We start from the raw sequence: 72,089 nt of genomic DNA, 5'->3' as shown, positions 1-72,089 counted from the left end.
TTCTTTGAAATAGTATCCTCGTGTTTCATTTTCCATTAAGATGAAGATGGACCAGTCCAGTGAGGTTCACCAGAGAAGATGACCAGAGCCCTAGCTCCGGTGGTGTGTTGGCACGCCTCTTGGCCATCTGATCATGTTTTGATGTTTTAATCTAAGCCACTCCTTTAAATTACCACGTGTGTGTTGCATTGACTTGAGTCCATCATGGATTGTACGCGCGTGGCCATCAGATCTGCCACCTCAATTAATGAGGGAGATCTGATGGTCCTTGTTTTTTCTAATTTCTTTTTAATTTTTGATTTTTCATTTAATTGCTTTATTTTGTTTAATTCATAGAAATTTCATTTTTAATCCAAAAAATATGGGACTTTCACCAAAAATATTTAAATATTTTTCTCCCATATTCTGAATTAAAATTATTTTTTGGATTACTTTTGATATTTTTCATGAATTAAATGTTTTTGTGCATATTTTTAATTGTTTAAAAATACTTTTGACTTTTCAAAAATAGTGAAAAAAAATTCTAAGGTCCTTTGATCTTGTTTGACCTGGGATAAATCTCTTGGCCATTTATTTGGTGTTTTGAAGGGATTTTAGGTTTTGACCAAATAAAAATGTATTTTAATTCATTTTTAAATGGATTATTAATTGATTAAATGTTTAAAAATATTGTTGAGCCATTTTTATGGTCTTATGATGTTTGACTTTCTGTTTGGGCCTTGGTCAAGGTTGATTTGACTTTTGTTGGATCAAAACCATTGGATTTAGGGGATTGATGAAATGTACATTTCATCTCCCAAAATGAATGGACGGTTTTGATTTGATGAAAATCCTCCCTTGGTATATTTGTGTTTCTATCTCTCCCCCCTCATCATCTTTATCCCTATTCTTTCCCATTCCCTCATTTGACCAATGAAATCTCTAATGTCTAAAGGCTAATTGGTTCATCAATGATCTTCTGTCAGATGAACCAATACACGTATGACTGAGATAGGTCCCTCCCTTTTGATCTTTTCTTTTAGTGTGTGGTATGTTTTACGAGTTTGGTTCTTCATACCAAATCTCTAACATGCATTAACACCTAAAGTTTTATTGCCCGGCCTCAGATAGTTGTGACTTCTACATAAGTCCAATTACGATTGCTTAACATAGAGCTTAATTTGAACCTCAAGGCATAGCATTCTAGTAAGTGAGATTGTAAGTCTCCCATTCCTCATGGCATTGTGTGGATACTTAACCTTTTTTCCTTTCATGGGAGCTAGTGGCATACTTGTTGAATTAACCAAGTTGGAGCCCTTCTCATGGAAGATGTCTTGGTTTAAGGATTCATTGTGAATGAATGGTTGAGTGTTCTCCAAAGAATGACTTAATCAATTAAAAATCACCACTAACACTTGACTTACTTACAACTAACATTTGACTAACTCTTGTTAATATTTCTTTACTTTCAAGTCATTTACTTTATGCAATTTAAATTTCAGTCATTTATCATTCATTGCCATTTACATTTCATTTTACTTATTTATGTTTATATCATTTAAACTTTGCTCATTTGAGCCATATCTTGTGATTGTATATATTGTTTGTGTGTTTTGGTTTTGTTTGTGGTCTTAGGACCTTAAAATAGGTCATTTTAACAAAAACCCTAAAAAAAATCTGGTGGACTGTTGATCTTGATCTGAACTTTTTGGACTTAGGATTAGGCAACCTTCCATATGCAAAAAGGATTTGGCCAATGCCAACATTCTGAGATTGGGCTATTATGAACTAAGCCTTCATCTGATGCAAGCCTTGGGATTTTCTTGAATTCATCTGCTACTCTGTCTTGGCGCTTAATTGCTATTTTAATCTTGTGTCTGATGCTTTTCTCTTAGTTGATCAAGGAATATTTCATATGACACATTGGAAGACAATGAAGACTGCTAGCTATGGGAATTGCTTGCTTGGATGTGGTTATCTTTATTTGATGTCTTGATCTTCATGATGTCTGGATATTGCTCATTGTTTATTGATTATTACTTGATAAAAGTCCAAAAGAAATGGGGTTTCTATATGACATTCTTGTCTGTTGGATGACATCCCATTGGTCAGATCTTTTCAACTCTTAACTTTTAATTTGTGCTTAGGATAGCCTTTTCATCTCCTCTCACTTCTTAAATTTCAAAATCTCTCCCCTTTTTCAAAAACTTTCTTGGCTTGTGATTTCAAACTTAGACTTTGTTTTAATAATTAGAAACTTTGGCCTTATGCTATTGAATTTTCAAACTCTTTTCTTAAATAAATTTGTGAATAAATTTAATCATATTGACTTAAAATTTCAAAAAGACAAAAAGAACTAACAACTTCATTCAAATTCCTAGCCTTTTGTGCCTTTTCTTATTAAACTTTTGTTAAAAGCAATTCACCAACTTTGAAATTTTTACCACGAACTACGAGGTTTTGATCCCTCATTTTTATGTTGGTACGTAGGCACAAGTCTGAAGGTCTTGTCAAACACAAAAATATAATCAATGAATTATTTTCTCATTCTCACACTCTATTTTTATCAAACATCTTTTATACCAAACACACATACACACATAAAGAAGGGTTCCCTAGGAGTACCTAGGACACTTTGGGTGCTAACACCTTCCCTCTGTGTAACCAAACCCCTTACCTGTAATCTCTGGCGTTTTATTAGTTTTGATTTGAAAACTTCTTATCTTTGGGTTTTATTCGTATTTTCCCTTTTCCCTTGAAACAATAAAAGCGCGGTGGCGACTCTGGTTTTATTGATGTTTATCTTATCCATAGCTTGATAGTCATGAATTTATCGCTACAAGCATCCCTCACATCTGTTGTATTCAATAGGAACCGTTTTGATTTTTCTATGCTCGGATGGGTGTTACTATCTAAAGGTTACTCGCAAAAGAATAAAGGAAAATAATGGAATAGATAAAATACTCGATGAGTATTAGGGCTCTCATGCTTATGTATCCTTATAGTGCAATAAGGAATTCAGAGCTCCGTAGTTCATAGAACTAATGGTAGGAGATGAAAGAAGAGTGATAAAGGTATGGTTTGAACCAAAGGATAATGTTGTTTGAACCCATAAGGTAGGTATGTCTGACCAAAGAGAAAAACTGGCATCAAGCCAAAACAAATGGGTAAACTGGCATGAAGCCAAATATAAAGGGTAAACTCGCATCAAGCCAAAAATAAAGGTAAACTGGCATCAAGCAAAAAATAAGGGGTATTGGTTCAGAGGATGGACACTGGTTATTTTCCGAAAAAGGTATATATATGGAGCTCAAAGAAATAGTGTATTTGGCCCAAAGAGAAAGTATATCACATGGGTGAATGACTGATAGAAGATACCGAATGAAGATAGTGAATAGTGAATAATGGGATGTGAATGGAAGGATAGGGAGAAATAATTAAAGTGGAAAATCAGGTACAAAAAGTCCAAGATATGACGTTTAATTAATGTTGTTGATTTCATTTCAATGGCCACCAAAATTATGAAGGTTTCTTATACTAGGAAGCCTTTCTCTAAAACATACACTAATGGAAGGACAAGTCACCCTAATTTCAAATAGAGCGACAACCAGGGCAAGGTTCGAACCATGGACAAAAGCATAAATCATTGTACCATAGTCAATCTCAATAGAGACCTCACAAACACCCTCTATAAAATAATCACATAAAACTCAAACCATACCATAAAAGTGTGACAATTAATATTATTCATCTCCAACATTGATAGACACTCAAACTGATATGACTGCAACCTGCCAAAGGTATTTGCACTATTAGCAATTTTACATTGAGATCCAATTCATTTCAAAACACAAGGTTATTTGGGCATCTTTGCATTATCAATGTCCTTTGCATAAAGGAGCGAATGCATGTTAAAGTGATTGAAATTTGGTTTAAACCCAAAACCCCATTGAATTAAGATTTCTTAGATGAGTTAGTGGGAGGATAACCCCACCCTAGAGGAAAACAACAAGAAGAGCCCCAAATAATGGAGCAGAATCAAGAAACTTGTACATAGGTTTATCTATGTTATACTCTGAGCATTATGAATTGAATGCAAGATGCATTGGTGGAAACTTTTTTAAATCCACTAATCATGGACCTGGATATCCGGGCCGCTGCAATTGCATACATGATGATCAACCCATCTACACGCACCTTTAATAATATTTAGGACGAGGTATGCCATTGATTTTTTCTTTAAAGGGAAAAGAACCATACCAAATGGAAGCAGATCACAATTAAGATCTACGTTTGATAATGATGAGCGAGATAGTCTTGATTTGTTCTCATCTTACCATACTTTAGGCCATAAGTGATCTCAGCGTTCACTATGGATATTTGTTATTATTTTTTCTCTCTTGTTTATGTTTTATTTTATTTTGCTTTATTTTAATTATTATTTCCTTCAACTATTTTTTATTTTAGTTATTTTGTAATAGTTGTTGAAAATGGTAGTTGATGAGTAGTATTCATAACACAAAATTTTTAATTTCTTCGTAAGTGAAATTGTTTAAGTTGTAATATTTAATAGTAATATATCTCTTTCTACATTGCTAATTATAAACAAGAGTGTGCTTGTGAAATAAATCATACGTAAAATGTGAATACTTAAGATCAACAAAATTAAAAATAAAAAAAGGATTAAGGGAGGGATAATAATTAAATATTGAAGTTTAGATCAAATTATGTCGTACTTCAATATACCTACAAGATTAATTTTGGGGACAAATATTCATTATTAACTTATTTTTTAAAATATAAGAGTATCCATGTAATTTGATATTTTTTAGAAATTACATTTTTTTCTCTATACTTAATTGTCAAATTATTCATACCGGAGACGGAATTTTTAAGTACCTAAAGTCTCTTAGGACTTACCCAGTTTTATTAGTATGATATATCTCTTACTAACAATGTTGAGCCTTATCTCTTTCTTTGTGTTAAAATTTGAATTGTATATCTTTGTACTAAAAAAACTTTTGACTACCTTTATTTTATTAAAATTGGGTAGTAATGAGAAAAAACCTAACTAGGGAAAAATTATAACTTTGAGATTGTTTATGGAATAAAAATGTTCTAGATTTGTGGGGGTGGTCTTAAAAAGAAAATTCCAAATAAATAGACTTATTAAAAAATTATGAAAAGTGGTATCCATTGAAAAAAAAAAGAGAAAAGGAAGAAGAACATCAAGATAAAACGAATGAGTACTCTTAAAAAATTACATAAGTCTCTAATAGCTTATGAACATCTTTTTATCTCTATTTTTTTCCTGCATCGTCTTTTTGAAGCTTTTAGTCCACCAGGATGCCCTGATTTTTGCCTAAGTCTCCTTTTCTAGTGTTCGGTTTAACAAACTCTTTTTTATATATTTGCATTTTATTATTATTTTTTCATTTTTTAGGAACAATTCCTATGGAATTTGTTCTTTTGGTTTGATTTTGACAAGGTTGTGATTGCCATGTTACTGCTTATTAAGGAACAACCGCAATAACTTTTGGATTTTTCATAATGTATTCGATACTTCGTAATGTGTGCGAAGAAGAGCATGTGGTTAAACCTCATATGGGATGTTTTCTCTTGAATTTTGAATGCATAGTCAAACTAACTAAACAAAACTACCATGCCTTTGGTTAAACGTAAGTATTTTTTTAATACAAAAAGAAACACCAACTTTTGGGCTCATAAGGTTGACTAGGGATTAATTCTTTAACTCTGTAGTATTTGGAATTTGAAACAATACCTTACATCATCAACAAGGTTTTATTCAAAAGTATACCGTATCAATTTTGGGTATTTTGTTTTCATATCTATCCCTCTGATCTTTGCTTAAACAAAAATTTTATAAATACAAGTGAATGGGAGAAGTATTGACTTTTTTTTCCTTTTGTGATAAAAATGGAAAAACGAGTGAAAGGATTAATTCAAAATATGCATGCTCATTTAATTACTATTATCATTAAAAACAAAAAGCTTAAAATCAAATAAATATTAGGAAACAAGAAAAATTATAAAATGAAATGAAGAAACGGCCTAATGATTGCCAGCATTGAGGATAAGCTTTCATGTCTGATCCACCGGCTTTAGAAGGTGTTTCCCGAAGTCTTTGCGTTTATCAGGGTAAGGGGTTGCTTACCAGGTTAGGGATCTTTCCGAAAGCAACAACCTGTTGTGAATCATCTCTTACACTTTTTCTTTGAAGACCTTACATTCCTCGATTGAGTGGTCCACTACTCTATCATGAAACTCACACTTGGCATCTAGGTTGTATCGAAGAGGAAAAAGAAATTTCCTGGGTCTAGTCTCTCTAGAGATCATCAGCAAGTTTTGGACCAACTTAGACCTTAATTGATGTTATGTCATTGAGATTGGGTCAAACTGGCGAGTTTATCGTTCTTGGTTATTTGAGGCATGTGTTGATTCTTATGTTGATGTTGATTGTTTGGATTCTGAGCATGTTGGTTCTGATGTTGATGATGATATGAAATCTTATCCTGTTGGTTCAGTGGTCTAAGCCTCGGTTTTTCGTACTAAGGATCGGGAAGTAGGGCCATATGGCATTGAATAACCGCTGCATACGGGTATTTATAATAAGGTACTGGAGATGGAGCTTACGGTGCTTGGTGAGTTTCCAAGATTGCATTAGTATCAACCTCCTTTTTCTTTTAGAAATTGCTAGGGTTTTCTTCTCACTAGCCTGCCTACTCAAGGCACCTTGGATTTTTCCACTTTTGAGGCTGATCTTAATGCGTTCCCTTACTATCATTAAGTCGAAGAAGCCAGATGATAGATTGCCTATCATTTTTTTCGAAGTATGGGCCATAGAGGGTTCCTATATACATGTCCATCATGTCTCTGTCAAGCAGCAGTGGTTGAACTTTGGAAGTTAACTCCCTCCATCTCTAGATATACTATTTGAATGACTCATAACTTTTCTGAGCCAGGCTCTGCAATTGCGTGTAGTTAAGTGCCATATCAGTATTATACTGGTATTGTTTCATAAATGCCTCATCTAAATCCTTCCACATATGCACACTACCCCTCTCTAACTGCATGTACTAGTCTAGTGATGCCCCACTTAGGCTATCCTGGAGGCAGTGAATCTCTAACTTCTTGTAACAAGCGTAGGCAACCATTTTCCGACAGAACATTCTCAAGTGATTCTTAGGTCAGTTTAGACCCTTATATTTTTCAAAGTCAAGTACTTTGAACTTTGGGGAATGATCATGTCGGGAACGAAGCACATGTCAAGGGCATCAAGTTCATTCACGGCATGCCCCTCAATAGCCCTTATCTTTCCTTCTAAGATATGATATTATGCATTGGGTTCCTTCTCCTATGGAATTTCGATGTCTACCACCGAGTGTACCTTGTGAGGATTTGCATGTGGTATGTAAATCAATGATACTCAATAACATCATAAGGTGAGATATGACATGCTTGGACAATGGGATAGGATGGTCTCCAACAGCTGGTCCATCTTACCTCTCATGGCATCCATTTATTATCTTAGTGTAACCTAAATTTGTTCTAATTGGTCCATGATCCTTTGAGAGCTGCGTAGAGTTTTATATGGGTGCCATGGAATGAGCTTGCTGGTTATGGATAAAAGGTGCAATGAGTTTTTTTTGTGGAAAAATGTGCATGGATGTTGATGAATGAGGATGCATTACTTTTTTTTGTTTTGTTTTTTTATATATGCCAAAATATTTTTTTTTGTGAAAAATGAAATGCCACATCACGTATGTATGGAAAAGAGAATGCACGGTGCAATTTCGAATGATCCACGTATGTTTTCTTATGGTAGGAAGATTTTGGGTGTTATTTAACCAGTAATCCCCTCACATGTAGGCTCTAGGGTGAAGCTACGTGAAAAATACCCAAGCACATTGCACGCTCAAAGATACAACAAAGTCGCCATAGAAATTTATTTATTTCCAAAGGAAAGGGAAAACATTGATAAAACCCCGGGGAAGAGAAAAGAGTAAGGAAGTTGGTTATGCAAAGGGAAGGTATTAGCATTGTAAGACCCCAATTTTGACCCTAAGATCCCTCATGTTATCTCATCATATGCATTGGCTTTGGGATCACACCTTGGCATCCTCCTCACCCCTCATTCACTGAGTTTGCATTGGGAGAGGTCAGCAAGCACATTTGATTGTATCATACTTTGTTTTAATTATTTACTAACCAAAATACCAAAAATATGTCCATGTATAGCTTTATTTCTTTTAGACCAAAAATATGTTCTAGATTTGTGGTGGTGGTCTTAAAAAGCAAATTCCAAATAAATAGACTTATTAAAACATTATGAAAAGTGGTATCCATTGGGAAAAAAAGAGAAAAGGAGGAAGAACATCAAGAGAAAACGAATGAGTACTGTTAAAAAATTACATAAGTCTCTAATAGCTTATGAACATCTTTTAATGTGTTTATTATGGTAAAATAAAAATTGCATCTGAAATATGAAATGAACGAAAGGATTTAGTGCCTAACTCCAAAAACTTAGTCTACATTTCTAAATTTATCCTACCTTAACCCAATCCATGTTACAACCCTTAAGACCTCAAAAGTGTGTACAATAATTTTGATTTGATAGAATATTTAGCAACTACTCAAGCTTATGGTAAAATGATTTTTGCATGTTGATTGTTACCTCTTATAACTTGAGTGAATTTTTAAGGAAGATAGAAAATTTGAGTATATATGATCAGGATCAATGTATTTTAATTTATCACTCTTTAAGTTTGACAATGGAAGTTGGACTTCAGCATGATCATGAAAGCATTTTGGTAAGTAGCATTGAACCTAAATATTATCATCTAAGATATTAATAGCTATAATTTTTTCATACAACATCAATTATCAAGGTTTTTTACTCTAGGACAAGGAAATGTCCGACTTTGGGGTTGTGATGACAATCAATGTTACATGTTTTTTTAGAATAATTAACAATTGTTGAGTTCCTTTTACTTTTAAATGTTTACGATGTTGTAATTTTTAATAAAGATTTTGAAGAATTGTGAAAAAAAAATGATTTGTTCCTAAATCATTATAACCAAAAAGTTCTATAATCTTTTCACTATAGAATTTACGAGGAAAAATAATGGAGAAGACTTGGACACAAGAATTGAAGAAAATAAGAAAAAGTGTAAATTGTTGAATTTCATAAGTTAAAAATTTGATGAACTCCTTGGAAAAAATGTGACGTGCAGAACTTAGTAGCGTGACACAATATCATTAGGAAGTTGTGTCACCTTTATCCCAAAAACACGACATGCACATAGGTTTATGTTGCGAGTTTTAGAGATCTCAAGATCTTTTATAAATACACAAATGTGTTCACTAGCAATGGTTCTGAATATCATTACACAAGAAGCATATTTTTAGAGCTTGGAGTGGGGTGAAGAGGAGCAATCATCAATGGATTCTCTTTTCAATTGTTAGGCTATTTTTCTTTCATTTATTCTCTTTTTCCATGAACCCCTTTAGGATGAGTGATTAGTTTCCTTATATTAAGACCCTTTAGATGAATATTTCCTAAATTTGCGTGAACCATGTGATTCACTTAGTTCTATTCATTGTAATGATAAATCTCTTTTATTGTTCAATAATTATTTGGGATTAATAATTTTATACATTTACGAATAAGTGAAGTGATATAGATCGTGTTTGATAAATAATTGTATATAATGTGATTGAATATAATAGTATAGGAAAACTATTTATATTGTTAGACATGTGGTATAATTTGTTAGTTGCGTGTCCACCCAAGATATTGGGGGATTGTAATCTCCACACAGGGTTGTGTAGCAAGACATTATGCACAAGTATTTTGTTAAAATAGTTGTGATGTCTAGGGCATCGTTATGGGTTCAGGTGTAAAATAAACATATAAAAGTTGGAAAAGGATTCGAATGGGGTCTGATCGTTTTTCTCATCATAGTTTTCTACACTTTTAGTTTATTTAATGCATTTTTACCATAGTTAGAAAACAACTCAATAACACTACATGTACCCTCACTCCCCCATTTACATTATGTATTTTATTCACCAAAAAACGAGTATAATCTCATTTGTCTTGATTAAATAGTAACAATCTATGTGAATACGATTAATTACACACACCACTTGTAGTTTTTTTACACAATTTACTACATATCAAAAATCATATTTTTAAGAGCAACCGTAATTGAGCCAAGTCCATTCTAATTTCAATAAGTAGGTTGATTTTTATAGACGTCATAGTGTGAGAGTTAAAAAAAATTATTAAACTTGTGCCAATAGTTGAAAGCATTGTAACCAAACTTAGCTCATTTGACATTGAGCATTACAAGTATGACCCATCTACCACGATTTACATGTCCACCATGATAATCACAGCCTATAAAAGAATTGAAATTTGGTTCAGTTGACTGCGAAAGAGATGGGTCCTAAGGTAATAGAGGTGTGGTGTCAACACTAGTGTGTTTGGTGTGAATATGTGTGAGATTGAGAGATGCAGTCTCCGTCAATGTGTATGTTGTGTATTTTAAGATGCAATTTGTGTGAATTAATTAAAATTTCAACCTCATCAAAACAACTAACAACAAACTTGCTTTCAATTGAAACAATTACATGCGGATAATATGAAGGTAATTCATCTAAAATCACATTAATAGGATGAATACTCATAGGAACGGGATCTCCAATTGATGCCAAAGCATCTAAACTTTTACGAATTTGAAGGTGATACACTTTTACCTTTGCACCTTAAAGTATATTCGTACAAAGTTAATAGAGGTGTGGTGTCAGCACTAGTGTGTTTGGTGTGAACATGTGTGAGATTGAGAGGTGCAGTCTCCATCAATGTGTTTGTTGTGTATTTTTAAGATGCAATTTGTATGCATTAAGTAAAATTTCAACCTCGTCAAAACCACTAACAACAAACTTTCTTTCAATTGAAACAATTACATGCGGATAATATGAAGGCAATTCATCTAAAATCACATCAATAGGATGATAACTCATAGGAACGGGATCTCCAATTGATGCCAAAGCATCCAAAGTTTTACGAATTCGAAGGTGATACACTTTTACCTTTGCACCTTAATGTATATTCATACAAAGTTCAGCACGAAGATGCCACGCTTTTGCACATATCTGTTTCTAAAAATAGGTGAACATTTTGTCCTATATCTCATGAGTACGGGAGAAACCAAAAATATGAGACAATATTTCTCTTGATAACATAGACTCTAATCACATTTAGTGTATCATTTCACGAGATCTCCGTAAGAGATACACATGATTTATCGATTCACATTGTTCAGAAAATTTACTAGAATTCTTGGACATACTATGAATTTGGTGAGATTCTATGCACCGATATAGGGCTCTACTTGTTAAAGGTGTAGACGAAAATTATCTTTGGTGAATTTCTCTAAGATTTTCGTAGAAATATAAAGTGAAGAACTAGATTCAATTGCAGGCTAAGAAGTCAGTTGTTGCAACGGAGAATGGCCATTTTGTGATGGACGTGGTGGTAACAAAGGTGGAGTGAGATCCTCCCTAGATAAAACGAGATTGTTAATACAATATTAAACTAGAGATAATGATAATAAAGACTTAGAATTTTAATTTTTTTAATTTTTTTTCATTTATTCCAAAATGGTTACAAAGGTGCACATATTGTGCGTGATAAAAGATGTTATAAAAAATTATAACTATAAACTACTGGCAGTTGTTAGTTAACAAATAACTAACTCTATGAACTAATCTCTTAAGTCTTGTAGAACCATAATAGGAGGAAAACTCCCCTTAAGAGATTTAACATTACTGTATTCAGAGTTGAATTCGAACCCAGGACTAAGCTAAAAGAGACATCTGCCATCTCATTCAAGTGCTCTTGGGTATAACACATTCCTGTTTATTAATGTAAATATTATCTTTTATACTCTAACTTATTAAAGAATAATAAAACATATATCATACTAATAATATTAATAACTTCATTAAGATCATTTACTTCAATTTATTTCTCTAACTAAAAAAAACTAATTAAAAGAAATTATATATTCTTATTAAAGGAAAAAATGATTGGATATTATAAATTTTAATTGAAAAAATGGAGGAAGACATGTATATAACACCTATTTTTCGAGATTTTAACCTGACATCCCATAAACAATATGCTTTTAATATATTATATTTGCCTACTAAAAATCCATTCCACTATTCGTTTATAACATTTCGAATATTTCAAAAAATTATGCGTATTATCAGATTTTTCGAGCTAGCTACCACATGTTTCCAAGTAAGCACACGATTTTACCGACAATTTAAGTTTTTTACTGGATTTTTCAAAGAAAAGAACATGCATTTTTACCAGCATTTTTGAAATGTTCGGTAAAAACACATGTTTCTCATGCATTTCTACCGGTTGTTTTGAAAAATTCGATAAAATTGCATACAGAAATGCTGAATTTTTCAAAAAAACGCTATAAGAAAATTTTCATATGGTTAACTGGATATTTCAAAAAATCTGGGAAAACCATGTTGATTTCAAGATTTAAAAAAAAATCTGGTAATTCATATTCCATCATTTTTTTTGCAGCGAGGACTAGAGGATCAGATGGAATGATTGCTTCTAAACATCGTGACAGAGTTGCAGTAAGAGCTCATACGATGTTCAATGACGTCGAGGATTCGCATATTCGGGCGGGGAGAGTAACCCCGAATGCAATATCCAAGATAGAGGAGCTAGAGTTGATGAATTAACCAGAGACTTGGCTTATGAGTCTGATGTTGCGGTTGTTGATGATGTCTTGAAAATAGAGGATGAGGTGGAGGGTCAGGATGACAAGCAAATGGTGGCCGAGACAGAGGTGACCCATCATATTAAGATAAAGGCCATGAATGATATGGAGTTGACTCTTACGATTGATACAAAGGTGACTTCTCCGGCGGATACAGAGGCTACTACTCTGGCGGATATATATGCGCCTCCTACGAGTGATATATAGGTTACTCCTCCAATTGATATAGAGGAGATTTCTCCTTCTTCGATAGATTCATCTGTACACATTGGTAGAGGGTTTCTTAGAGATCCCAATGACTCTTTCGTGGTCACCGGATATGCCGATCATGCGAAATTGAGATTATGGAAGGGAGAGGTGTGTGTGTGTGTATATATATATATATATATATATATATATATATATGTTGAACTTGTATTTATTTATTACTGTTACGTTGAAAATAATTTATGCTTTTTACTTTGTTTGTTATAGGACCTCCTGCCACTGAAGGTACCCACCTACTGGCACGAAGCTGAAGAAGTTCTTAGATGTCCCAATGTCTATGGAGGTCATGAAGATTATTAATGATTGTGGTCTTGTTTCATTGGTGGATTGTTAGTTGACGATGCTCGGCGATTCACTATTGTCAATATTTTTTGAGCGATGGCATAAGGAGATATCTTCCTTTCATCTTCTATTTGGTGAGATGACGATTACTTTGGATGATGTCTCCTCCCTGTTCCATCTCCCCCTTCCAGGTAGTTTCTTCCTTGCTCTTCTCATTATCCAAGAGCTTGCATGTATTACTACTATATATGACTTAGGGGTTACTGAGGCTCAGGTGAGATATGAGTTAAAGTTTAACAGGGGTTCTCACCTTCTCGTATCTTGGATTTAGATAAGTATGTGGAGTTGCTGCAGTAGTCTATGTATGAGCCAAACGCTAGGGTATACTTATTACAACTTGTAGAGTGTACTATTTTAGCGGATAAGTCTCATATATATATATATATATATATATATATATATATATATATATATATATATATATATATATATATATATAATATATATATATATATATATATATATATATATATATATATATAAATATATATAATATATATATATATATATATATATATATATATATATATATATAATATATTATATATATATATATATATATATATATATATATATATATATATATATATCAATGAGGTACATGTGGATGTTTAGTAACATTGACCATGTCATTTGGGCATGGGGTTGTGACACATTGATTATGTTATATTCAGTACTTGGAGATGCGAATGTATTTGAGATGGGCCAGCTTTTCGGTTATATGAGACTATTTTAGGTGTAAAATATATTATTTCTTATTAATTTAGTTTTTATTTATGACATTTGTTGATTTTCATATGTTATTATGCAGGGTTGGATATACAAGCATTTCATGTCCATTTGTAACAAGAGGGTTACTCCTTTCGTTGTTGGCTCCACACGGGCCAAGACATGGAAGGCTAGGTATGCACACCCTGGCAGTATTTTGGAGTATAAGAAGATGATTGATGTGCTGACTATAGACAATGTCATCTGGACACCCTACGCAGACCATGGAGTCCATCAGGAGTTTGATCACACTTCCATTTTTCTAGTTATCTGTAATGGGATGCCTGAGAGGTGTCTGCGTCAGTTTGGGTATGTCCATGACATCCCAAGACCAGTCTCTCTTGTGCCAGCTGAGTGCATTGATATATGATTTATGGGTAACATTGCTAACTCTGCTTGTGCCAATACAAATCATGCAGTGAAGGTTCAGTTCCCTGCATAGTGTGTGTATGGTTACTTAGAGTGGTACCTTATTGTATCATTTCCTCACATTATCCCACCAATTGAGCATGCAGATGATGTGAGACCTTCTGATGACATTTTACTTCCTTCACCGGGTGTGGCTGACCAGCATCGTCTGCAGATGATAACAATCATTATGGATAACCTTGTGGGTTTAGTAATCCTAGATGGCGAGGTTTATACTTTGACATCGCAGGCAACACACATAGCCCGTGGGGGACCTGTGTAGACATTATTATTATTTTTGTATTATTTAAATATTATTTATATTATTACTCATACATCTACATCGTACAACTTATTATATGACACTTTATCATTTTCATTATTGTGTGATTAACATAACTTAACACTTGACAATTAACATAACTTAACACATGAAATTAACATAACTTAACACAGTCAATTGCATAACTTAACAAAACAATAATAAATACTAAAACTTTAACACAACTAGATGATTTTGAACATTCCAACATCTTGATTATATCATAGAGAAATCTAGCAATTGTCGTGTCAAACTCGACTGGTCCCTTTGTTTGTCTACGGTGACATGTTCTCCATATAACCTTCAGATCTTCACCCGTCTTTAGCTCAATGTTGTTGTACTTCACATTTCCTTAAGTATCAACCTATGATGCATGAAAATCGATCTTACCCACCTTTTTATTCCCGATGTGGGGTAACTTATTGCCGAAAAAAGTATCTTAAAACAACGAGATAGGTGGTGTCCTCAAGTAGATAAAAATCAACAGGTTTCACACCGTTGAAGGACACAACTTTCATAAACGAATATTGAGACATTCTAAGATGTTTTTTTTAACAATACATGATCTCTATTTATACAAATTTAGATTTATTATGCACCACATGCAATTGTTCGTGCAATCAAAGGCGTACAAAACTATCGGCAAAATCTCAATTCAAAATTATACTACTGGATTTTTTGAAGTCCATCTAAAAGTTCGGTAAATGCATTAGTGTTTTAAGAAACCAGTGATTTTACACTACCGATTTTTTCAACTTTTTTGGAAAAAAATCGATAAACCATGGTGTTTTTAAAAAAACATGATGTATTTCCACCCATCAGTTTTAAAAAACAAACCCGGTAAAAATGCATACTGGACTTTTATAATACACTACCGAGTTTTTACATTTATATTGGATTTTTAACTTGTAATAACACACTTGTTATGCGCTTTTTTGTAGTAAAAGTTTGCCAAGAGTATTTTGGGTATTATGAAAAATTATGGGAGTGTCAGGTATGAGTAAGGGGATGACAATTAAAAATATCCTATTTTTCAAGTTTATCATGAGTCAACCATGATTGGGTCCTCCCAATATTAGGGTCTCCCCTAACATATGGTAAGAGGTTTAAAGAAAATTCTAAAATAAAAAAGTTTACTTTATATCCTACAAGTATCCCCTGACCCTTGAAAAGTATTTCAATTATACCCTTTTTGATTTATTATTAATTTGAAAAAAAAATTGAAAATTTTATACCCCACCACTAGTGTACCGGAGAATGTTACTTAAAAAATTTGAGTACGTAGTTTCTCTTTACTGAATAACTTCACTACTACAAACGTGAAGTTGATTTAACATCGGTTATAGAGGCGAAGTAACGAACAAGTCATAAAAACTCTCCACTATACCCCTGGATTTTAGACTAACCGAGAGGATAATTGAAATGTTCATTGGTTTGATTCACAACAATAGTTTTTTTATATTTTCAAAACTAGTGCCACATACCTCTCTATTTATGGCCAAAACCAAGAGGAAAGATTTTTTTTTTAAAATAATCATTATATTGTTTACATAGAATATTAAAGTAAAAATATATAACAAATTTTGAATTTGATTCATCTTATCGTTATCGATCAAGAACAAATACTTGATAACTTGGGGAGAACAAATGTTGGATCCTTCTTTCATTGAATCTTCGAGAAGATCAAATGTTGGATATTTCATGCATTTATTTCTGATATAAATAAAAAAAGGTAGATAAATAAAATAAATATTCAATTATATGATTATTTAAGAACACAAACATTGAACCCAAATAATTTTCTTCTCTTGCAATACATAATTTGTTGGGATTTGAAGCATGTCCGAAATATATGATATTTATTTAAAAATTAATAAAACATGGTGCACCTTCAATTATACCTCGATTTTTTGTTGAGTGAGATGAAAGTTTTGTCATGAAATGTATTATTTGTAGTAGTGCTTGCAATCATGTATTCTAATAGAATTATATATTCACCAGATAACTTACATAAAAGTTATTCGATATTATAATCTTTACCAAATAATTTGGTTATAAGTTTTCCGATAGTTACCATGCTATTCACTGGATAACTTGGTTATAAGTTTTCTGGTAGTTTTTTTTTATTGTTCATTAAATATCTTGGTTATAAGTTTTCCAATTGTTTCCTTTTTTTAACATTTTGCAAAGACATAATTGACTGCGGCTTGAAAATCGTTGCCAAAAATGGACAAACCACGTTTAAACAGAGTTGTCAAAAGTGGGAAGATCAATATCAAAAGTGAATTTGTTTGAATAAGAAATTATTTATCAAAAGTACCACAACCGCAACGATTTTCTTTACTTTAGGTTACAATTTTTCTCTGTTGTCTAAATTCAATTTTGTTATAACCACATGATAACTTACTTATAAATTATCCAAAATGCAATTTATTCAAAATAAAATCCAGATATAATATGGATCAAATAATTTTATAGAAAGAATTTTGATAAATTTAGTGAAATAGACAACATTTTATTAATTTTATGCCACGGTAATCCAAAATATAATTTTTTATAACTATTTTTATAATATAAGGATATTTTTCTGAAATTAAGTGAATAAACATGGAAAGATAATTGTTGAATTATGGGATAAAGTTTTCCTAAAATAAATCTTTTAAAATAAGTAAAATTAAATTTTGTTGAACTCATGCCATTAGGATATGAGATATCTTTTAAACTAATTTAACCATACAGGCATAATATAATAATTTAACATGTTATATATTTATAAGTAAATTAAATCTTTTAAAGATATTTTTTAGGCTCAACATTGTGAGGCTTAAAACCCTTGGATTGTTTGGTGTCCTTAGGCCAGCAATACCTAATACTAAAGAGCTTCAATAGTGGAGAGGCACATTTAGAAAGAAAAAAAATTAAAAATTAAACCAATAAATTGGTGAATCATTTAAAATTTAAACTGTCTGTCTCTTATTCTCATCAAATGGGCTAAGTTGGGGCCAAACGGAATTCAGTTCTTACAACACTCAAGAGAATTTTTTTTTATGCGCAAAATTATATCCTGACGTTCCATATTTTCATAGTATTAAAAATATATATATATTTTTTTATTAATAACATACTGAAAAGATCTGATAGATCGATACAAAAATATTTTTATTGATATTTACAAAAAAAAATTGATGGATGACAAAATTTATTGGTATTTTCAAATAATTCAAAAATAAAACAAAACAAAAACAAGATTAATCATCAAACTTTTAAAAAATACAAAAATCATCGTGTATTAATATTTTCGAAAAATGTAATATATTGGTAAATTTCCATATAAATTTCAAATATGTATAAATATTTTTTTTATCAAAAATTTCAAAAATATAAATAAAAACACATTTCGTATATCGGATTTTTTTAAATTGCTGATAAAAATATATGTTAAAAAATTAGATTTTATCAGACATTTCAAAAATATCAATGAAAATATTTTTTTTTTGAATAATCCTATATAAATTTAAAATCATCCATATTAACGTACAAATTAAAAAAAAATCTAGAGATTTCAAAACATACAATAAAATTCTAAAATTTTAAATAAAAAATTACACGATAAAATTTGCAAGCGTATTACGGTAAAAGAGCTACTATTAAAAACTCTCGATAAAGTAAATGGTGCCAGAAAAACTCTCGATAAATAAGGGTCTAACTTCATTAAAAATATAATTTTATACGTAGAAAAATGTGTAATTAGAAAAATGTGTAATTAGAAAAATGAAAATTTTCATTTTTCTGGCTTTTGTTTATATGATTTCATTTTTCCAAGTCAACGATCTGACAGTGAAAGTAAATATAGACTGATTGAGATTTGCCTATATAATTTTATACGTAGAAAAATGATTTTGTGTCACTTTCCTAAATATTTGGCAAGATGTATTTCAAATTTCATTATAGTTTGGATTACCATCACGTAGTTTTCATATCCTTAAATACTCCACACATTATATTTAATACTATCTCGATACTAGCTGTTACAAATCAAAAAGTTAAGATCTAGACTTTTTTTTAATTAAAAAAATATATCTAAAGGAATGATTTATTTATTTTTGAAAATGTTAAAATTGATCGGTAGTTTAATGGTTTAGATGTATTTTTTTAAAGGTAAATATGTGATATGTAGTAGTTTCGAATTTGCGCTCATGCATATGTTGTCTTTGTACAACTATCGATTGAACTTAGTTAATAGAAAGGAAAAAAAAAACTTCGTTACAATAAATTTGAGTTTGCTAAGTCTAACTTGATTCCAACAGTGTTCACTACACCCATGTAGTGATAATACATCATATGAAAACCTTAAATGTTCTTTCTATACTCCACATTTAAAAATTCGGACGTGCCCATTCTTTAATAAAATTACTTTAGGACTGATGCATGACATATTTGTCACAAAATTTGTCTAGATTTCAATCTTCATATCTTAGATCTAGATTTCAATCTCCGGATTATTCCTTTGACAGTGTTTTTCACCATTTTACGATAAATTAGAAGAAATTTGACATTTTTCAGTAAACATAAATTAAAGTCATTTATAAACCAATTCCACAATAAGTCATACACATTTTTCGTTCAATAATAAGATCAAAATAGAATAACTATTGTGAATATATAAATGTCAAAATATCAAATAAAAATATTACCATGTTGTCATATCCTCAAATTTACCCTACCTTCACATCACCATCTTGAACCCTAATCCATGAGCATACATCATATACATATCATTCATATGCATTTGTACTTAATGACTCTCAATAATCCATAACCCTAAGGCATGAGATTCATCTGTGAAGCTTCAAGATCCTTTGGCCATGTTGAGGTGTGCCCAAGCCACCTTAACCTTAATTTTTATCCTCAAGCATCCAACAAGCTTGGAGAATCATTCAAGACATCTCACTCACTCTCCAAAACCCTAGTTGGATAGTGAGTCCCCATTGAAGACACCTCAAGATTCATATGGTCTCCCAAGGACCTCAACTCTAGCTCTTAACCATCAGTGGCTTGTACAAGTCATGATTCACTTTGTGCCTTGACCACACCATTGAGGACCCATGATATCCAAACATTGTTCATGATGTGTGAATTGGTGCTTGATGAGCTTTCATCATTTCAAATCTATCTCTTAATTGATCATGGATCATTTATGGTACTTTGGATTGATGCATAAGTTTGTCATAAGTACTATGAAATATGGATTGATCTAATGGATCACTCTCCTAACCTTTGTGCTTGATCAATTCTCTTTTTTTTGGTGTGACATGACTTTAGGAGAATGATTTACATATCATTTCTCTAGCATGTATTAACACAAATATTATTATTGACCGGCCTCAGATAGTTGTGACTTCTACATAAGTTCAATTACGATTGTTTAACATAGCGCTAAATTTGTCCTAAAAATAAGTCATTTTCATAAGTGAGATTGTAAGTCTCATATTCCTCATGGTATTGTGTGAAAATATTGCTTCCTTTTCACTTATGTGCGTTAGTTGCATACTTGTTGATTTTATCCAAGTTGGAGCCCTTCTCATGGTGATGTAAAGGTCCATATTTTCATGTTTGTGGGTGAATAGTTGAGTGTTCTCCAAAAAATGACAAATTATCTTTCCCTTTTTTATTACTAACACTACTTATTAACATATTATTGTATTGATTTTACTTTAATGTCATTTATCTTATACTATTTATTCTTTTGTCATTTACTTTATGCTTTTATTTTTAGCATCTCATATCATATTGTTTGTGATTATGTTATTTTCTCTTTGTCCATTTAGACTTCTTTTTTCTTTTAAAGATATTAATAAACAAAAAAACCCTAAAAAATGGTTCTCTTGATTCATGGACTTATGGTTACTATCCTTAGCATTGTTGTGGAGTTATGGACTTAGAACTAGGACTTTGACCCTTGCTTTGGGAGTTTGTGATTTGAGACCTTGGGATTCATCTGGGACCTTTGACTTTGGACTTCTTTTGAAGACTTGACTTGGTTATCCTGGTTTCATCTGATACATGATTTATTTTTTGCTCATTTGGCTTGTTTGAGGCTTAATCCAAAGGAAGGAATTCTTGTTTGATTTATGTCATAAAGCTTGTTATCTTTTGGTTAGATCTTTCCTCCATAGGTTTTACTTTATACTCTAGGATAATCTCTTCTTCTCGTATCCTTCTTTAATTTTCAAGCTCCTCTCTCTTTTTCAAAACTTTATTGTTTTCTAACTTGAATATTTTTCTCAATAAACCTTGACTATTATCAAGTGATTTTCAAAACCTTTTTCTTAATAAATGCTAATACATCTTAAGCATATTCATACCAATTTCAAAAAGACTAAAAAATGTATAACTCATTTAAATCATTTTGTGTCATTGGTGCACTTTTTCTTTTAAACTTTTCTCAAAGCTTAGACATGAGTCATTTCCATAGTTGAGATGTAATTCTCATATCCCCTAGTATTGATGATAATTCTTTTCCACCCAAGAGAGCTAGTGGCATACTTGTTGATATTTATCCAAGTTGGAGTCCTTCTCTATGGTGATGCAAAGTTCTCAGACTTGTGGATGACTAGTTGAGTATTCTCCTTAAAATGACAAAATGTCTTTTCATAAAAAAAGAAAGAATCAAAACTAACATCTTTATTATTTTTACCATGAACTACGAGGTTTTGATCCTCCATTGCACTTTGTTGGTACGTAGGCATGAGACTCAGAAAGTCTTGGCAAACACAAAAATCATAAAAAAAAACATTTTTTCTCATCTCTTCAATCTTTTGCAAACAAAATCATTTTTAAGCCAAAATAAACAGATTTTCAAAGAGGTTCCTATAGAGTACTATAGATGTTTAGGGTGTTAATATCTTCCCTTTGCATAACTAACCCCCAGACCCCCTTATCTCTTTTTATTAGTTTTATTTTAAAACTTCTTTGGGTTTTGTTCGTACTTTTTCTCTTTCCTTTGGAAATAATAAAAGCGCGGTGACGACTCTTATTTTGTGAATTAAGTTAATCAATAACTTAATCTCAAAATTTTACCGTTATAGGTGTGTTGTGATTTTTGCAATGGGTATGATGTGGCAGTTTGTGAATTGTAGTTAGTGCTTTGTTCTTACATTGTATGGGTATCACAAAAAAATTAGTAGAGATATATTATACCGCTTTGCTTTTGGTTGGTCGTGTTTTCTTCATATGTTGGTTTTGTTTTTTTCATGCTCCAATAATGCAACTTTGATATGCTAGTGCAATGCATTTTTCCTTCTTTTACAATTTATCTTCTTTTTATTTCATTTTACGTGAACTAGTCCTCTCTTTATTTTGTCATTATAATTTTCATAGTAAACTACCGTAGAATTTGTCAAATTAAGATGATTTTGGCTTGGATTGTTATTTTATATGCCCATCCAAAATCTTTATTAAATCCTACAAAAAAATAAATAGATTAAAAGAAAAAGAACTTAATTGATTAGAAACTATACTAAAAATATGACAAACTTTCATCACAACCCCAAACTTGAATTTTTTCTTTTCTAAAAAACACATGAGTTTATATGCTCCGATGATAATGTCTAAGTTTGACGTTATTTACCATAATACTTTCAGGATCCTACTGATGTTGTTCTTCCATTCTCATACCTCAAGATGCATAAATAAAAATACGTTGATCTTGCTCATATCCATTTTTAAAAAATTCTCTCTTCCTTGCCAATTTACTCAAATGATAAAGGTATCACTCAATCAACATGTAAAGATCATATCCATTTTTCATGATAACTTTCGATGATATAATTTTCTATTAAGACCACCATCCTAAACTTGAAATGTTGATATTCAATGAGCAATCTCAAACTTTAAAAAAAAAATTGTGCTTACGATTTTTCTCATGACTACCTAAGCCCAAGGAGGTAAAAGTAATAACATATATTTGTAATATAAAGCATATTTTTCATGTTATAAACAAAGAAACTATATGGATCAAAGCAAATACCAAGATATAGATAGTCTTAAAGTTCTCCAGGTACAAAGAAAAATTGTAAATTCTAAAATATTTCACATTTACATGGATATTTCATAAGAAAAAAAAGTAAATAGTGAATATTTAATTTAAAACTTACTTTTTATTAGGTATCTAAAAATTGAAAAAAATTGAGAAAGACTTGAATGATTAGTAATTATCATTCTCTTGATATTTTAAATTTTTATTAATCTTAAGCATTCATATTTGATGTATGATTTCTTTCAAGTGAAACTCTTATTTATCATTGAAAGTATAAAGAATAGCATAAAAAATAAAAATAAAAAATCAAATCTCAAAATTCAAACAATTTCATTAACTTGTACATTATTATAACTTTTGGTGTTGTGATTAAGATGGAAAATTGAAATAAGAAATAAATAACGACAATTTTTAAAGAAATGTAAAAACTGGAATAAACAATAAGGAAATGAAAAAAAAATACCTGATTTCGATGCATTTTCTCTCATACAACGTTTATTCAATGTCATTTTTGTAACACCCCAAAATTTGTCCTCCTCATTCATGCATTCATTTTTAGGTCATTTAACATTTCATATTGCATTTCATCAGTCAATCAGAATCAGATCCAAGAAACTTTATTTAAAAAAAAACGAAAAACAAAAAACAAAAAAAAAGGAACTTTATTTAGAAAGAAATTCTCCTAGTTCTTAAGTGGTGATGATGATAATTTTTTGGATCTACTAACATAAATTTGGTCAAGGAATTCTCTAAGTTGATGCAGGGAGAATTTGAAATGAGCATGATGGGGGAGTTAAATTACTTCCTCGGACTTCAAATCAAGCAACTTGAAGAAGGAACTTTTGTGATCCAAACGAAGTACTACAATGAGTTACTCAAGCGCTTCGATATGGCAAACTCCAAAGTAATCGACACTCTAATTCCTACTGCAGTAAATATAGACCGGGATAAAAATGGTAAGGTCGTAGATATAAAAAGGTATAGAGGTGTGATAGGTTCCCTCCTCTATCTTACCGCATCTCGTTCAGATATTATGTTTAGTGTATGTATGTGTGCTAGGTATCAATCATGTCCCAAAGAATCACACTTAAAGGTCGTCAAGCACATACTTAGATACCTTTGTGATACTTCAAAGTATGGGCTTTGATTTTCTAAGGGAAGTGATTGCTCTTTGGTTGGATACTCTGATTACGACTTTGCTGGTTGCAAATCAGATAGGAAAAGTACTAGTGGTACTTGTCATTTTTATTCAAATTCCTTAGTTAGTTGGCATAGTGAAAAGCAAGTTTCAGTTGCTTTGTCAACAGCTGAGGCGGATACGTTGCAGCCGATGATTATTGTGCTTAAATCTTGTGGCTCAAACAACAATTACTCAACTTCAATGTTCAACTTGAACTATTCCCATTTTGTGTGACAATACAAGTGGCATTAAAATCTAACCAAAAGTACTTTACTACATCCACGCACTAAACATATTGAAATTCGACATCACTTCCTTAGGGATCATGTTGAGAAAGGTGATGTCGTCTTCGAGCACGTTGATAGCAAAAATTAACTTGCCGATATTTTCACAAAACCATTTGCGACAGAACCTTTCTTCCACATCCGTAGGGAACTTGGTGTTCTTGATATCTTAGATCGCTTTTAAATTTATATATGATGCTTGCTTTATATCTATGCTTGTCTATTCTTTTATTAATCACATTGATAAGTGCGAGCTATGTGAGGGCATTCATCGTTTATCTTCATTGGAGGTAATATCGTTCCCATCTATTCGAACTATCTTGATCATTTATATATGTATGTACTTGTTCTATATAATGCACTTTCTTGATGTTTATTTTATGTTTTGGTCTAAGCTTAATCCATTTCTATGCTTGAAATATGTGTAAACTTGCTTAGAAATCATATTTAACATGCATTAATCATTAGGACCATTGTTGCATTTCATGTTTTTGAATCATTAACCTCGGGTCCCAACAGGTCGACTCTTCGCCACTCAGAGCTTAATCATCTGCGTTTTAAACAAGGATGTGTCGAATCATTATCTATTTAAGTCGGCTCTTCGTTGCTGTTGCATTTCACGTGTTCGAATAATTAACTTTGAGTCCCAACAGGTCGACCCATGAGTCGACTCTTCGCTACCTAGAGTCCACCATCTGCTTTTTTTTAAACAAGGATGTGTCGACTCATTACTTGTATGAGTCGACTCTTCGTTGCGAATTCCATCGTTGCATTAACTTCAGGTCCCAACAGGTCGACTCATTAGTCGACTTTTTGCTACCCAGAGTCCACTCATCTGTGTTTTTAACAGGTCGAATCATTTCAAATGCATATCTCTTCACTTGCATACTCAATCTCCTAGTTCTTTTTTCTCTCTCTCTCTCTCTATCTATCTATCTGTCTATCTATATATCTATCTATCTATCTCTCTTCCTCACACAAACCCTAAAAACCCATTACCTCAAATCTCTTCAAGAACAACACTCAAATGGCTTCATCAAGAACTTCTGAAAAAGAAGTACAAGGGGACTCTCTTCTCATACTGGTACTGCACAACCTCGCTCAAATATGTTGGTAACTACTCTTTCTTTACTCTTTGATGGTCTTACTGAATCTTTTGAAAAGAAGTTCAAAAAGAGAATAATTGTTAAGCAGTATGTATACTCGCTAATAGTGGTCGAACGCATGCGCATTCCTGAGGTTGTTGAGCGGTTAAATGTTCAAAGAATTGACTTATCCTTAGACTGTACTACTAAGTACAATGAAGATTTGGTCAAACTATTTTATACTGGTGTTGTTAGAAAATTTGAGGGTTATGAGTTGAAATATAATATCGATAATAGGGTTCTTGAGGTTAATGATGATGTTTGGAAATCTCTGTTTGAAATTTCTCCACTGTCATCTCCTAATTATGTTAAGATAACCGATATTGTATTTGCTCCAAACTATGACTTCAGGTCTGCCTTAAACTCAATGTTGAAGAGACCTTTTCTTGACAGTGTTGTTGCGAGTAACTTGTTCCCTACTAATGTGACTAATGGACTCTTAAAGCCTGTCGAAGGGATCTTACATTGGGTTGTTACGTATATTATCCTCCCTAAGAAGGGAGGTTACTCCAGAGTTGACAAGGAGGAATTACACTTGGTTTATGTGTTGAAACATGAGCTTAAGGTTAACTGGTCACACTACATTGCAAGCAGGATCTTTGCTCTAAAGGAGTCAGGTCGAGGCACCGCTCTCTTCCATCTTTCATTTATTCAAAGTATCCTTAATCGGGCCGAAGTTTTTGTTTCAGGAATTCAATACACCTCTGTGACTACTAATCAAGAATTCTTTCAAAAATCACTAAGTTTAATGGGCTATACTTGGGATCCTATAGCACGAGTATACAAGGTCCGTACTAAAGCTTCAAGTTCTAGTATTCAACATTTGGAAGATGATAATGATGATGATGATGAAGACGATGAAAATGAAGAACAAGATGATGATGATAATACTCACCCCATGGAGGATGATCAACAAGTTGATGACCATGGTGATTGGCTAGGTGCTACACCTAGACAAAATCCACCCGATAACCAAGGCGGAGGAGAGTGGCAACACAGCGACTGGACCAATCAACGATCTTCCTATGTGCCTCCAGCTTCTTCTCAATCTGATAATTCTGAAGTAATGGAAATGTTGAGAAATATGCAAATTCATCAGCAAAAATTTTCCACACTTCAAGAGGAGAGATTTACAACTTTGTAGGATCAACTTCAGATTCAAAGTGACAACTTTGCCTCTTTTGCAACACTCCAAGAGGAACGATACTTAGTCTTAAGGGGTCAGATTCAAACCCAAAGTGACAATTTCAATTCATTTGCCTCCACAATTATGCAACGGGTTAATGCTATGGGTTCCAATCATCGCTCTCTCACCGGATCTTTCAATACTCTTAACCAGAACTTCATTGAATTCATTGACCTCTATGAACAAGACAAACCTCCACGCCAACCTTCTGTTTATAGAATAAGAAATGACCCGTCATGGGAGATAAGACCTTAGAAGAGTGGTTCATTTAGCTTTCGTCCATGTAGTGCATTTCATATTCTTCATGTTTGCATGTTATTGTATTTAGTTATATGTCTTGGAGCTTATGTTGAACAAATTTGGATATGTAATTTACTATTTTTTTTACTCTGTGCCTTTTCTATGATTATATTTCTTACATTAACTTCATTTTATGTGAATGGTTGTTGATGTTAATCAGTTACAAAGTGGTTGATTACGTGCTTATGAATATATTTTGTTTTCGGTTGACCTTGTCCTTGTCTCTTTTTGATGTTGTCAAAGGGGGAGAAGCAATGGAAACACGCAACTTGATTATGTTAGCAGATTTTTAAAGGAATGTAAAAAATTAGGGGGAGGATGTCTATAAAAGTACGCGATATATGAAAGGCTGTGCCACAGTTTGCCATCATAAAAAAGGGGGAGTATGTGAGGGCAAAAGTTCTTAGTCCTTATTTTAATGATGTCAAACCTTTTAGTAGCTCATACTGTGTACTTTGGACGGTATCATCATATCGTAGAGTGTGTTCATTCTCTAACATGCTCAAAGTATAAATTTAATGTGTCTATGCATATAAGAGCATATCATATATGTCAATAATGCACTTGATCATTGTTGGTACCTTAAGTCCATAAGAGAACAGTTTGGATTGACCAAAATACATCTCAAAAACTCATTTTTGACCATTTAATAACCTTGAGTCGACTCATGCCTTGGAGAGGTCAACTCATTCATGCATATCATATTCTGTGTAACTTATGGGTCTGATAAGGTCGAGTCATAGGTCGACTCATTCTTGGAAAAACAAGATGAGTCGACTCATCCACCTGTTGGGTCGACTCATAACCTATTTCATTTGAATCATGTTGCTGCGGGAATGAACCGGCCGAGTCATAGATCGACTCAATTCTAGAAAAACCTGTTTGAGTTGACTCATCTCATGTTTGAGTTAACTCTTCGCCTGTTTTATTTGAGTTGTTTTGTTGCGGGTCTGAACAGGTCGAGTGGTCGCTGTATTTACTCATTTTTCTGCTGTGCATTTTTGCAAAAATCTTCTGCTATGTTTTTGACTTGGTTTATGCATCATATATATAATCTAGAGTTTCTTTTTCAAGAACTAACAAGAAAAGTGAAAGATATACACTAAAGTTCCTCTTCATCTTCATTCTTCATTGCATGTTTCAAGAACTACACATAACAATTTGTGTTGATCATAATGCATTGATGTGGTGATAACGTCCAAATAGGATCGTGTAATCTTAGTTTGGGTAGAGGCTTTGAGTGAGTTTTTCTTGAATAAAACTGTAGGGTTTTATCCTCCAAGAATTGAGGGTTTTCGCACAAATCTTTGCTTCATAAATTCAACCGAGTGAAAGATTTGAAGAACGGTAGGTTCATTTGAACGAGTAACGGTAATCGGAGGATTGTGAAGAAAGGTTTGTGTTCAAGCGTGTCGCAATCGAAATCAGTCGAGTTAGAGTTTTGGAGAACATGGATTTCTTGTAATAAGGTAGCTACAATCGGAGGTTTGTTCGGAACGTTTGAAGCACTTGGTTCAACTCGGACCAAGGGGAGAGAAGTAAATAGGATCTGCAACAACACTTAGATTTGCTTGGTGGTGATCATTTCTTCTCTTGTATAAAATATGCAATTTGATAATAAATATCTCAATTCTAGTTTTAGAATTAGGGGTAGACGTACCTTAAGCGAGGACGAAGGGGGAACTGCCTAAACAAACTTGGTGTTGTTCTCTCTTTCTCTAACTCTTTAAATTATGCATAAATTGAATCTTGTGTAAAATTAATTGGAAACTTCATCTCGCTTAATTGTTGTGCATTAAAGTTGTTCGATAAATTGTTGCAATCACTTTGGTTGCAACTAAGGAAAATTCTGCATAATTAATTCTAGTGAAATTAAGACTTGGTGTAGTGCGCACACAAAGTGTTTGATAAAATTAACTTCACACAAGTTTATCAATATTTTGCTTGTTTTCTCATTGTGTTAACTCATCGTTGGTGGTAACTATATTAAGGATTTGTGTATTTGATCTATTGATTAAGATTTTTGTTGATTATCTTTATCTCGCATATCCGATCTTTCCAGTAAAAGATCGTTTAGACGATCGTGGTTTAGGGAGTTTTCGCAACCTTTAAAAATAATTTTAAAAACTCTAAATTTTAAATACTTATCTATTTAAAAAACACTAAATTTTAAATATTGATCTATTTAACCCCTTCTAGATTGACACTATCATCTAACACACTTGTTTATACACTTCATGAACCGATGATAGTAGCTCGATCTTTCTAAAACATGTATCCCCATTATTTCCATAAATAATGGGAAGGTTAGCCTAAAATGTCTTCTTCCATGGACCATTGTTTTTCACGAGAACATTCTCAAATTAAAATATTAAGACTTTTCATAAATAGTCCGAAGATCTCAAATACTAGTGATCTCAAATACTAGTATGTTGGATTAAATTGTCTTGCAGCTCGAACATCCCGTAAAAGAAATAGTAACTTGTGGAATAATTTGGCTATTTACCAGAACCATTTTAAAGAAGGCCGTGAACCAATTTTTAAAATCAAATTTAATTCCTATGAAAACTGCCCCAATTTTATATTGTTAACCAAACCAAAAGCCGGTTTATATCAATAAAACTAAATTAAAACTATGTTAATGAATAAGTATTACATAATCTTTAAATGAATACATAATATAAAATACTAAATTGTCAATTGAAAACATACTAAGTCATATATAAATTTAAAAATAAGATCATAGAATTTAAAATAGAATATTAAAGGTAATGTTACTTTGTGCTCAATAAAAAACTCATAAATAAAAAAAATTATTAAAAATAATAATAAAATTATTAATAATAAATTTATATTCAATTCATCCAATAATTTTTAAGATTTTTTCATTTTATTTATCTCTTAACTTCTTAACTCGTGTCTTAGCATTAGCCATATATTAGTATTAGTAATAAAATGAAAACTAGTAATGCCTAAATAATTATCTACAAACTAGAAACTAAAGACTCATTAATAAGATATAATTATAGAGAAAAAATCATTGCAATTTAATTAACTAAGATTCTTATAGATTTTTTAAATGATATCTATTTAATGTGGTAAACTTTTTATAGTTACAGTTTTTATGATAATTGTCTTCTTATTTTTTCTATTGACTTTGGATTGTCAAAGATTTTAAAATAATTTTTATAATATTATATATTTTATTAAAAAATAAAAAATTAGAAATTTAATTTTCACCTCTTAAAAATGGATAAATTGAGTGTCATGAGTTTGAACACAATTTCTCTATCGAATACTTTTACCTAACTAATTGAAATGATTTAAGGAAATTAAAATAGATTTTCTTAAAACTAAATGAAAATTTAATTTAAACTTATTTTAATGAAAAAATCATATTATTTATATTTAACTTCTTATTATGATTTCTTTAGATGATAAAATTTTTAAAAAAAGTTTAAAATAAAAAATTACTTTAAATAAGTTCTCATAAATATCATATTATAGAAAAAAATTTAACAAAAAATACATGTAATTTTATTATATTAAAATATCTAACTATAAATATTTAAGTCGGTAACTATTGTTTTTAAAATTTAAAGTAAATGAATTCAAATAAATGAGTAACAATTAACCTTTGCTTTTAAACTTACTATTTTTTTTTAACTCATTTCACTTCACGTTTTTAACCGTATATAAATAATTTAAATACTTTTATAAATCTGAAAGAATCTAATTAAAGTAGTAATAATAATAATAATAATAATAATAATATACTAAATTATATCGTAGTATTTTATGAATTTCATGAAATTCTAATAATAAAATAAAATTCAATTAATTTGTAATTTAGTTTTAATTAAAAAACGGTTTGAACTGGTTTAGAACCAAATTATAACCCTTTTCTGTTTTAAAACTGATTTTTATCAAACCTGTTTGGTTCTGAAACTTGTAGTTTGGGTAACCATCCACACCTATGTGAGAACCATAATCTATTGATAATAGAATCAAATGATGCATAGGGTGCAACTAAATTGACTAACACCATAATAGTTTAGCGCTTGGAGCCTAAACATGTCTACCTAGTTTAAGTGGGCTCATAGTTTGTTGTAAAATGGCCATATAACATTCACCCCTTTAAAATAGGAATGTGGTGAACATGTTTAATTAACATCTAGGCAGTTAGTGGTACTAGTAAAATTTTCCCTAAAATTAATTGTATGAATAAGAAGTTGGTTGATTAAGTTAAAACATGTATGAAGGCCTATAACATAGGGAGTGAATGATTTTGGGTTGTAACTCATCCTAAGGGGCTGTATGTACATTAGTGTTTGTTTGCTTATTCGTTTCAAGTGTCCTAAACGTACGTTTTTTTCAAGCTTGTTCAAAATTTTACCCAAACATACACTTAGTGTTGTTAGCCATGTGTTCATAAGATGCAATGTGGGTTAGTGGACCAATAACGAGAAAAATACATTTAATATAGGTTCCTTAGTCTTGTTAAAGCAAAATACCCGATTGTAAAGATTATTCAAGAGTAATTTGTTAAGACAATCTCTTGATAATTATATAAAGATATCGGATACATGGTATGGTATGGTGCGGATTCGAATTTGCGATATCCAATTTATTCATATTTGATAAGTTGGACTCCAGTTATTAGTGGGATGTCATGGGTGCGGGTCGATACAGTTATTAGTGGGATGTCAGGAGTGTGGGTCGATACAGGAACCTGTTGACCCAAACTGAATTAACACATAAATTATTCAAACACATTCATTTACAAGTATATCTAACTCTAAGATTTATTAAATATTTTTTATTTTCTTTTGTATCATTTTCAACTTATGTATTTTACGACAATAATATGTTTTTTTGAATTTTATACTATTATCAAGTGGTATGTCGTATTGATGAATTTTATTATATATTATATGATGTATTCTATCGAATTTGAGTATTCTAAATGAATATGATTATATTAAATTGTATTACATTTAAGTCAATAAAAAATATATTTTTTATTTGAAACACAATCCACGAATTCAACTCAATCCAACTCATAAATGAATGAGTCAGTTCAGATCAATTTTGATAATGAAATTGCGGGTTGAACGACGAACTCAACTCATTAAAATGTGAATAAATTGAATAACATATTAGACAAAATCCGGTTCAACTCAACCCCTATACACTCCTAAATATTATATTACTTAATAAAAAAATTATTCAAGAACAAAAAAATCAAATAAAAAACAAGTCTTGGCATATCTATTTCCTTTCATTTTTTGTGTGTGTGATTTCTTATAGTTTATAAACCTAATGAAAAGCACGAGAAAGAAGATTTGAATTATGTCAAAATATGTTTTAAAAACTTTATTTTCAAAAATAAGGTTTAAAACATTATTTTGAAAAATATTTATCACAATTCAAAATCTCCATTTATTAAATACAATTTAAAAAAAATTAAAAAATATTTTAATACAATTTAAATTCTTCCTTCAAAATATTATTCATTTCATTGCTTTTGATATGACTTTTAATTATTTTTATATTTAGATATTTTTTTTAATTTTATACATTTTATTTATTGAATTTGATTGATACGAATTTAATTTAAAAGTGTAGATTAAACGATGAATTCAAATCAATAAAGATTAAATAGATTTATTTATGATATGAATTACAACAAACTCGATCCAATTCAATTTGATATACACTCCAAAAATCAACTAAAAATAAAATGATACCAAAGAAACAAACATGACCCGTGTTCATCATATCGACAAGATTCTCACCAAAACATACATAAAAACATGAACAACACAAGACACAAATTTTACTTAGATTTTGGAAACCAAACAAAATACCAATTATGCCAAAACAACAATAACAAGAACAATAATTTTTGTTGTCTTGGTGGGTGGTGGTTGGCTTTTTCGCCAAACGCATCTTGACGCGTAGAATAATTGGTGGCATTTTCTTGTTCCATACAAATTCATTCCATCATGGAAAACTCCTAACCAGTTGGCTAGTCTTTCAAAGAATCTTTTTTAAGCATAGTTTCTTGGTGGGACATTACATGGTAGATATACTTACATAAATGTGCCTTTTTTTTTTTTATTATTTTAAATCTAACCTACCATGTGATTTTCTATTCTCCATGTTTACCAACAGGTGTATTACAGAATATATATTGTCAAGATTTTTTTTTTAAGTTGAATTTGGATTACATATTTAATTTGTGGTAGTTGGTTGAGATAAGCTGAATTGAACCTGATTTTAGAAGGTGTATATAGAATTAAAGAGATTCTATCATTTTCACTAGCTTATTATACCAAACAGACCCTCATAATAAATAATAATAATATATCACTGTGGGGAATTTTTACCAATATACCCCTATTTTTCAAGTAATTTCCCAAAATAACCCACATTTCAAAAAAATTCCCAATCTACCCCACATGCATAAGGGAGGCGCCAATTGGATTGGCGCCCCCTCTTAAAAATTACAAGGAGGCGCCAATTGGATTGGCTAGGGCACCTGCCCTAGCCAATCCAATTGGCGCCTCCTTGTAATTTTTAAGAGGGGGCGCCAATCCAATTGGCGCCTCCCTTAAAAAAGCCTCAAATGAAAAAACTTCCAACATGAAAGTTGTAGATCTTTTCAAAACAATGAATTTGGATATAAATTTTGCAACATTTGGATTTTTTTTGAGAAAGTTATGGCCAGTTGAAGTTGGACTTCTGAGTTTTTCAACTGTTATCTGACCCATAATGTTTTGTATTATTGCATGTGTTTCTTTTAGGAATATGAATTTTTGTCCAACATAACATTTGAAGTAGACATCTTAAATTTTGCAATGCACTTGGTCCCACCTCAAAATAATTAAAAATGAGTGAGTTAGGTCCCTGCGAACTTGACCCAAAATTAGGGTTTCTGTCAAAACAAGTGTATGTGAACTTTGCCAAAAGGGACCAACTTCAAGCCCTTTAGTATGAATGATAAAAGCCTCAAATGACAAAACCTTCAACATAAAAGTTGTATATCTTTTCAAGATAATGAATTTGGACTAAAGGTTTGCATCATTTGCAGCTTTTATGAGAAAGGTATGGGCACCTGAACTTGGACTCTTTGACATTATAACTGTTATCTGACCTATAATGTTTTGTATTATTGCATGTGTTTCTTTTAGGAATATGAATTTTTGTCCAACATAACATTTGAAGTAGACATCTTAAATTTTGCAATGCACTTGGTCCCACCTCAAAATAATTAAAAATGAGTGAGTTATGTCCCTGCGAACTTGACCCAAAATTAGGGTTTCTGTAAAAACAAGTGTATGTGAACTTTGCCAAAAGGGACCAACTTCAAGCCCTTTAGTATGAATGATAAAAGCCTCAAATGACAAAACCTTCAACATAAAAGTTGTATATCTTTTCAAGATAATGAATTTGGACTAAAGGTTTGCATCATTTGCAGCTTTTATGAGAAAGGTATAGGCACCTGAACTTGGACTCTTTGACATTATAACTGTTATCTGACCTATAATGTTTTATATTATTGCATGTGTTTCTTTTAGGAATATGAATTTTTGTCCAACATAACATTTGAAGTAGACATCTTAAATTTTGCAATGCACTTGGTCCCACCTCAAAATAATTAAAAATGAGTGAGTTATGTCCCTGCGAACTTGACCCAAAATTAGGGTTTCTGTAAAAACAAGTGTATGTGAACTTTGCCAAAAGGGACCAACTTCAAGCCCTTCAACATAACAATAACAAGTCCTTGAATTAGGGTTTTTGACTTATAAATTTTTGTTTTATGATATGTGTTTATTTAAGAATTATGAAAGAAACTTAATGTTTGGAGAATACACAAAGATAAATTTGACATAATACGAATTGATATTAATAAAATTTGGATTTTACACAATGAATCCTAATGGTGATGACCGGGATCACCTAACCGACCTCCGGTCCCACATCCCCTAGCTATCCTAACCCTTGGCCCTAACCCACGTTGACGATTCTGAACCGGTGTTTGTTCATCTGATGGTCCAGGAGCGTCATTACCGCCTACAGGAGAAGATCCGTTGAGGTATTGAGCCAACTCAGCATAGTCTTCAGTATTCAATGATGGTGTACCGGCGTAGCTGAGCTCATGACCCATGCCAGAGAAGTTGGGGTGTGGTTGACTCATGGATGGGCGACCAGGACGGTTGAAGGGGGACATGGGTGACAATGATGGGTCTAGGAAAGGTTGGAAAGGTTGTTGGGGTGTTTGGAAGAGATATGGTTGTGGGATGTTTTGGTATTGTGATGTTTGGGGTTCTTGGCTACGGTAGGTGATGGGGCGGTTAGTGTTTTGGGTAAGGCGACTTTGGTAGGGTGATGGTGTGGGTGCGAAGCGATGTTCGGTCGAAGGTTGATGGTCCATTTGTTGGTGGTGGTATGGGGGATGTTCTTGGTTTTGGGGTTGGGTGAATGGCATGTTTTGGTTGTATGTTTGTGTGTTTGTGGAACGGAAAGTTTGTCGGATAGGTGGTTGTGAGTAATTGGGCTGAGAATGTTGTTGGGGGTTAGATGTTGAGGCTTCTTGTGTGTAAGTTGTCTGGCGTGGGTCGTAGAGGTACATATCATCGGCGATGAATTGAAATCCAACTGATCTATACCAAGCCATATAAGTACGACTTGGTTTTACCTCATTTGGCATGACTGCGTCAGTTAAGACATGGTCATGACGGTGCTTCCACTTGCGACACTCTGATCTTGCGAATTGTTGCCAAGGGTTGAAGTTCCATTGGTCGTTCACTTTACGCATATGCCATTCTCCTAGGCTAGCTGGGGGATCTGGGATATTCTGGACCATACCAAACTGCAGCTTCACACGATCGGTGTTGTGCAGCTCCACTGTTGTGAACCGTATTATTGGTGTGCATGTTGTCCATACGGCTGCGTCTTCAGGGTTGATCTGATGCTCATGATCCATATTAAGGTATGGACGCCAAATGAACTGAAATGTTAAAGACAATAGGATTTAAATGAATGTAGAAAAAGTGAATATAATATGAAGAAATAATGTAATTATTTTGCTTACGTCTGCCGGTCGAAGGTGATCCAACAGGTTGCGATATTGAGTAATACAGTGTCTCGGACATCTGCTGTAATTCATACCGCGTGCCGACCATCTACACCAAAAAGTTAAAATAAATTAGTTATGGGTAATAAACTGTAAGGAAGGAAGTAAAGATATAGCAATTTAAACAACTTACTTTTTTGCATATGGAAAAGTGAAGGGGTTGCTATTGACCGGTGCTAGAGACGGTAGTCTTGACCATCCCCATGCTTGTAGCAAAACAGCACATCCAGAAAATGTAGAAGTATCTTTGTGGCAGTTTTTGCACAAAGAACTATAGAGATAGGCTAGACATGCGGATCCCCAACTATAACTACCTATTCTATCTATTTGTCTAAGTAAAGGTAAGTACATAATATGCATGCTAGAACCACTACCTTCGGGAAATAAAAAGGATCCTAGTAACAACATAATGTAACACCTAGTTTTAATGATTCGAGCTTCTTCGGTAGAATGCTCATCTAAATAAAAACTATTATAATATGACTTTAGGCGTGAAAGTAGTATACCTTGTCCCCTAGCATTATCATCTAACAAATCAACGTTTAAAAGCTCCATGCAAATTGAATTTGGAAAGTTGGTCTTACCATTAACAGCTTTGCCTTCAATTCGTAGTCCTAAAAGCATGTAGACGTCTTCTAACGTCACGGTACACTCACCGGTTGGAAACCAAAATGTGTGTGTCTCTGGCCTCCATCTTTCGCATAAGGCGAGAATGAATTTGTTATCTATAGACCAAGACATAATTTTGCTAAGGTGACCAAAACCGGCAAGTTCAACATAAGGTTGAATCAACGGGTCCATGTGGACAAATTCGTGGACTCGAGTGCGAAACCTTGAGACATCCTATAATAGAAATAATGTATGCTTTTTTAAGTCGGTATTTCAAAATAAAATGGGGTAGGTGGAGATGAAACATAAAAAAGAAGTATAAGAAAATACTTACGTATGTCGCGATGTTTGCAACTGTTCCTCTGTGTGCCTCGCCCATTGTGAGTAAAGACATATTGTTGGGGAGTTGGTGTAGATGAAAATGGAAGATTTTGTTGGAGATGAAATTGTAAAAGAAGTAATGGAGATGAAGTAGTGAGAAATGTAGATGAGGTAGTGAGAATGTTGGTGTGGAAGAATTGTTGAAGGAGTGGATCAATTTATAGGCAAATGGATGAGTGCATGAAAAAATGTGTTTGCATGGTGTCTCCACCTCATTTGGCGCCCATGTACATTATTTAGGAGGGGGCGCCATTCAAATTGGCGACACCCTAGGGCACATGCATGCAAGCCTAGTTCTGAATGCTTGGTTTCAAGGACTGACTAAGGGGGGCGCCATTCAAACTGGCGACCATGTGCAAGTCCTAAAGGTAGGCGCCAATCCAATTGGCGCCACCCTTTGCATGCTCAACACGTGGCATTGCTGTCTCCTGCATGCTGAACAATTCACTTATGGATGGCTTGCATGATTGACACATCATCTCTGACCATCTTAGGTGTCCGACACGTGTCTGTCTTGTCTCCTGTATGCTGATGACTAGCTTCTTGATAGCTTGCCTGGCTGACACATCAACTCACACTGTCTTGCAGGATTGACACCTCATCTCTGACCGTCTTAGGTGTCCGACACGTGTCTGTCTTGTCTCCTGTATGTTGATGACTACCTACTTGATAGCTTGCATGACAGACACATTAACTCTTGACTACCTATCATGCTTGACACATCAACTCACACTGTCTTGCATGACAGACACCTCATCTCTGAACTAGCTAGCATGCTTGACACATCAAGTCACACTGTCTTGCATGACAGACACATCATCTCTGAAATTACTTGCATGCTTGACACGGTATCTCAGACTAGCTTCAATGTGAGACATTAATACCATCTATTTAAGTGTCTTACTATCACATTCATCTGCACTTGCAAAATACTTTTCATCTTCAAAATACTTTTCATCTTCACTCACTTTCATCTGCACTTGCAAAATACTTTTCATCTCCAAAATGTCATCTTCATCATTATACAGTATCAACGTTCACTGCAACGGTGAAAGTTTTGAGTCTGAGCTTCATGGTTTTTGTTTTAGAAACACTGATACCATTAGAGTTTCGATGAAGAGAAATGCAACCTTTTTGCATTTCAAAAAAAGAATACAATCCTTTATACAGGGAGGTATTGTGTCAAGGATGACATATCAGAATCCTATATTTTTTGAGAATGGTCAATGCAAGTTTTTCCCCCTAAAGATACGAGACGATGAAGATGTGCAAAGCATGTTTCTTAGTCATGAACATTCAGGCATGGATTCTATCGAGTTGTACATTACTTTACAACCATGTATACCGTCTCAACAGTCTCAAGTAACATATCAGGATCCAGCTGGTGGAGATGATGCAGATGATGCACAATGCTCAGATGAACTCAACCCAGAAGCAGAAGTAGAGGTCGACGTTGTTGATGAAGAAGAAGAGGAGACTGAGATACAGGTTGATCACATCCTGAATAACGACGATGAAGATGAGGGTCAACCACCACCAATACCTCCTACTCATGTCTATATTCCTCCTCAACATATGACAAATATGGATCTTCACGATGATGAAATGTCCGACAGTGTCTTCTACAATCCGTATCCGAGACCAGTAGGAGAATTAAAGGTGGGAGACATGTTTCGTACCAAAGAGGAATGTGTCTTGGCAATCAAAAAATATCACATGAACAACTTTGTTGACTTTACGGTTAAACGCACTGATTCAAGAAGGTATGTTATTGAATGTTGTAACATGCTATGTAAGTTTCGTTTGGCTGCATCTTACAAGAAGAGAAATGACTCTTGGGAGATCGCTTCAATAGACCCACCACACAGTTGCGTCGCAACAACCGTTGCACAAGATCACCGTCAACTGAGCACAGCATTGATTTGTCGAGACATTCTGCCATTGGTAAACAAAGACCCATCAGTGAAGGTGAGTATAATTATATCACATATCCGAACAACATATAATTATACTCCATCTTACAAGAAAGCATGGATTGCGAGGACAAAGGCTGTTGAGCAGGTTTTCGGCAACTGGGAGGACTCATTCAAAGAATTACCACGATTTTTATGGGCACTAAAAACTTATGTCCCAGGAACCGTGGCAATTCTGGAGACAGTGCCAGCAATGATGCCAGACGGAACCTGTGCTACAGGTAATAGAATATTCCACCGTCTCTTTTGGGCATTTGACCCTTGCATCAAAGGTTTCGCATTCTGCAAACCTCTCCTGCAAATTGATGGCACTTGGTTATACGGAAAATACAAGGGTACGTTGCTCATGGCAGTTGCACAAGACGGTAACAACAATGTATTTCCCGTTGCCTTTGCTCTTGTTGAAGGTGAAACAGCTGCTGGATGGGGTTTCTTTCTTCGACATCTCAGAACGCATGTCGCACCACAAGCCAATCTATGTCTGATTTCTGATAGACATGCTGCCATCGAAAGTGCCTACAACAACCATGAAAACGGATGGCATGATCCTCCTTCTACACATGTCTACTGTATCAGACACATAGCACAAAACTTCATGCGTGCTATAAAAGATAAGAATCTTCGCAAGAAGGTGGTGAATGCTGGGTATGCGTTAACTCAACCGTCTTTTCAATATTATCGTGATGAGATTCGACTGTCTAATGAAGACGCGGGGAGATGGATAAATAACATCCCAGTAGAGCAGTGGACAAGAGCATTTGACGGTGGTTGTCGATGGGGCCACATGACAACAAACATTGTGGAATGCATGAACGGGGTTTTTAAAGGAATACGAAACCTGCCGATAACAACCTTGGTAAGATCAACCTATTATAGGTTGGCTTCTATGTTCGCAAGCAGAGGTGAAAGATGGAGTGCAGTGTTAATGTCCGGACAAGTATTCAGTGAATGTTGCATGAAGGTCATGAAAGAGGAGAGCATCAAAGCTACGACACACGCTGTAACAGTGTTTGACCGTCATAGACAAAATTTCAGCGTCCAGGAAACAATGGGCAACAGCGAGGGGAGACCAAATTTAGCCTACGCTGTTAGACTAAACACAAGTTGGTGCGATTGTGGAAAATTTCAGGCCTTCCGCATACCTTGCTCCCATGTCATTGCAGCATGCGCTTATACTCGTCAAGACGCTTACACCCATTTATCTGATGTGTACAAGGCCAGCACCATCATGAATGTATATAGTCAAAGCTTTTCAGTACTACCAATGGAGGATTATTGGCCTCCATATGAAGGAGATATTGTTTGGCACAATGAAGAGATGCGTAGAAAGAAGAAAGGAAGGCCAAACAGCACACGTATAAGAACAGAGATGGATTCCACAGATAAAATGATAAGATTATGTAGTATCTGTCGTCAACCAGGACACAACAAAAACAACTGTCCCAATCAAGGAGCATCATCTACATCTTAAGCTTATTGTAACATTATATCTAGATCTTAAGCTATTTGTAACATTGTATCTACATCTTATGCTTGTTGTAACATTGTATTTCTGTAACAATCAATCATTATATATCATTAAGTTCTTGTTACAACGAGTTTCATAACCAACATCAGTACAAAACATCTGAAAACATAAATAATTCTAACTGATTACAACAATCAAATTAATGTCGTCTCGACCGAACATCATTTCCCTAGCATCCTTATCAGTCCTCATTCGCACCCAACCAAAGATACTGTCAAGTCTCTCAATACTTCTGATTTTTTCCCCTTCTGGTATTTTCCCGTCTAACCATCGAACCAGCTCCCTCTTCAGTTGATCTAACGTGGTGATGTTCCAAAACAGCATCAGCAATTGCGGTTTGTCTCTCGCATAAATCACCTTACCGTATCGACGACGAACACCAAACATGATAGCCAAATGATTATATGAGTTGTGGAACAATAGGTCACACAACGCATCTATTTATAAGACAAAAAAGGCATTTTATGAGGGACTCGCCAATTGAGTTGGCGCCTCCTTTTAAAACATACACATAAGCGCCAATTGGATTGGCTAGGGCACCTACCCTAGCCTAGGGCACCTGCCCTAGCCTAGGGCAGCTGCCCTAGCCAATCCAATTGGCGCCTCCATTCAAGTTTTAACAACAGTCGCCATATGAACAACTTTCATGTTCATCAAAAATCCATTTGAAACTTGGAAGCTCATCATTCATTTCAAAACATTTCAAAACCCTAATTTTAGGTCAACCACGCAGGGACCTAACTCACTCATTTTTAATTATTTTGAGGTGGGACCAAGTGCATTAGAAAATTTAAGATGTCTACTTCAAATGTTATGTTGGACAAAATTTCATAACTCTAAAAGAAACACATGAAATAATGCAAGACATTATAGGTCAAATTACAGTTGAAACCCTAATTTTGGGTCAAGTTCGCAGGGACCTAACTCACTCATTTTTTATTATTTTGAGGTGGGACCAAGTGCATTGCAAAATTTAGGATGTCTACTTCAAATGTTATGTTGGACAAAAATTCATATTCCTAAAAGAAACACATGCAATAATACAAAACATTATGGGTCAGATAACAGTTGAAAAACTCAGAAGTCCAACTTCAACTGGCCATAACTTTCTCAAAAAAAATCCAAATGTTGCAAAATTTATATCCAAATTCATTGTCTTGAAAAGATCTACAACTTTCATGTTGGAAGTTTTTTCATTTGAGGCTTTTTTAAGGGAGGCGCCAATTGGATTGGCGCCCCCTCTTAAAAAATACACACAGGCGCCAATTGGATTGGCTAGGGCAGGTGCCCTAGCCAATCCAATTGGCGCCTCCTTGTAATTTTTAAGAGGGGGCGCCAATCCAATTGGCGCCTCCCTTATGCATGTGGGGTAGATTGGGAATTTTTTTGAAATGTGGGTTATTTTGGGAAATTAATTGAAAAACTGGGGTATATTGGTAAAAATTCCTCACTGTGGGCTCCTTCATTATTTTGTTTGCAAGATTCTTCTCTATGATTTTGTTTGGGGGAAAGTGACTTTTTTGTCATGCTTGAATCTTGATCCATTGTAAATAACTGGTTGTTTTTTCACTCTTTAGGGTTACGTGAAAGGACAAAATGATGTTAAATTCAAACCATTGACTAATTAGAATAGTGGATGAAATTATGTATGTGATGTGATATTTTATTAGAAATTTTTAATTTAATATTGACATGTTTTTTTACCATAGTATTATTTTTTTTGTTATTTTTTTTTTGTACTAGTACTATTTATCTAATAAGGTTGAATTTAAGGTGTTAACCATCTAAATTTGTCCGCTGACGAAGGTCTCTCAGCTTAACTCAAAATTTACTGAGTATTAAAAATTTTTCCTCTTAAAGTGTCTTATTCAAATAATTCCGTTAAGTATTAATAATTTCTATATAAAATGAGTCTTTAAGTGAGACTGCGAAATGTAATTTTGATTCGACTTTGACGAGTGAAATTACAACCACAGATTGATAGAATTTTCCCATATTCACATTTTTTTGATTTCACATATTACAATGAGAGACTGAGCATCAAAGTGAAGTAACAGAAATGCTTCATGTTACGTGTTTGAGAAAAAACCACGACATGATCGTATACATGGGACTAAATAACCCAGCAAAACATAACATTCACTTGTGACAAAAACAAATGAAAGAATTATTATAGATAAAAATAACCTGCTACTTATCATGGTGGAATAGAGGATTAATAAAATTATAATTTTCATAGTCTCAAATCAAAACTCTATATAAAATTCCAATAGCCTCTCTCTCTTCTCTATGTATTCATGTATTATTATTCTCAATGTAGTTGTAAAACTCCTCCCATGTATACTTTTATCTGCAAAATTTCATGGTGGAGAGTATAATCCTATACACCAACTTGTCCATGTCTCTGAATATGACTTTTCCAGCTATAACTCTCTGATTTTGCATCTTCATCGTCGTCTTCCATGCTATCACCTTCGGTTCGGGATGTCCCTCCCCGGGATCCTGTAGCTAAATGAAGGGGACTTTGTGGAGAACCGGAGGCCGAACTGCTACCTTTGGAAGATCCATTGTATGGTTCTTGAGACATCCATAAACCTCCAAGAACTACAACAGACTCGTTACCGTTTGCAGCTGGAACTCTCCGTGTATGAAGCCGGTATTTCTGCAATAATAATAACGAATCATATATCAAATCTCCAATCCTAACTTGATAACACGCGCAAATCTCAATCCTTAAGGCCTTATAACCAGACAACCGTCTAGTATACCTCGCTTATATCTACGATACTGATACTTCAATAGCCGCGACATAATGTGATTGATAATCATCAAACACCTAGTAACTAAGCTTAAAGCATGTGGTTAAGAGAGAAAAAAGAATACCAAGAACTCACTTGCAAATGGCTCTTCACTTCATCATTAGTTAAGCCATCAACTTGCATCAGTTCTCTGATTTGCTTTGGCGTTGCTGCAGCAGGAAAAGAGTCTATTAGACTAATGAACCAAACAAGATGTAATATTATTTCAGCTTACCAAATATATGAATGCAAAATTGTAAAGCCAAATCATTTGGTTTCAACTCTTTGATTCCTAGGGGAATGAGGTCTAGAAATCTCGAGTTTGATCGCGAGATAAGTAAAGCCTGATTAAAAATTGTTCCAGGAATAGGCCTATAGATTGACATGTTTATATATAACACTCCTATTTGTCTTCTTGCTGATCTAAATTTTAGCAATTCATAATTTTACCAATGAATCCTGCATATGGTAGCTTTGTTATGCATAGCCGGTTCCAACCCAGATAAAAGAAGAGGATTGTGTTAGGCAGTCAACTTGTCGAATCTCTACGACATGGATCATAACTTTACCAATGAACTAAACAGAACAACATTCAATTTCAAATTTCAGGCGTCAAATCCCTAACATTCAATTTCAAACTTCTTGCATATCCTTCCATTTACTAACCTATAATACCAAATTGGTCAAAATTGAGCACTATGAAACCTAACAACAAGAGAATACAAATAAACTAAATGTACATTTCCAATTTAAGAAAGTGACTATATCACAAAAACATAAAATTCACTACTCATAATGGTTTCAAATTCAAACCTTGAGAGCCTCCAAGCTTCTGCAATGCATTAACAAATCTCCGATGCAACTCCGGCGACCAGCACCTCCTCTGTTTCCTAGCAATCTGCTGCGGCTGAACTGGCGCGCTGCGCAAACTCGGCTGCACCGTAGGAGGAGAAGACGAAACAGAAACAGCCCTGCTGGAACTACTCCTCGATCCCCTCGAATCAAATCCTTCCCTCAAACCTTTCACTCCAGGCATCATAAAAGACAGTCTATTCACACCACTTTCATCTTTCTCATCTTTAGGTGCAGCCAATGTAACCGTCGTCACAGGAACAGAAGAATACGTAGAAAATGGCATAAAAGCACTTCCTCCATTCCTATTACTACTACAAGATTGAAAACGATCTTCAGCTACCGTCACAGATTTTTCTTCCTCTTCCCTTTTCTGCCATCACCAAATAAAAAAAAAAACTTAAATCATAAATAAATAAAAAATGTTGTATTTTAATTGCTTAATTGTTTTATGTATAGACTATAGTACCTTGGTTTCTAATTTATTTTGATTGTTCCGAACTTTATGATCAGATTCATAAGCATTATTATTATTATCATTGTTATTAGTAGTGGTGGTGGTTGTTGTGGTGGTCGTGTTCCATAGCTGAACAGAACTCATCCAATTCTTCTTATCTCTGCATTCATTATTCTTATCTCTATCAATATCATGATTTTCCTCACTATGATCAATCTCTTTCTTCAACGGAATAAACTCTTCCAAAACCGGCACACAATTCTCACGTCTGCATTTCTCCAATTCCTCCTTCAAAATTAAGATTGCTGCGGAACACACAAAAAAACAGAATAATTATTAAATCAAAATCAATAGGAAGAACAATTACGAAGATATTGAATGGATTAAAACGTAAGGAATTACCATCGTTTAAGAGGAGCATGGAGAGAGGTAGTTCGCGTTTGAATGCGTGGATCTTATTGAGTTCTTGTTCCAATCTGGAGAGAAAATCGTGGAGTTTAGAGAGTTTATGAGAGGAAGTTTGAATTGTGGAAAGATTGTAGAGAAAACTAGCGATGGTTTTGGGGACGAAAGTGGGTGTTAAATCTAAAGTCAGTTCTGAAGAAACAGAACCCATTGGATTGGATTAGATCTTGTTTGAGGATGAATATAGGCCGTTGGATTGGAGGAGTTATTAGAGAGGAAGATTGTGGGAGAGAAATAGTGAGTAGAAGATGTTATGGGATTTATAGAATAGAAAAGATTGGGAATGAGGAGAGTGAGTTGAGATAATTTTGATGATGGAATGGAATAATAAAAAGAATAAATAGCTAGTGTAATAAAGTGGGTTAAATGTGAATGGGAAGGGTAAAATGGAGAATGTGGAGATTCTGTTGTTCAAGGGAGAGAAAGAGAAAGCAACGACGAATCAAGTTTTGTGAGTCACTTTCGGGTCATCGCGTATTTAATCCAACACTGCTTCATCACTTCTCAGACCTTGTTGCTTTCTTTATTCTTTATTATTTATTCACTATTTAAATTGTATATAGAAATAGAATGCTAATGAATAATAAAAGTTATATAAAAATATAATGCTATAGAAATAGAATGGTAACGATCTCGCTAATGGAATCTACGATATTCCCCTTATTTACTTTTAAGAGATGAAAAAAAAATACAAATGAACAATAAGTTGTACCATTATCTTTTTTAAATGATTAAATTAATTCTTTTTAAAATTTTAGCTATTGAATTAAAAAACATAACATTATTAAGTATGTGTCTTGGATTCTAGATAAAAGATCAACCGTATCTATGTTAAAAAATCAAAAGGATCAAAGAAAAATAATATGAAAGTAGGTTGATTTTTGGAATATATTTTCTCATATTTGATCATTTTATTTGAAGTGTATATGGGAGATGTATGTCTTATAGTAAAAGCTTCGATCTTCAGTCATATACCGTTGGAGAAAACTTAAGTCAAATTCGTACACATATGTTCCTTCCTAGCCAATCGTATATTAGAACAACCGTCTCTAGATAAAAGTATGTGTTTTAGATTCTAGATAAAAGATCAACCATCTCTAGTGTCTTGCTAGAAATCAAAAGGGTCACAGAAAAATAATATGAAAATATGTAGATTTTTGAAACATATTTTCTCATATTTGACCATTTTATTTGAAGCGTCTTTGAGAGATGCATGTCTCATAGTAAAATCTTCAATATTTAGTCATATCATTGGAAAAAACTTAAGTCAAATCCATACATGTATGTTCCTTCCTACCCAATCGTATATTAGAACAAATGTTAATTTAAGTGTCAATTCACTACAAGAAAACTTTCCCCAGCCACGTGATATAGTGACGTGAAAATCACGTGGTAAAAAAAGGGAATTGCGACGTGACAATCACTGTCGCTACATGTTTTTATTATTAAAAATTTGAGAGTCATGCTTGCACATGGGAAAGGTTGGAAAAAATGTTGTGACGTGGTAATCACGTGACAACTTGAAAAGTAAAATAAAAATAATAATAATAAAGAGTCTGACATACACAGGTTGGCAGATGAGGGAAAATTTAAAATTTTCAAAATTTAAGTTGTGACATGAAAATCACTTTGCAATATTAAATTCAAAATAAAAAACGTTTAGAAGTGAAAGTTGTGAAATGAAAATCACGTGGCAAAATTGTGAAGGAAAATTGAGAAAGAAGTTGAATCTGGGTTGCGTGTAAGAGAGAAAATCTGAAAATCTATAGAGCAATCAGCGACGTGATTTTCACTTCAAAACTTTGCCATGAAATTTTCACTTCACAACTTTACCATGTGAAATAAAAAAAAGTCTGGCGTGCACAGGTTGGCAGATGAGAAAAATTTGAAATTTTCAAAATTTAAGTTGTGACGTGAAAATCACTTCGCAATCTTAAATTCAAAAATAAAAAAAATGTTTATGAGGGAAATTTGTGAAGTGAAAATCACATGGTAAAATTGCGAAGTGAAAATCACATCATTGATTGCTCTATATATTTTCAAATCTCTCTCACACATAGAGCCCAGGTTCAGCTTCTTTCTTAAATTTTCCTCTTCTAACATTTTTCCTCCTCCAACATGTTTCTTCTTCTTTCTCAAATTCCAGCTTTCAATTTTCATCTTCAAATTAAAAGGTATTTCAAGACAGTCCAGATTTTTAATTTTTATTTTTTCTTTTTTAATTTGTTAAATATTGTGTTGATTTTTTTATTTTATAACTAATATTGTTAAATTATTTTCTTCAAGATTCATCAATATTCAAGCTTCAAGTTTCAGGATTCAAGCTTTTTATTTTATCTTCATTGAGTTATTAAGCAATTTTTTTTTCATATTTAAATATATATTGGGTTGTTGGTTGTTGTTAGTGTAGTATTATTCTTTTTTAAAACAAAATTTTATTAAAATAAATGTATAGTTAGTCCAAAATTAATTTATTAATATATTTAAACAGAATTTTTAAAAAAAATAGAATATTATTTTTTATAATATATTATTAAAATATGTTATTTTTTAGAATATTATTTTTCAGAATATTATTTTTCAGAATATATTATTTTTTGTAATATATTTAAACAAAATATTATTTTTTAAATATAATAGTGTGAAATAGTTTTTTTTAAACATAACAATTTTATTATTAATTTTAGTATAAATTAAAAAATAAAATAATAATTATAATTTTTTATTTAAAAAAAATATATTTTGTGACGTGATTTTGACTTCACAACTTTGACATACTGCTGCGACTTGATTTTCATAACGCAATAGCTATCACACGTGATCCTGCCGCGTGGAAGTTAACATTACTAAAAACGTATTGTGAAGTGATTTTTCACGTTGTGACGTGAATATCACATGGTTACAGACAATTTTTGTTGTTGTGATTTACCTTCTAGTGGATCGGTTAAGAAATTCATAAGTGTTTATTTCTTCATAGATACTCAGATCCGCCAAAATATATCTAATATATTTCTAACAAAATAATGTCCATATTTAAAATTTAATGACTCCTTAAAATAAATTATGTACTTTTTAAATATATCAAAACACATCTTTCGACAAATAACAAACCGAATAAATTTTGTCAATAAAAAGAAAGAAAGAGAATCATATATAAGATGATATTTAAAAGTAATATATATTCGCATTGTCCATCTATAAAGATAAGGATTTAATTGAAATATACGGATAGTGTAAAAGAATTTTACACCGTCAGTTAATCTTAGACGTTGCATATTAAAATAAGTTTGACTTTTATTTTTAAAATCTATAAAATAATACAAATGATGGTGATTAATTGACAGTATAAATATTTTTACACTGCATAGTAATTAATCCCTAAAAATAATAAGAAAAAAAATTGTAAATATGTATTATTTGGAAAAAAAATATTTTTTATATTGCGGTGATATCAATCTTTACTATTACTATTTAAAAATAAATAACACTGTAATCTTTTTTTAATATAAATAAAATAATTGATTTAGTGTAATTTTTCTAACGAGGACAAATAGATATAGATTGAAATATCTTGTTTCCAAAATGACACAAACCGGACAATAGCTAGCTATATAAATTATAATCCATCATACCAGCTGTTTTCTTTTATTTATTTATAGAAAAACCATAGATATTTATGATGATGCTTATGTTTGGTCTAATAGAGACCTAAACCTAAAAAAAAAACCTATAATATCCCTATCTCACTAAATTAACCCTATCAGAAAATATATCCATCATTCTTGACTCTTGTATTTTTACAACATATAGTACTAAATAAAGATAAACCTTATCTTCTGTTAGCTTTTTTTTATCAAGTTGGACATAGTGGGCACATAATTATTAACTACAATCCATATATGAATAATATTTAGATTTTGGAGGAACCTTCAACTACACCTAAGAGATAAGAAGAATATTTAGTTTTTTGATCTATATTTTATTTATATCCGGTTGGTCGTGAATCTGAACTTTCAGAATCTTTCATTGTCAAATTTGAGCACATTATTCAAGATGATATAGTACGTTACCAATAGAGACTAAGTTAAAGGTGCGATCCAAAGTGAATTAGGTGGAATAATTTGATGGAATTGGAAGGTTTGGTATCCATAGACAATATACGATATTTAAGGAATGGCCATTATCACTTCCAAAATAATTCCCACTCCTACATTAAGTTCATCATGAAGGGACATAGATTTGCTATGGTCAACAAATCTCATCAAAATTGGATCATATGTATTCAAATTTCATATATTTTTTAAATTATTAAATAAAAGTTTAAAAGATCTTTTTAGATTATTTGATTAAGATTGAGCATGGCCTAACATTATAAGGGTGTGATTGATTTTGGAAGAAATATGATCTAGAAATCGACATTCTAATTCTTGATAATGGAAGATTTAACCACATTGTCTTATGTTTTGGGTAGATATTGTTTTATGCGTAAGGCAATAACGATCATAAATGTAATATTTTGAGTTAGAACTGAGTGTATTGTATTTTAATCTTTATAAGACACTTAGAATTTGAGACCAATGACTTTCAAAGGAGACATGTCTTAGAGAAAAATTATCAATAAATCATATTGTCTTATTATCTCACTGTCCACTAATGGTTTGATAACCTTATGGTGTATGCCTTTAATTATCTCTAATAGTTGAATTTATATTATGAAAAAGTTTGTTAAAATTAAAAAATTAGCCTTTAACTTTTCAACTTATATTAATAAAAAGTTATGTTTGGTAAATGTTTTTTAGAATTTGTATTTTTTTTACTAGTTTATGACTTTTTCTTTAAAAGCTATTTGAATTAGTTGTAACTTTTACTTTGTTATTTTTCTTTCATTTGTACTTTTATTACTTTAATAAAAAATTCATTCATACCCTTTTATTATAACTCAAAATAAAATTAATGTGTAATATCATTGTAGCTTTATTATGAAATATTATACAATAAACTTATTTTTATTATTGTATTAAATTAATATAATTAAATTTAAAATTATAATACTATAATTTTATATATTTTATTAGAAAATTCATATATAAACGTTTAATATATTTTGGTGTTATTTTAATTTTATATATTGTTAGCTTGCGAACTTTAGTTTAGCATTTTTAACATGAAAATATGATATAAGGTATGAGATTGCTAAGTGTGAAACGAGTTAGCTACGGTTTCAACATATTAATTATTTTGATTTAGGTTGTGAGTTTGATTCGCCTATTAGGTGTTTTTGGGATTTAGTGTATTTTTTGAGTTCAAGGACTAGATGAGAACCATTAAGTTTCGTTTGGAGGAGTCTCAGAAACAGATCCATAAGATTAGGATCACTCTTTCTTTAAAAGATGTTCACAATCTCAAGTAGGTTTGAAGTGATTTGGCATATTCGACAAGGGCAAGTAAAAATGCCTTCGACAAAAACAGTCAGAAAGTTTAAGGGCAACTGTCGACGTGAGTGACAGTTGGAAATAATTTAAGAATTGAAGACACATAGAAGCAAGACAGAGAATAGGACTCCACATAATAGTGTATGTGTCGAACGCTGGAGAAGTAACTGTTATCGACGGTTATTAATGTGTTTTGTATATAAGTAGACTTCATTAATATAATAAAAGTTCGCAATTTTTATTAGTATTCTCTATAGAATTTGAGTATCCAAGTCACATAGAGAAAAGAGTTTGTGAGAAAACATGTACGAATCTTTGTTCCTCTTTTAATTTTTTTAATCCAGGAATTTTTATTTAATTACTGTTATCGTGTTCCTCGTTTTAGATTAGTTCTTAAAATAGTTATGTATCGTTTTTATTATGATTTCTACCCAATTTCCCTACATTCAAACACTTATAACTAAACATAAACACATTTCAATAAAATTGTTTTGCACAAATTATTCATAGGATTATTTCGGGTTTAATCCCTTAATTGAACGAAAACTTGTGATTTGTTTCATAAAAAATAATATTAAACACATACATATTTTAAATGTTATGTGTTGTGATATAATCCTAGTTGTGTAGCTCAAGACCAAAGTTAATTAGGGTTTAGGGTTTAGGGTTTGTTACTTGGTATACAAGTTAGTTGTATATAAATAGACATATTTTATAATTCAGTTCGAAAATCATAATTCAATAATATTAATCCTTATTTTCATTTTCTCTTTCTTTCTCTCCTTACTTAAAGTGCCTCAAGCACTAACAAATGGGTATCTAGAACTCCGGGGTATCTAGAACTCCGACTAGATGCTTGATCGTTGTAGCGGTAAATTCATGATCATCAAGCTATGGATAAGCTAGAGATCAAATAACAAGAGTCGCCACCGCGCTTTTATTGTTTCCAAGGGAAAAGGGAAAAAGTACGAACAAAACCCAAAAGTAAGAAGTTTTCAAATCAAAACTAATAAAATGTCAGAGATTACAGGTAAGGGGGTTGGTTACACAAAGGGAAGGTGTTAGCATCCAAAGTGTCTTAGGTACTCCTAGGGAGCCCTTTTTGTGTGCATATGTATTTGGTACAAAATAATATTTACAAACAAAATAGAATGGGGGGATGAGAAAAGAATTCATTAATTATATTTTTGTGTTTGACAAGCCCTTCGGACTTGTGCCTACGTACCAACATAAAAATGAGGGATCAAAACCTCGTAGTTCGTGATACAAATTCAAAGTGGATGCATTGCTTTTAATAAAAATTAAGTTTGAAAGGCACAAAGGCCTAAAAAATGGTTTGAATAAGTTAGTTCTTTTTGGATTTTTGAAAGTTTAAGTCAAGTATAGTTAAGTTTATTTACAAGTTTGATTTAAGAAAAGAAGTTTGAAAATGCAATGGCATAAGGCCAAAGTTTCTACCTTTTTGCAAAGTGGTCAAAGTTTGGAACAAAATAAGTTCAATCAAAGAATATTTTGAAAAAGGAGGGATAGATTTTGAAATTAAAGAAATGGGGAGAAGATGAAGAGACTAATCTTATGCACAAAATTAAAAGTTGAGAGTTAAAAAGATCTGACCAAATGGGTAGCAATCCAATAGACAGGAATGTTGCCTAAATCAGCAATCCACACAAAAGTTTTTTAAGGTTTTTTGTTGTTGTTACGTACATTAATGGTCAAAGACCACACAGACAAGCAAAGTATATACAAACAAGATATATCACACAATATGGTCCAAGTGGACAAAGTGAAAATTGCATTAACATAAACAATTAGAATGATATGAATAATGGCAAATGAATAAAGGCTGGAATTAAATGACATTAAAGTAAATGTCTTGGAATTAAAAGTTAATGAGTTAGAAGTTAGTATTGTTTTGCTTTTGCTTTTCATTTTAAGACATTCTTTGGAGAATACTCAACCCACTTATCACAAGCATGGATCCTTAAGCCAAGACATCTTCCAAAGGAAGGAAAAAAGGCAAAGTTTCCATACAATACCATGAAAGAGGGGAGACTTACAATCTCACTAACTAGAATGTTATGCCTTTTATGTCACAAATTTAGCGCTATGTTAAGCAATCATAATTGGACTTATGTAGAAGTCACAACTATTTGAGGTCGGGCAATAGAATTTTGGTGTTAATGCATGTTAGAGACATAGTATAATGGAATATGCTCATGAAACATACCACATACAAAAAGAGATATGCAAAAGAGGTGGCCTAATCTCATCCATACTCATGTTAATCTTTCAATCAACTAGCTTTAGAACTTTGAGATATCATAGACCAAATGAGATGAATGCATAAAGAAGGGGAATGAGATGAAGAGGAAGGGGAATGGATCAAAACTCAAATTGATCAAAGGAGGACTTTTACCAAATTAATATCATCAATTCATTTTGGGAGATGGAATGTACATTCCATCAATCCCCTAAATCCAATGATATTAACTTGACAAAGTCAAATCAACCTTGACCAAGGCCCAACAACAAGAGTCAAACACAAACAAGTCATTACAATTGGTCAACAAAATTATTTGGCATTTATTCAAATTAAAAAAATACTAAAATAAGACATTTAAATTAAATATGGTTTGTCAAATTCCTAAAACCTCATCAAAACACCAAATAAATGGCCATGAGATTTATCATAGGTCAAACAAGGTCAAAGGACCTTGGAGAATTTTTTTTAGAATTTTTAAAAACTTAAAAGTATTTTTAAATAATTAAAAACAAATGCAAAATCAATTAAATCATGAAAAATATTAATAATGATCCAAAAAATAATTTTAATTCAGAATATGAAAGAGGAAATTATTTGGAAATTTTTGGTGAAACTCTCATATTTTTTGGATCAATATTAAAATTAATATAAATTAATGAAAATCAAAGGAATAAAAATTAAAATTAGAAAATCAAAAAAACGTGGACCACTTGATTTCCCTCATTAATTGGGGTGGCAGATCAAGTGATCCTCAGCGCGCTTTCCATCGTGGACTTGAGTCAATGCGCCACAGGAATGGTAATCAGAACCAATACGTGAGATTAGATCATTTTAAATGGATCTTATGGTTGGAGACGTGCCAACACAGGGTCGGAGCTGTAGCTCCGGTCTTCTTCTCCGGTGGACCTCACCGGACTGGTCCACCTTCAACCATCACCAAAATAAAAAAAGAGGACATGATCTGAAAGAAAAAATGGCGTAGAGCACGAATCTGACCTCAATTTCATCCAACTCAAAATATATAAAAAGATATGAGGAGTTGAATTTTGATGTGTGTGAACTGAATTGCTTCGATTTGACCTCTAAGCAACTCAATCTTCTTGCCTACATTGGTAGGACTTCAGAAAACCAAGGATCCAAGAGAATTGAGTGGAATTGAGAGAGAATCGAAGAGATGAAGTTTTCTGAAAATTACCTTCAATGCTATGCAGTTCTTGATGTTGCTTGCTCCAACACGATCTGATCACACTTGAGAAGCTAGCAGGAAGTGACTAGAGAGGTTGCAAGGCTTTGGATCCTGGAGTTCTTGAATCACCAACAGTTGAGATTCAAACTCAAATTTCAAGTTCAAATTTATCAGGTTTTCCTTTGGAATGAGAGAGTTTCAATGGGGGGCAAAGTTGGCGCGCAAGGTGTGACTCAAATGAGCACAGAGAGCATGTATTTATAGCATGAATGAATGATATTTGCACACTTCAAATTTTGTTCAAATTTAGCAATGTTGATGGCACGAGTGCATGGGCATGTGCAGGCCCATGATGCAATACAAAAAGGTCCAAAACCAATCCAAATGAAGTCTGAATGGAAGCTTGATTGGCAAGGCAAAATAAATTGAAGTTTTGAAGCTTGATTCTTGCCAAAGATGCAGCTCTATTAAAGCCATGCATAGACCTAGAAAACCTCATCCAAAATGCATGAACTTGGATTCTTTGGAAAGCTTGGATCAAGGGGAACAAGTTTGATGTTCAACACTTTTTAATTTGGAGCTTGGAACATGGAGAATTTTGAGGTGGAAGTTTGGAAATTTTAACATGTTGAAATTTTTTCTAGTGTCAAGCCATATATCTCAATATTCCACCTTGCTTAACTTTTTATGTGAGCTTCAAATTAGAAATGTGTATTTATCAAAGTTGTATCTCTTTAAAATACCTTAAAAATGGTCACCAATTTCATGTCATTTGGATTTGGAATGATAGAGTTATGCATTTTTGAACTTTGGAAAAATCACTTGTTCAATGGTATAGGTCAAAAATGACCTACAATATAACCTCATATCACATGCTCATAAAAGTTGAATTAGCTCTCACTCAAAACATAAAAGTTGAACTAGACACCTTGAATTTGATTGTGAAACTTGGAAATCTTTCATATCACAAAAATTGAGCAAGTTATGGCCTTGGGAAGTTGACTTTCAAATTAGGGTTTAGACAAAATGACCTATAATGTTTCAATATAGAAAATGATTTTCCAAGCAAAAATATCTCTAGGTATCAACATGAAAGTTGTTTAGAATGTCATTTTGAGTAACGTTTCTCTTGTAATAATTTTCATATGGTGAAAATTGTAGGAGATAGGGTCTAGGGAGACCCAGTTTTGATCAGATGAATTCATCTGGCCAACCACCATCAACCAACTTGATAACCTTCAATTTTTTGGACTTTCTTGGTTCATGGTAGATCATATATGCATAAGATGATGAATTTTGAAGTGTCCCTTAAGAAATTTGATCAATTGGTGAGATAGCTTGTTGGAGAAGTTACTCAAGATACCCAGTCAAACTAGGGTTTCCAAGGCAAATCACCCTCAAACTCTTGGAAAATTTTTGATCAAAATAACATGTAGGAATAAATGTAACTCATATATGATGCTCATAACCATTCTTGGATCAATTCATGGTTGTTCTTTTTGTCATGGGGGTCTCAAATCCTAGATATAAACTTGATGAATCAATGGGATCATGCCCTACCTACAAAAGAATTAGGCAAATGCAAAGACATATTTTTGTATTTTGGTTAGTAAAATGATAATATACAAGTATGATACAATCACAAAGTGCTTGGTGATCTCTCCCAAAACAAACCCAATGAAAGAGGGGCAAGGAGGATGCCAAGGTATGATCCCAATGCTAATGCTTATGATGAAATTGCATGAGGGATCATAAGGTCAAAATTGGGGACTTACAATCGTGTTTTCAAGAATCACATGTCAGTGATCGTGTTTCAGGGATCGTGGGTTATTAATCAATCACATCAAAGATGAATGGCTCTAATGAGTTTCTGAACTCTCTTCCAATTCATAACAGCAAAAATTGGAACGGATGGAGCAAGCTGATGAAGTCCTTGTTCAGCTTTCATGAAACCTTAGAAATGGTTACTAATAGCGTCCCTGAGCTTGCTGATAATGCAATCATTGCTCTGAAAGTCGCGAATAAGGAGGCGAAGAGTAAAGATTGCAAGGCCGCGTTTGCATTCAATTGGCAGTAGATTCGATGAATTTCGACAAGATCTATCATGTTGAATCGGCTAAGGAGGCATGGGATATTCTTGTCAAGTACTATGAAAGAAGTGAGAAAGTCAAAGTCGCCAAATTGCAGACTTTGCGATGACTGTATGAATTGCTGCGGATAGGAGAAGATGAAAAGAATGCATGTTACGTGTCGAAGGTGCGGAATATCGTCCATCTCAGGAAGGCTTATGGTGAAACCCTAACTGATAATATGATAGTTGAGAAGTTAATTCATATGTTAACCTCTCACTTTATCATGTTATCGTAATTATTCAAGAACCCAACAATCTTAAAACCCTGAAATTGGAATATTTAGTTGGTTCATTGGAGGCGCATGAGATTAGGATTGCTGGAAGGAAATGGGTTCAAAATTTGACATAAGCACTGCAGGCTCAGGCTTGGATAAAACATGGCGGTTTAGAAAAGTTCAAAGGCAAAAAAGATAAGACTCAGAGCAAGAAGTCTTGGTCGAACCCCCAAAAGCATAAGATTGATGATAGGGCTTCTGAATCCTCAAAAATAGGAGAAGGAAACTCCAATCAGAAAGACATGGAGAAAAAGGTGTATAGTGTTATAACTGTGAAAAGTGGGGTCACTTGGCCAAGAATTATTGGTACAATAAAAAAAAGGGAGCAACGAAAGAAAATGACGAAGGAGCGAACCTTGCATACCAAGATTCAGATGATTCTGAAGATATGATGGTTATGGCTACAGTTATAGATGACAATGTCAACTTTAAGATCTGGTTCCTTGACTCGGGCTGAACAAATGACGCGACTGATTGAAAGTGTGGTTAGCATATTTTGACTCGTCGAAGAAGAGCAAGGTCAAATTTGCTGATAATAGCTCGTTGCAAGCAGAAGGTACTGGCGACATAGTTATTTTAAGGAGAAATTGAGGAAAAGCTATGATCAAAGATGTACTATATGTACCTGGAATGAAGTGTAATATGCTAAGTGTTGGACAACTGGTCGAAAACTTTTTATTAGTCATTATGAAATATGGAGCCTTGGAATTGTTCGACACTCAAAATAATTAGGTCTTGAAATCTCCTTTGTCGAAGAATAGGACATTCAAGACCATGATCAGTTCGACTGAAGTACAATGTATAAAAATTATTGTCGAGCATAAGCATAGTTGGTTGTAGAATTTGGGGTTTGGACATTTGAACTTTCGATCACTCAATCAACTGATTACTAAAGATATGGTAATTAGTATACCAAGTCTTGAGATTCCTAACAAACTCTATGAAGGTTGCTTAGTTGGAAAGAAATCCTTAAAGTCTTTCGTTTTGACTTTGCCAATAAGATCTTCTTGCATACTAGAAGTAGTACATTCAGATGTATGTGGCCCGTTTGAGGATCATACCATTGGTGGAAACATGTATTTTGTCTCATTTGTCGATGAGAATAGTCTAAAGCTTTGGATCTATGTGATCAAGCAAAAGGACGAAGTATTTGCAATCTTTAAGAGATTCAAAATACTTATCAAAAATCAGAGTGAAAAGAAGATTAAGGTTCTGAGAACAAATGGAGGTGGCAAATATACATCAAAGATGTTTGAATAATTATGTGAAGAACATGGTATTGATCATGAGGTAACTGTTCCTTACACGCCTCAACATAATGGAATAGTAGAAAGAAGAAACATGGTCATATTGGAAATGGTGAGATGCATGCTAAAGCAAAAGAATTTTCCAATATCCTTATGGGGTAAAGTTGTTTTCACTGTTGTTTATATTCTGAACAGGTGCCCAACCAAGAAGCAAACGACCATCAGTGAGTCATCTAAAGGTGTTTGGCTCTATGTGTTATAAGCATTTTCTTGATGCGAGAAGAAGCAAGCTTGATGATAAGTGTAAACTTATGATTCTGGTAGGATAACATAAAACTGGAGCATATAGGATATTCAATGAGAAGACCGTGATGATTTGAGATATTGTTATTGATGAGAATTCTTCATAGGATTGGAATTCTGGTGATCCAATTAACAAGCCATTGATGAGTTATGGCATAGACGAAGAAATTGATAAAGTCGAAGTACAAGCAAATGTCGATATTCCAGTCAAAGTAGTTGCTGACATTCCCGACATAACCGAAGTTGAAGAGGGTATGTCTAGCACAAGCTAGATACCTCAAAGAACTAGAGTTCGTCCAACAAGACTTCAAGACTACGAAGTGACTGGTGATGATGAAATCACACCAGATGGAGTATTAATTCATTTTGCTTTACTTACAGTTTTTGAGCCAATCAACTATAGTGAGGATTTAAAGAATAATAAGTGGAAGTTTCCTATGTTCGAAGAGTTACAAGTAATCGAAAGAAACAAGACATGGGAGTTAGTTGAATTGTCGATACATGGAAAAGCTATCGAAGTGAAGTGGATGTTCAAGTTGAAGCACAATGTTGATGGGTCGATAGCAAGATATAAAGTGAGATTGGTATCTCGAGGATTATTCATAGAGCATGACTCAAATACTGTGAATTATATGCCATGTCTCAAGATTAGAGACTGTCATTTTGGTTGTAGCCTTGGCATGCAAGCATGGCTAGTCGAAATTTCACTTAATGTGAAATCATCGTTTTGAATGATCCCTTAGATGAAGAAGTCTATGTCACACAACCTATTAGGTTTGTGATAAGGGAGGAAGAAAGTAAAGTGTATAAGTTGCATAAAGCGCTCTATGGCCTCAAGCAAGCACCTAGGTCATGGAACAAGAAGATCGACTAATACTTAGTAAAACTGGGATTTTTCAAATGTAGGTATGAGTATGGTGTCTATGCACAGGTTGTGGAACAAGATATAACAATAATCTACTTATATGTAAATGACTTGCTTGTAACTGGAAATATCTTGAAGAACTTGTCGAAGTTTAAAGAGCCGATGATGAGGGGATTTGAAATGTCGGGTCTGGAAAACTTGTCTTATTTCCTAGGCATGGAATTTCAAATGTTGAAACAAGGTATGATGTTACATCAAAGAAAGTATGTCAAATAGATACTTAAGTGATTCATGATGGATGATTAAACTCTTGCATCTTTGTTTATCGAACCAGATTTGAAGTTAGAGAAGCATGGAGAGGAATACAAAGTCGATGCAACATTGTTCAAACAAATTACCGGATCTCTGAGATATGTATGCAACAATCGACATGATATAGGTTTCTCAGTCGGATTAATGAGAAGATACATGAGTGAACCAAGGGTGACACACATGAAGGCTGCAAGAAGAATCCTAATATACTTTAAAGGATCGACAAACTATGGAATTCTATTTCGACGAGACTCTGAGAGCAAAGAAACTATGGTTACTCTAAAAGCAAAAAGCATAAAATTGTATATAGTTGCATCAAATTAGACCATAGGAAATATGTTATCTCAAAAGGATGATAATTGTGTCAAAAAATCCATATATTACCTTAGTCGAATCTTGAAAGACATAGAGACTAGGTATAACTCAATTGAAAAAGTATGTTTGTGTCTACACTTATCATGTACTAAATTGAAGCATTATATAAAACCTATGGAAGTTTACGTCCACTCTCATTTTGATGTTATTAAGCATATGTTATCAAAGCCAATATTGCATAGTGTAATAGGAAAGAGGGCCTTAATGCTTACTGAATATTCATTGACTTACTGTTCTTTGAAAGAAGTAAAAGGAAAAATTATCGCTGACTTCATTGTCGACCATTTAATGGTCGAAACAATAGAAGTATATATAGGAACTAGGCCCTGGAAGTTGTACTTAGACGATTCTAGACATAAAGATGGAATCGGGGTAGGAGTATTTATTATTTCTCCAGAAAATATACCAACCAAATTCAAGTTTAAGATCAAAGATCCATGTTCTAACAATGAGGTTGAATATGAAGCTTTGATAACACACCTTCATATTTTATTGGATTTAGGGGCAAGAGACGTCGAAATAAAGGGAGATTCAGAGTTGGCGGTCAAAAATTGAAGAAAGAGTATAAATGGATCAAATAAAATTTGATGTTGTACTTTGTCATAGCCAACTCTTTGTTGAAATGTTTTGACCATGTTTCACCCGACCATATTCCTCGACTGGAAAATCAAGAGACAAATGACTTGGCTCAGATTGCCTCAAGATATAAGATCTCTAAAGAGAGGTTGGAAGATTTAGTCGAGATAAAGGAAAAATTGGTATCAGAAGAGAACCCTCAAGAGACGACGATAATGTCAAAACTCGGGGGCAGATGGATTTGAGGAGTCATCAAACTTTGAATATTTTGAGTTTGATAATTTCTTGAACTACGAAGTTTTGGCCACTGACCTAGTATTAGATGATGATTGGATAAAACCTATCATTGATTACTTGGGGAATCCAATAGGAGTGATTGATCGAAAATTTGAATACATAGCTATAAGATATGTAATCATGGGCAATTAATTGTTGAAGAAGACTCCTGAAGGAGTTCTCCTCAAGTGCCTTGGCGAAAGTGAAATGTATTTGGAAATCTCTGAGGTATAGAGAGGACCATGTGACTCTCACCAGGAAAGTCACAAGATGAAATGGTTCATATTTCGACTGCGGGTCTATTGGCCAACCATGTTGAAGGATTGCATAGATTTCGCCAAGGATTTCCAAGAATGCCAGAAGCACTCAGGTATTCAACATGTGTCTGCTAGTGAGTTACATTCGATAGTCAAGTCATGGACTTTAGATATAATTGGTGAAATTAAGCCCTCTTCGTCAAAAGGGCATATATACATCTTGATGGGAATAAATTATTTCACAAAGTGGATAGAAGTCGTACCCCATCTGAATGTCAACTAAGAAGAAGTAATCAGTTTCATTTAAAATCACATTTTATATAGGTTTGGGATACCTGGAACTATTACTACAGACCAAGGCTCAGTTATAATAAGGCATAAAACTGTGGACTTTGCCTCAGAAGTAAGGTTCAAGTTGGTAACTTCGACGCCTTATTATTCCCAAGCTAATGGTTAGGTCAAAGCGGCGAACAAGATTGTAATTGGTTTGATATAAAAAAGTATGTAGGTCAGAAACCAAGAAATTGGCACCAGTCCTTAAACCAAGTGCTATGGGCATGTCGAAATTCTCCCAAAGAATCGACTAATACCACACCTTTTCGTCTTGTTTATGGACATGATGTAGTGCTCCCTTTAGAAATCCATTTACAGTCAATTAGGGTTCAAAGGAAAGCTGAGATCCAAACTGAGTTATATTAGGATATGATGTTCGACGAGTTAGTTAGTTTGGACGAAGAGAGATTAGTTGCTCTATGTGTCTTGACGAGACATAAAGAGAGAGTGGTTAAAGCTTACAATTAAAAAGTTAAGTCCAAGACGTTCAACCTAGGAGACTTGTTGTGGAAAGACATATTGCCCATGGACTGAAAAGATAGAACGTTGGGCAAGTGGTCCCCAAATTGGGAAGGGTCATTTAAAATTCTCAAAGAATATATCAGTAACGCATATGAAGTCGAAGAATTGACCCCTGAAGGTCGAACCCTACGAATAAATGGCTAGTATTTAAAACAATATAGGCCTATTTTGTAGGAAATACATATCGATTCATAATAAAAAATAACTTTAGAATTAAGAAGGCTGAAAAATGATAGCCTTAAATTGTCGAGATTCCACAAGGGCATATTTGAAAGTTAGAAGGTCCAAAAATCTTACTACGAGTAACAAAATACTTAAAGAAAATAACAATAAAAGTTCAGCTCTATAAGGGGAAAGAAGTCTTGAATTTTTCATATTGAAGCTTTGTTGCACTTAGTCGACGGTCAACCTGAGAAATTAGTGAAGCAAAACTAGTTATCTCAGTGTCAAGAGTGGTCACATTTTCCAAGTATTGGATTCTAACTTGGGTCTCTTCATCTATCTGCAATTGACTACTCGCCCGAATGGCTTTCTTTTCACCTTCGGCTTCCTGCACCTTCTCCTCCAAGGCTTTAATATCCTTTTTCCAGCCGATGATCTTAGCCTTAAGAGCAACGACAACTTCATTCTCTAGTCGAATTGTTTCCTCCAATTGCTCAGCGTGTTAGTTAGATTCTGTGGCCAGATTCCATGCCTTCGACCTCTAATTTGCTTTAGATGTCATGTTTGTTTTAGCATCATGTTTTCGTTGGAAATCAGTAATGATATGGTCGAAGAAGGGCTCAAAAGTCACCAAGAAATCAACAACTTCACCGGGGGAATCAGGAATGTCAAGTTTTTTCAGCAGTGTTTTGATTTCATAACCATATGTGAAATCTTTCTCCAACGCTTCAAAGAGATTAGCTCCTCCATGTCGGGCCTTCAATTGTTTCAGGATTTGATCGACGGTCTCAGGGCCATTGTTGCCTCCAAAAAGAGTCGGGGAGCTTGAACTTTGGTCAATGGAACTACCATTGCTGCTCAACATCATCTTCATGTAAGCACGAGGATTAGTTTTTTCAACACATCCGATTCTTCTTGAGACAGGATATTTCTTGGTGAGGGGGTTGGTTTTAATGTCGACATCTTTTAAGTTTCTTGTTCGATAGTTAGATTGGTCTCCACGTCGGGTTGTTCTGAATTGGAGAATGTTTCAATAGTTTTTTTGTTATTGGTGAGCATCATAAGTTGGATGAGGGCTACCAGGAGGAGTTGGGTATTTAAGCTCTTCTTGCTCAAAGTTCTCCCTTGGAAAAGTTTCATCCATATCCATCTGATGCCATTCACCCTTCATCAGGCATTGAGCAAGCCGACGAAGATGGTGGAGCTTTTTCAGTCGAGGGGTGAGAGATGTTGTCATCGACTTTTGTAGGTTTGTTGACCTCTTCAGCAATATTTTTAACAGGAGTAGGTTGGTGTGTGAGCAAGTTGTCTTATTGGGGCGTTATCTGAGTAAAAGGTTGACGCAAGTCTGGTCGACTCCTTGTCTTACAAAATTAAAATTCTTAGTATTTAGAAAATAAGAGATATGGAAAAAGGACAAGGAAAAGGAAGCTTAATTTTAAAGTTTCTGCATCTGGTCTAAAGTTGGCGCTCTCATTAGAAGCCAATTTCCTTGCGGTGTCGGTTGTTTTCCCTGAGGGAGACTTCTTCTCCTTTCTCGCCTTAGGAGTATGAGCAATTTTAGGGTTGAATAGGACTTTCCCGACGCCAGTACCAGTTTTCTTTGCTTTTTCTTTTATGGGAGAGGCTCGGGATATGAGTCTTCGACATGAATGGGCTCAGGAATTATTTCAGCAGCATCATCTTCGATGGTCCATCATCATCCGACACAAAATAGAAAAAGTTCAAGTGATGAAAATGATCTAAGTTCAAAATGTTGAGTAATTTAAAAAGCTTAGCATTATGTCATGGAATGTACCTGAACAGGTTTGGAGGAAGTTCCTTCAATGTTGGATTGCTTAAGCGCTACTTTAGCACTAGAAGTGTCCCTCGTCATCTTTCTGTGCTCGACGACTGTAAAAAAATAAGTGGTTTATGAGTACAAAGAAAGAATACGTCAAGAGTAGAAAATATAGAGACAAGATCTTTCTTTTTCCTCACCTTCATGTATGGGGGTTTCGACCCTGACATGCTTTATTTTGACATAAAGGTGGCCTTTTAAACTGTATATGTCATGCTTAGTTGGATTCACTCGCTGAGCAGGTTTCAAAGATTCATTCTTATGTACCTTCAGAAATTCCCCACAAATGAACCACCATGGAAACAGAGGGGCGAAAGCCAGAGCTATTTTGCTGGTGGACAAAGGGGGAAATTTAGGAGGATGGAATTTTAAAGTGAACGAATATTTGTCCTTTACGTAATTAGGAATGTGTAAGTTGGAAAGCTTCGCATACATTTCTTCTTTTAGAGTAACAACTGCTTCACGGATCGTCTGACTAAGTTCTTCAGGATCATACACAATTTCAAAGTATTTATGTCAAGCCTAGATCTCTTTGATATGTCGAGCTCTACCTTTTTTTAATTTTTGGTGTAGGGAAGAAAAAGCATTAATTAGACGTTGGCTTAATGTTGCAGCAATCATGAACTCTTTGGCATGATATGCCTTCCACCAGGTGTCGAATTCTGGAGTACAATAGAAGGATGGTTGGAAGGAAACTTGAGTAAGCTTAGGGCTATAACTGGCATGTCTAGTTATCCGTCGAAGGTAGTCATCTTCGGATTAGTCGATCTTACAGAGGCACAAGTCACTTTTTCGACTGAGAAAGGATTTGGGTTTGGTTTGATTGATCCCAAACTGGCGCGACACCAAGTAGGGTTGGTAAATGAGAATCTTCACAACTTCCTTTGAGCTCCCAAGTCAGGTACAAATAAGTCTATGTGTCAGGAAACCCACCCATATTGTCTTTGATTCAGCTTCAGGTTCGCCAGTGGCTGGGAACTCACATGTAAACCATTCGGGCCCGTGTGTCCTTTTAGCAAAGGGAGCCATCGTTGCATTAAAGTGGTGGCGCTTGGAGAACATCAAGAAATAAGACATGAAGGCTTCTCGATCTGATATATTCTTGTCAGTTGGAGTCAACAAATTCAAACGAGTTCCTTCGATGCAACCTTCCTTAATGGCTTCGTCGGCTTCATTAGGAGGTTTAACGTCTAGAGAAAGCTCAAAAGTGGCATTGAGCCAGAGTTAAAGTAGCTAGAAAGGTCCAGATCAAAATAAGCCATCTTTAGACTGGATATCCCTTAAGGCTTCAGTTGGATAAGGAAAACGTCTTTGCCTTCGTGTATTTGGTTGGCTAGGATGATATATGTTTTCGCACTTTTAAAGACCTACAACAGAGTATACACCTTGACAGCCACAACACGAGAAAGGCGATATGCTCTTCGTCCGAAACTTCATCATCGTCAAAGACATGGTAATCCTTAATATAACGGCTAAAACTGGCTCGATTTCCATTGAAGTTTATGGTATTTTCGCCACTCTCGTTTGAGTCGAAAGTTTCACCAGTTGGGCGAAGTCTAGTGATGGTCGACATGTCAAAAATAGTGGGTGTCAGCATCCCACAGGGGAGTTGAAAAGTATTAGTTGTGCTTTCGTAAAAGTACATGGAATCGACCAACATATTTTGGCAGCAGGCGAGACTAGTTCTCGCCAATAGGATAAGGTTGAAAATACCTATTTCCTTCCATAATTCGCTTTTTCCCCTCAATCTTGTTCAGGAAGAGGATGTAATCCTCATTTTTCTTAGTGGGGGGAGCTGAACGAAAGACATGTAAATAAGTGGTCATGTACTATAAGCTTAAAGGCCATATAATGCTAACTATGGGTTTCGTCCTATGGTAAGAAGGGAAGAAATCCTTGATATTGGTAAGGTCTGCAAAAGGGTCATACATAAGACCCATAAGTGCATGAGTTTTCTCAGAGATGAAGTATGGAAATATTACCTAATATTTATAAATGCATAATTTTTTCTCATGGTTGGGAGGTTCAAGAACGTACTATTGGTTCTCAATCACCGTAGCATAGAGGAACATGTTGGCCATTGGGAGAGAATCCTTGGTAGCTTTAGTGTTCTTGGATTTGGATGCCAATGTTGTGAGCTTGAGATTTTTGAGAAGTTTTTTGGAAGAAGAAGCTTTGAAATGGAAGTTCTGAAGACAGTGAAGGCAAAGAGGAGAAAAGGCGAAGGAAGTGATATTTATAGTGAAGAAGAAAAAGACTCATTGGTATTTACACTTGACAAATGGCGCAAAGTAGGTAGCATGTGTCATTTTATTAGAGGAAGGATCAAAACGATTTGATGCACATAACCACGCCACCCTACGAAAGCAGAGCCATAATGATGAAAGTCATGGGATAGTGAAAATACATGTTTTCGAGGTGACAGTTGATAGAAAGGTTATGACGATTATGACGTCAGCTCACTAGCTGAATAGTGTAAAAAAAGGTTAAAAAAAAGCCCTTATCTCCTAGTCCGTCGAAAGAGGCCTTTTTGGGGGGCAATTTATTAGCTGGGATTTTCGACAAGGGAAAATACCTCAGTAAACAGGTCAAAGTTAGAGACATATTGACTTTTGATGACGTGTACGCATATTGAAGTCTCAGGCAAAGAGAAATTAGGACTTAGTATATTTTGGGAATATTATAGAAACATTCTGACAGCAAAGTTCTCGACAACATCAAGTGCGTCGAAGAAACAGTTATTTGGGCACGCAGATATCACGTTCAAATATGGATAACTACTTTTAAGTTACATTCTGAAGAACACGTGGAGAAAATGCAAATTGAAGGGCATGCAGGCTTCTACGTGGCAAAAACTGAAGATGTAATGTTGAAAGCAATAGGAATTTTGTTTGTAAAATTATGGGTGTTCATTTCATTACAAAATCTCACTTACACTCAAAGTACGAGTGCTAAGAGAAAAGAGTTTTCATTGAGATAATGTATGAACCATGAAACACCATTTTTTACTTTAATGCAAAGTCTTTCAATTCAATTTACATTTCTTGTCCAGTTACTTTCATCCATACACCAATAGCATTTTCTTTTTACTTTTGTTTTACCGCAACATTTTACTTTATCTTTGTCAAGATTACATCTACGCATTCTTTACAACTTTTTCGACGCAGTTGAAACCATTTATTTTCTAAAGAAAACCATAAGTTAAAAACTGTAGCACTGTGTCCTAGGATTCACTAGTGGATCCTACCGATAACCTTTAATTAAAAGACCATCAGTTGTTTACAAAATTTCAGCGTAAACATGGATCCAGTTAGAGTATGATTTACAGGTAATTCTACAAAAAAATATTGAAGAATACTTAACATCACAGATAGCGCGGAGGCAAAAAGAAAGTTACTTAGCACCATTCCTCAATAAGTGAGTAATTTTAAAATTATGGTTTCTCTATTATAGTTAATTTTCATGTTTTACCAAATACTAATTGTATATGCTTGTATTGTTCATTCAGAGATTATTTCCAATTGATCATCACACTGCTTCGGACGAATATGGTAACTACATTGTGTTCGTTACACTACCCACTTGAACCTATGATACAACAAACCTTTCTAGGTAATTTTATGTTTAGGAGACTTTTAGTAATATTTTCTTTGACTTTATAATTATCTTAACGTGTGATATTTTTAAATTATTTTCAACATACAGGGTTATGGAGAGACACTATAGGTTGAACAACTCCAGAAAAAAACTTGCATTTTGTGAGCCCAAGGTAAGTTGATTAATTGTGACATTCACTTATGTTTATATATATATATATATATATATATATATATATATATATATATATATATATATATATATATATATATATATATATATATATATAATATATATATATATATATATATATATATATATATATATATATATATATATATATATATATAATGTCATGAAATGATTACAGTAATATATTGTTGGGTCATCATGTAGAGCATGTGCCGTCATTTCAGGTGCTACAATGGAACATGTTGCATGACCACCATATTGTCAGAAAGACTTTCGATACAAGGAGTCGGTCCCTTAATTGAACCATCAACTCTAATACTACGTTGGGTCATCATGATGTGTATCTACATTGGGTCAAGAGCAACACACAAGTGAGAGAGACACCGTATATTCACCTAAATCCTTAAGGTGATAAGTGTATGTCTCCTTTCACTTATAAAGTGTTCAACCTCCACTTTTCTAGTAATTTGGGACTTCCAACTCACACTTGTACATAACACATATTAATGTTAAAGTAATTTGCAATTATAATTCAAATCACGTGATATTCGATTTTTTCACTTATTTATGTAGATGTTTAACAACATGACACATTTCTCTCCCGATGACTTAGACGACGTCCGTAGATGTTGGACGTTTATTTTTGTTGTGTCAGTTGAAAATGATGATGATACTGTATGACTTCGTCTTTAATGGTTGTAAATATATTTTTATTGTTTAATTTGATACTTTGTAAATATTTAGCTAATATGTGTATAATATACCGGTAAAAAAAAATACAGGTTTGTAATATATGGAAAAAAATAAAGTATTTAATCACAATTATTTATATCAACTATTGTTATAGATAGGGCACAAAATATTATAAACCATACAATCACTAGGTTTCAAGCTCATGACCTTTCGTTTTATATCACAACGATTATATACTTTAATCTTGTGATATATAGTATGCAGGCCCGACCCTGTGCATGTGCAGCAGCACAAGATCTCACATTTTAGAAGGCCTCAAAATTTAAAAATTTCAATTTTTTATAAATATTAATAAAAATAAATAAAATGTTATTAAAAAACTCAATAATTGAAAAAAAATACTATGATAAAAATTTAATACATACAAAAATTAAGATTGATCAAAACTCAAAATAATTATAATTAAATTTATTTTTAATTAATACATAATTGTATTTTTGATATATTTTTTTAATTATTATAATTGTATTTTTTTAAAATTTGAGCATATTTTTAAAATTAGAATGGGACCTCCGATACGATTGGGTCGGCCATAATAGTACGTTACCTAATTTATCACAATGGTCTTACGTTTGTGGTTGAAAATATCATACATACAATCACATCTTATCTTACAACGATTGATTGGATCTGATTGTATCCTTTTTCAATCATTATGATAGGTATTTTTCTTAATGACATATTTTATAACAATTTTTAAGGCAATTTTTTTTTTGTCAGTAACCCTCTAGAATCAATATACATCTCTAAAAGGAGTAAGTAGAAATTATGTGAAACTTTAGACATTCAAGGACCAAAAAAATACATATCATAATCATAATAAAACATGAACCAATTTTACAAAGAGTTTAAATCAGTGGTTCGTATAACACGAGACCTAGATGAGTCATACAAGTCATATCAAAAGGTTGAGAAATATAATTTCATCCTTACTCAATAATATTATATGATGCTCAAGGAAACTAGCCTTTGCTCACTAGAAAATCATAAATGATCTATATTCTAAAAAGTAACTAAATACTATGAAATCTTATACATAATTCATATACACAGATCAATAAATATTCTTTCAACATATTTAAAATTTTGCTACCGGTGACTTCACCTGAGACAAAAAAATTCAATATCTTTTACTACGGAAAAAAATTATTAAATAATTTTATAAAATCATATTCATTTAAATTAAAACACCTAAAATATTCGTACTTTGAAAATAATGTTGTGGAATATTTAAAAACAATTTTAAAGCCACATAGTAGCCAGGCATATTCTTCTAATGTAATAGGACGTAGTATTGGCAAATCTTTAACTCAGAATAAAGAGAAGTGGCGATAAGAAAATCATTCTATGATATTTAATTCAATTTAATTATAATTATACTAATATTGAAAATAATGTTAAGACAAAATATCAAACCAAAAAAAAAAAATGTTAAAGATAAAATGATTTCTATCATTGAGACTATGTTCATTGATTGGTATAAAAATTATGAAATGAACCACACGAAGAATCTCTATCATAAAAGATATGCCACTTTGAAACTTATAGGTGAGATATAAAAATATAAACAGCCTCTTAATCAAGTCCTTTGAAAATAACCATATTTAATCTTATCATAGATTTGACTTGGATAATTTGATTCCCCGATCCTTAATTTTGGTTGTCACATTAGTCAGTCAATAATAGTCATTATTATTTTTAAAAAGAAATTAGTGGGCTGTTGATGAATGATTTATTGCCCTATTGTAGGACAATTTTTTGACCCAAAAAGAAAGAAAGAAAGGAAGACGTGAACATAGGTGCAGCCACTAGTTAAGAGACAAAATGTTGGCTTACAATAATAAAAATATGTTTTTCAAATTTCTATAGATAGTTAATGAGAGATGCTTTTCGTATTTTATCGATGCTTTTGTACCATCTTGAAAACTCTCTATTGTTTATAGAGTTTGAAGATTCATTTCTGGACGCATGTTTTTTTTATAGATTAAATTAAAGAGACGCTCTTTTTATGTTAAAATTTAATTTGGATATGCATCTCAATATGTGTAAAAATTGCATCGGAATATGCATCTTTATAAACACCATTTATTCAAAAATGTGTGGGTACGTTATTCTTTCATATCCCGTATCAGACCCTTCTCTCTTCCTCTTTCTTCATTTTCTCAAAAGTTCTCAAAAAACTCATTTGAGCTCTGCAGCGATTTTACTTCTCATCCATTCATTTAAGTTTATATCATTGGAGATCTTTCTCCTTCTTTCTAGGATCTTAAAATTCAATCTTCTACTTCTCATCAAATTGATTTGGTAAGTTTTTTAAAAATCTATTTACTTTTATGTTTTGATTTTTAGTTAGTTGTTTAGGATACATTAGTTGTTTTAGGTACATTAGGTACTAGTGTAAGCGAAATTGGTAGGTTAGAACAACATGGATTGAGATTTTTTTGGAATTGTTAGGGTAGAAATGGATTGCTATCATGGGAGACATTCGCAAGTTTCTCGTAGCCGACTCTCTCAGGCATCTCAGGCATATGATGCAGCAGAATCTGAGGTTCCTAAGGCCCCTGTTGCCCTTGAAGCCCGAGAGGAAACCGATCTGGATTCTCCATTAGAGAGTTATCAGGAGGGCCACTTGACACCTCTTTACTTTAAAATTATGCAGAGCGCGTCACTAGGCATGTCGGGCATGGAGAGGTGTATTTCTTTTCTTTTACAATACATATGTTGACAACTAATTAAATCTATAATCATACTTATCCTTTTTTTTCCAGGAGTGTGATTGTTTGAAAATGATTAACCACGACAAGAAGATACTGGAGTTGCCACAACCTACTGCTTCTTGGTTCGTGGATGTTATTCGTTATTCCGGTCTTTCCAGTTTATGTTCATCTACGTACGTGACCATAAAACACGATAAGCAAACGACTTTTGCAGAGAGGTAGCACTCAGAGACGTCATATTTTCACCTTCTTATAGGCGAGATGACCATCACTTTGGATGGCGTCTCATGCCTCCTGCATCTTCCCATCAGAGGGAGATTAATGGACCATAGGAGGATCAGGCGAGAGGAAGGGGTCGATATGTGGTTACTCTGTTGGGGGTTGACCCTGGTAAGGCGTCAGAGGAGGCAGCTCGCACTAGAGGTGCTCATGCAGAATTTAACTTTTTGGAAAACCTTTATAAAGGCCATTTGCAGGGGGCTTGGATGTCATATGTGATGATATGCAGGTTGAATACCACCGAAATTGCGCATTGAGGTGTTACCTCTTGTTCTTGGTTGGCACGTCCATGTTTGTGGACAAAAGTGCAACATATGTCGATGCGGTCTACCTCAAGTACTTCACATACCTGAGTGTGATTCACAAGTACAACTGAGAGGGTGCCTGTTTGGTCTACCTGTACTCGAATCCGGGTGGGGCTTATCTTTGGAAGACAAAGCAGATGACAGAATGTTGCACGTTCTTACGGTAATTTCTTGTTACTAATATTTTCATAATTCATTTGTTACACTTGTTATTAATATTGTATCTGAACCATTTTTAGAGATGAATCATCTCTCACTTCCTCGTATCAATGGGTTTGAAACTTGTGCAATCACTTTTATTCTATACAGGGGGAATGGTGCGATCGATCCATTTGGAGTCTCTCTTGATCGTATGGTAACAGAGGAGTATCATCGGAATCCAACTCATGTACATTAGGCTTGTGTCGTTAGTTACTTGACATGGTTTTATAAGGTGTCATATCCTATCATGAAGTCAGACGCTCCTGAAGGACCACATAGGCCAGCTAACCAGGAGGTACTTGAGGTTCAGGATGAGCAGACAGAGAGTGTGATAGTGATATGTTAACATGTTGCGGAGATGGGTAGAGCATCCATAGAGTCAAAACTCTTTGATAATGGAAGTCCCCAGTTAACGTTAGTGGAGCACATG

General features: G+C 33.4%; 2 protein-coding genes across 2 annotated transcripts; both read right to left on the bottom strand.

Moving 5' to 3' along the window:
* Positions 1 to 34,944: 34,944 nt before the first annotated feature.
* LOC127107685 (altered inheritance of mitochondria protein 3-like) lies at positions 34,945 to 37,298 on the bottom strand. The gene is made up of 3 exons (XM_051045001.1): positions 37,141 to 37,298; positions 36,156 to 37,040; positions 34,945 to 36,071 (listed from the first exon to the last, which is right to left on the bottom strand). Exons 2-3 carry the CDS (start codon positions 36,228 to 36,230, stop codon positions 34,998 to 35,000), a joined length of 1,149 nt encoding a protein of 382 aa, XP_050900958.1. The 5' UTR covers positions 36,231 to 37,040; positions 37,141 to 37,298; the 3' UTR covers positions 34,945 to 34,997.
* A 5,590-nt stretch (positions 37,299 to 42,888) lies between these two features.
* On the bottom strand, positions 42,889 to 45,609 carry LOC127101647 (myb family transcription factor EFM). Its single transcript, XM_051039116.1, has 5 exons — positions 45,198 to 45,609; positions 44,808 to 45,100; positions 44,300 to 44,711; positions 43,583 to 43,656; positions 42,889 to 43,350 (listed from the first exon to the last, which is right to left on the bottom strand). The coding sequence occupies exons 1-5, from the start codon at positions 45,409 to 45,411 to the stop codon at positions 43,069 to 43,071; spliced, it is 1,275 nt and encodes a 424-aa protein (XP_050895073.1). The 5' UTR covers positions 45,412 to 45,609; the 3' UTR covers positions 42,889 to 43,068.
* Positions 45,610 to 72,089: the final 26,480 nt, after the last annotated feature.

Source organism: Lathyrus oleraceus, chromosome 7 (genome assembly GCF_024323335.1).
Source record: "Lathyrus oleraceus cultivar Zhongwan6 chromosome 7, CAAS_Psat_ZW6_1.0, whole genome shotgun sequence".
Classification (NCBI taxonomy): domain Eukaryota; kingdom Viridiplantae; phylum Streptophyta; class Magnoliopsida; order Fabales; family Fabaceae; genus Lathyrus; species Lathyrus oleraceus.
This window is presented reverse-complemented; position numbering and strand designations above follow the sequence as displayed.

What these genes read in the sequence shown, in the direction of transcription:
- LOC127107685 (XM_051045001.1), bottom strand. Translation starts at nt 36,230, where the DNA reads ATGAATTACAGCAGATGTCCGAGACACTGTATTACTCAATATCGCAAC. An exon ending in ATCACCTTCGACCGGCAGAC is followed by an intron (nt 36,072 to 36,155) that starts GTAAGCAAAATA and finishes TTAACATTTCAG; the next exon opens with TTCATTTGGCGTCCATACCT.
- LOC127101647 (XM_051039116.1), bottom strand. Translation starts at nt 45,411, where the DNA reads ATGGGTTCTGTTTCTTCAGAACTGACTTTAGATTTAACACCCACTTTC. An exon ending in GAAGCTTGGAGGCTCTCAAG is followed by an intron (nt 43,657 to 44,299) that starts GTTTGAATTTGA and finishes TTCCTGCTGCAG; the next exon opens with CAACGCCAAAGCAAATCAGA. An exon ending in AAGTGAAGAGCCATTTGCAA is followed by an intron (nt 43,351 to 43,582) that starts GTGAGTTCTTGG and finishes TTATTATTGCAG; the next exon opens with AAATACCGGCTTCATACACG.